This window comes from Hyperoodon ampullatus (assembly GCF_949752795.1).
Source record: "Hyperoodon ampullatus genome assembly, chromosome: 2".
NCBI lineage: Eukaryota > Metazoa > Chordata > Mammalia > Artiodactyla > Ziphiidae > Hyperoodon > Hyperoodon ampullatus.
The window spans coordinates 176,588,912-176,661,000 of NC_136915.1; the positions used below are offsets into that span (position 1 = coordinate 176,588,912).

The window sequence follows — 72,089 nt, forward strand, 5'->3', positions numbered from 1 at the left end:
TCATCCAGCGTCTGAGGGGAATTAGGAATTCACAGAGCCTGAAGTTTTATTCTAAACTTCTGCAAGCAAAATTTTAAGTTTTAAACTGTGCCTGGTAGCTTTTTTTCTAAGAAGATTATGTAGAAATTAACTTTCTATTCATGACTCAGCGTACGTAGATTCTGAAAAACTTCGGTTCTTAAGACGAAGAAAAGGCACCCTCTGTTTTGTTTGTGTTAGTGTCAGCCCGTAGCCTGCAGTGCTGTCTGCCCTGCCCACCCTGCCCCTCACGGGTGGCCTGCCGTCCTCTTCCTGAGCACCGGCGGGGAGGAAATGGGGAGATTTGCTTTAAATACAGAGGTTCTGATTTTGAAGGATTGTTAGGGTGGATTAATCACTGTTCTCTGAATAGCTTTTAATTCAAATACTACCTCCTGCCACACACTAGTGGGATTTTATGAACCGGTTTAGTTGTCTCCCCCGTTGGAGAAAATGAAGTAACGGGATGGTCTATTTTTAGACGATTTGGGGACCAGCAGGAAACAATACTGTGTAGTTGTGTAGTGCTAATAAAAATACCTAGTACTGTTTACTGTTGCTGTCCCCAGGTTTCAATCACATTCTTCCTTATTTCTACGTGATTTATTTCACCATTTTGCTGGTGCACCGGGAGGCTCGCGATGAACGCCACTGTAGGAAGAAGTATGGCCTGGCGTGGGAGAAGTACTGCCAGCGCGTCCCGTACCGCATATTCCCATACATCTACTGATTCTGGTCTAGGCGCTCTCTAAATGCTCCTGCAGTTTTGGCTTCCATTGGCAAAAAAAGAAAAAAAACCCAAAATGAACCTTTCGTTGCACTGACAGGATCTTTATGTTTCTCTTTCTTTTTGAGGCAGGACTATAGAGCCAAGTAGTAAGTCTTTTAATGTAGCCGTGTTTATTTTTATTAAATCATAACAATTAACGTAAGGAAAATATAAAGAAAGATGTTAGAATTTGCATTCTAATAGGAAATTTTCAATCCTTAAAAATCTGAAAACAGAAAATAGTCTTACAAATGCACTGAATACTGTTGTTTAGGGTTTTTGATGACCTTTCAAAGTTTGATTCCTTTGTCCAGTTGGTTTTTCTTAAATGAAAACACTGTTACATTTTAAAGTACATTTATGTTTTATTGCATTAAGAGAATAGAATTTTCATTTGTTTCCCTTTAAATTAAATCATTTACTAGCTATGTGATTTGAAAGTAAAAACTGGTCCTCTCTGTTCAGTGCTGTACGGGAAGGGGGATGTTGGATAGTGGACACTGTTTAATGAAGACCATTAGTAGTGGTTTGCTTAACCTCAACTTGTAAAACTGCATTTGAAACTGTAAATACATAGCCTCTATGTAATATATGGTGACTTCAGATTTTTCTGTATAGTATTTTGAATGTGAAATAATTTTCGGGACTAAGTATCTTTTTAACAAACATTTGCAGTATTTTAAATTAAGTTTTGTGAAGTACTACATGCGAATTAAACATTTTGAAAGAAGTGGAATTCATTAAATATTGTATGAAAGATGCTATTAAGAGTAGGAAGGGTATTTTTCGTAATCCAAAGTTTGTGAATTTGGCTTTGCTACCTCAATCGCAGGTGTTTGTTTTCCTTTATAAACTGTTGCAAGTAGAAAAATAGAATAAATATATATTTTTGGAATAACATCACTATTTAAACATTTTTACAGAGTGGTGTTTGAAAATTTGCCATTTCTGAAAGGCTAATATTTTTATATGTTTTTGACTTTTTAAATTAAACTGTGTTTTTGCTACTGTTAGTTCAGGCAGTTTATACTGTATTTTGCATAGCCTTTATATTTACAAAACCCTACTCCCTGTAAAGGAGTGTCGTATTCATCTTTAGAAATCTATTTATCTAAATACAATTTAAGGGAATAGTTTAAAATCATTTCTTTTAGTTTAATAGCTGTGCATAAAACAGCTTTAGCCATTAGATTCTACTTAAGTTGATACAGTCTCATTATTAATCATCCTATAAAGAACAGTAGCAAATTCACTAAGGTTTCATATTCAGAGTTAAATTGTTCTCCAGAATCTTAAACATAGGGGAATCTAATAAATATAGTGTATATGTTTGGGTTTTTAATTATACATTTTACATATGAGCCATTTAGATATGCAGTGTTTGTTCTGTGCTGCAGTTCGAGGTGTATATAACTGAACTTACGTTAATGTGATCATGAAGAACATTCCGCATCCTCTAGTCTTTAAACATTGTTTTAGTGAAATTTTCAGTGTTTTGTTAGTACTGATGTATGCAAGCAGTTTTTTAATGCTTCTCTTCTGGCATCAAAAAATGGCCTCCCAACCTAGTCTATACTAGATTCACCAATGAAGCTTTAGGGGAGGAAGAAGGACCTTTGATTCTTTACTTGGTAATGAGAAAAGAGCTGTTTCCAACACAGTGCTGCAGTTTCTGGATATCAGCTGCAATTTGTTTTTTATTTTGTTTCTGACATGTTTATTTGACAGGTTTAATAATGAAGTTTTAAGTTGGAAATAAAGTTGAAAATAAGATGTTGCTTTGATCACTCTGGAGTCTCTTTTTTTTTTTTTGGCCTGTAACTCTGGGATCATTGGGACCAAAACAGGAGCCCTTAGATTACCACTCCCCACCCAACCCCTGTTTTTTTCTAGGATCCTTTGGGACCCTCCTGGACCACAAGGAATCCAAAAGGCAAACTGGGACCCCTGGCAAACTGCTGTTTGCATTGAAGCTCTCAGAAGTTGGAGCTTGAAAGAGGTTAGTGGAGGGTCCCAACTCCCAGACAGTGGTCATGGATTTAGTATTTGCTCTTTGAGAAAAGAGAGGAATGATCAAAAGTATCATAGACTCAGTAATACTTTCAAATGAATTTGTATTACTCACAAAAGCACCTAAGTTGCATGTGAAAGATAGATAGTACATGTGTGTGAGAGAGGCATTTGTGTGTCAGTGAAATGAGATCAGACACTTTCATGTCTTCATCTCTCTTCCCAGTGTGACATGGCTTTGCAGAACGTGGGTGTTTCGAATATGCACCAACACCAAGTAGGCTAAAAATATCACATCACGTGAGTCTTATCTTGTTCTTATTTTTGTACTCTTTGAGGAAAAGGCTTTGCTTATTGGTGGTTTCCATAACTCATGGAATGTTTTGTTTTAGTAGATTGTGGATAATTCCTAAAACTATTTTAACAAATGAATTGGACCAAATAAGATCCCACCTTGTATCTTTTGTTAAAATCCTATGTTTCATCATTTTCTTATTGATTCCTAAATGACAGGGACTAGGTCTTTATAATTCTTTTCTATTGTGTGTAATTAGATTCTCAGTGTATGTGTTTTTGATAATGTGACTTTCAGACAGTACAATTTCTTAGACACAAAAGTAAGTAGACGTTAATATTTTGTTCATGACTGTTACAGAGTCTAGTTCTGGGTGTGAACCCCCCCCTCCCTACCCCCCCCCCCCTTATTACAGACAGAACGGATTGTTTGCTCTTCATTTGTGGAGACATGGGATTTGTTTTCTGCCAGTGGACCCATTGCTGAGGTAATGTGACAATGAACATGGCTTTGAATCCTAGCCCTGCTTCCTCCTGGCCATGTGAGCTTGGGCAAGTCACTTAATCTCTCTGAGCAGCAGTTTCTTCATGTATAAAATTTGGTTGATATACCACATAGTACATAGGTGGCCTGAAGATGATAATATAGGAATTTTTATGATTACTCAACATAATTGGTGCTCAGTAATAAAAATCTACCTACAGAAACACATTTTGACATTTATCCAATTTTCTGAATTCTCAGCATTGAATTCTCAGGGTTGGTTTTTCAGTGGAAAGAGAAGGTCTGGTGAAGTCAGAACAAGACCATTTCTGTAAGGGAAGAAGAGCCTCTTTTGTCTCCAAAGTGTGCAGTCAGGCCAGCAGTGTCATGTTCTGTGTTCTCTCAGAGCAGCCTGGGAAGGTATTCCAAAGAACTACTCTTCATGTATATGTTTTCTTGTATATAATTGCAGAAATCACTTTTTGGAATGCAAAATTTCATAAAAACATGCCCTAATATCTTGGCAGTTGCTGTAGTTTTCCCTTTTAGAAAAGTCAAACCCTCTGCTTTCTGGGATGTGCTCCCTCACCTGAACTGGAGCCCACCCGCAAGGACATTGCTTAGAATGGAAGCAGCTGGGCGCTTCCTCTACATGTTGAAGTTTTCATGTACAGATGGAAGGAAGAGACAGCTCTGTCTAGTCTGGCTGATGATAACAGATGTTTTCATGAAGGATGTACACGTGAATGTCTTGAAACGTAATTCTGGTTAGGAGTCAAAAATTACATGGTTTGTTATGGAAGTTTATTTTTCATTCTTCACACACAGCAATGCAACTTGCATTGTGATCCAGTGACTAGGAGGTTTCTTTGTGGATAAATACACGGACATTAAAAAATTTGAGGGTAAGCCAGTAGCTGTCAAAATACTGGACCTCTCAGGTGTCTGGTAAACTGGGCATTCAGAAGTATAGAGTTCTGTCTCTGTCTGCTTAGAAGCATTTAGTCTTTAAGCAGAAATCTGAAAAAAAAAATCCAATATTCAAATTGTATAGTTCAAGTAAACTCACATTTTCTTTACACTAGATTTGGGGGGTTTGTTACAAATTGAATACTTTTAACTTAGATGGTTATGTGGTTATGTAACTGCATATGGAAATTATGCCTGAAGAATTTAACATTTTAAAGAGTAACTAATACGGCTTTATGGTACATATTCTTGAGAAATCACACTGGATGTTGGTATAGCATCTATTTTAGATTTTAGCAGTATTGGGGGCTGTTTTACCTGTTTTGTAGTCTAAAGTATATCAGCCAGTCTTCCTAGTGAAATCATAAGAATGGGAAGTAGAAGGAAGGAATGGTTTGTATTACTGAGGGAAAACTCAGTGCTCTAAGACTTCGTGATAAACATTTGGGTGGTTACCTTTGTTGGCAAGAAGTATATTTCAGGAAAATCACAGCACATCTCACAAGGCAGCGAGTGTTCTAGTATTTTTTCTTCATGATTCCACCTTGCCCCCTCAATGAATAAACCAAAGAGGTGAACTCCAATGTGTGTGGGGTCTGTGCCCTAAGATCAAAGAGAGGTGTTGTCAGTGGGTCCCAGATAGGACCTTTCCTTTAATAGAAGCTGCATCTGGAGGAAGGTCAGGGAGGAGGTCAAAGAAGAGGAGGTGCGCTTCTCTGCCATTGCCATGTGGGACCACCCTGTCCCAGGCCTGTTTTCCCAGGTTCTAAGGTGAGTACTTCATTCTTTTCCTACTCTGAGAGCATAAACAATTTGTACTCTTTGGTCTATATATGATGATCTGGGATTGACAAGTATTTCAAATACAGTAAAACTCCAAATTTCTGGAATTATAATCCCTTAGGCCAGTGTTTTTTTTTTTTTTTTTTTTTTTTTTTGCAGTACGCGGGCCTCTCACCATTGTGGCCTCTCCCGTTGCGGAGCACAGGCTCCGGACGCGCAGGCTCAGCGGCCATGGCTCACGGGCCCAGCCGCTCCGCGGCATGTGGGATCCTCCCGGACCGGGGCACGAACCCGTGTCCCCTGCATCGGCAGGCGGACTCTCAACCACTGCGCCACCAGGGAAGCCCTAGGCCAGTGTTTTAAAAGACAGCAAAAACAATTACAGAACGAGTCAATCTTCTAGCAAGATGGAAGAGTCGCAAGACCCTGCGCTCATCTCCTCCCATGGCCACACCATATTTATAGAGCAAATATTGACGAGAACGACCTGAAGACTAGCAGGAAAGATTTTCCACAACTCAAGATACAAAGAAGGAACCAAAAGGAGACAGGCTGGAGGGACAGAAATGCAGTATATAGGCAAGACCCGCACCCCAGGTAGGCACCTCACAGATGGGAGGATAATCACAATTGCAGAGGTTCTCCCCAAGGAGCGAGTGGTCTGAGCCCCACATCAGGCTCCCCAGCCTGGGGGTCCTGCACCAGGAAGACACGCTTCCAGAACTTCTGGCTTTGAAGGCCAGTGGGGCTGATGTATGGGAGAGCCAAAGGGCTGTAGGAAACAGACTCCTCTCTTAAAGGGCTCATGCAAAATCTCACATGCTCTGAGATCCAGCTCAGAGGCAGTAATTTGAAAGGAGCCTGGGTAAGATCCACCTGCTGATCTTGAGGAACCTCCCTGAAGGGAGGAGACAAGTGGGACTCCCCCTGGGGACGTAGATGCTGGTGGCAGCTATTTTGGAGAGCTCTCACTACCATGAGGGCTCTGGTGTTGGCAAGTGGCATTTTGGAGTCCTAGTAATAGCTTACTAGTGGTGGTGGCTTACCTGCCCACCAGCAGACTGCCCCAGGACCCAGACCCATAGGCTTGGGGCCAGTTCTGCCTACCAGTGTACCCAAAGCAGTCAGCCCCACCACAGCAGAAGGGCCCAAGTGGCCACCTAGGGTGTACCCCTAGAGAATACAGCTCTGGTGATCAGACAGGAGTGTGCTGCTGCGCCCCATAGGACATCTCCTACACAAGGCCACTTCTCTAAGAACAAGAAATGTAACCAATCTACCAAATACATAGACATTAACATGGAGAATTAAGCAAAATGAGAAGACAGAGGAATGTGTTCCAAATGAAATAACAAGACAAAACCCCAGAAAAAGAGCTAAATGACACGGAGAGACGCCATCTACCTAATAAAGAGTTCGAGCTAATGATCATAAAGAGGCTCAACAAACTTGGGATAGGAACTGATGGACACAGTAGAAATTTAACGAAGAGTTAGAAAATATAAAGGAGAGCCAAACAGAGCTGAAGAATACAATAACAAATTAAAAATACCCTAGAAGGAATCAATAGTAGATTAGATGATGCAGAGGAATGGATCAGTGAACTGGAAACAGAGTAGTGGGAAATCCCCCAAGCTGAACAGAAAAAAGAAAACAATTTTAACAAATGAGGATAGTTTAAGAGACCTCTTACATCAAATACAATATCAAGTGTACTAACATACATATTATAGGGGACACAGAAGGAGAAAAGAGAGGAAGGGGCACAGAACTTATTTGAGGAGATAGAGATAATAGCTGAAAATTTTCCTAATCTGGGAAAGGGAGCAGACATCCAGGTCTAGGAATTTACAGAGAGTCCCAAACAAGATCCACCCAAAGAGATCCACACCAAGACATATTGCAATTTTAATTGCCATATTAATGGCAAAAATTAAAGAAAGTTAAAAGTAGCAAGGAGAAAGCAACTGGTTATGTATAAGGGACCTCCCATTAGACCATCAGCTAAATTTTCAGCAGAAAAAATTGCAGTCCAGAAGGGAGTGGCACAATGTATTTAAAGCGATGATAGGAAAAAAATCGACAACCAGGAACACTAACTGGTGACGCTGTCATTCAGATTTGAAGGAGAGATCGAGAGTTTTACAGAGAAGCAAAAGCTTCTAAACATCACCACTAAACTGGCTTTACAAGAAATGTTAAAGGGACTTCTTTAAGTAGAAAGGAAAAGACCACAACTAGAAATATGAAAATTATGAATGGAAAAATCTCATTGGTAAAGGCAAACATACAGTAAAGATATTAGCGGAAGAACCACTTATAAAGCAGGTAGGAAGGTTAAAAGACAAAAGTAGTAAAATCATCTATATCCACAATGCAGCCAAAAATAAATTTAAAAATAAATAAATAAATAGCTATTTATTACTGGAAAACAAAACAAAAAAACCCCAAAGTTAGTAGAAGGAAAGAAATAAAAATCAGAGCCAAAATAAATGAATTAGAGACTAAAAAAATAGAAAAGATCAATGAAACTAAGAGCTGATTCTTTGAAAAATACCACAAAATCAATAAACCTTTAGCCACACATCAAGAAAAAACGAGAGAGGGCCCAAATAAAATCAGAAATGATAGAGAAGTTACTACTGTGAACAATTATATGCCAATGAAACGGATAACCTAGAAGAAATGTATAAATTCCTAGAAATGTACAACCTCCCAAGACTGAATCAGGAAGAAATAGAAAATATTAACAGACTGATTACCAGTAATGAAATTGAATCAGTAATCAAAACACTTCCAACAAACAAAAATCCAGGACCAGATGGCTTCACAGGATGTTAAAGAAGAGTTAACAACCATCTTTCTCAAACTCTTCCAAAAAATGGAAGAGGAAATAATGCTTTGGATCTCATTCTACCAGGCCAGCATTACCCTGAAACCAAAACCAGACAAAGATATCACAAAAAAAGAAAATTACAGGCCAATATCATTGATGAACATAGACGCAATAATCCTCAACAAAATATCAGCAAATTAAAGTCAGCAATGCATTAAAAGGATCATACACCATGATCAAGTGGGATTTATCCAAGGGATGCAAGGGTGGTTCAATATCAATCAATATATATATAGTGGACTATTACTCAGCCATAAAAAAGAATGAAATCTCGTCATTTGCAATAACATGGATTGACCTGTAGGGTGTTATGCTAAATAAGTCAGACAGAGAAAGACAAATATTGTATGACTTCACTCATATGTGGAACCTAAAAAAACAAATGAACAAACATAGCAAAATAGAAAGAGACCCACAGATATGGAGAACAAACAGATGGTTGCCAGAGGGGAGTGGGGTAGGGGTTGAAAAGAAAATAAATGTAACTATGTGAGGTAATGAATGCTAATTAGCTTATTGTGGTGGTCATTTCAGAATTCATATTTATCTGAAACCATAAGGTTGTACACCTTAAATATATACAATTTTTTGTGTCAATTATGCTTCAATAAAGTGAAAAAAAAGAGAAAAGATGAATCATGGTAAAAAAAAAAGATTTCACTGTTCAAACTTTGTCATCTACTTCTACCGTTCTGGGTACAATGATTCATTTAGGCTCTTGAAATTTTAAAAGGTTGGGAAGGGTTCTGTATCATATCTTTGAATGGTATGAAAAAGGCTAAATGAGTTTTGATAAGTAGAAAATTCAGTCGCTAGCAGCTCCAATTCTGGGTAACTCCAGTTGTGTGTTAGGAAGGCTCTTACTTCTCTGGTCAGGCAGGTCACTTGGGAGAAGGGATGAGCATAGCTGTCCTAAGCTCAACACTCCAGGCCCCTGGGCCAGCTCTTCTGCAGGTGAGCTGCAGTGTGGAACAGCCAGTGCTGTACTCACTGACATCATCTGAGCTCAACTGTGGAACACAACTGTATCTGCATTCTCAGGCAGATTCTTAACCACTGCGCCACCAGGGAAGTCCGAACACAACTGTATCTGAAGCTGCAAACTGAACTCATAGAAAACACCTTGAAATTGTCTTATTCTATAAAAGACTCTTTCTGGAGATTGCTTTGTATAATGACTTTCACTTCTCTTTAACTCTTATGTAAATCCAAAGTTTCTTATACTGCATTTGCTCTAGTACTGTCCTTTCATATAAATCTTGGAAGAAGTTAATATAATGCATTTGACAAAGTGACTTCCATTTATACTTGACTTGTATCACTTGGCCATGGCATATGGGGGTCTTTCCTCTCGAAAAACTCAAATCATAGGTAATCTGTAAATAGCTCAGATTTAACTCTCCAGAGAGCCACTCAGAATAAATGGAAGTAATCTTACTTTACTTAAATCGAAGCTGGTTCTTGGTATAAAGCAGAAATAACTGAGAACATTATTGTGAGGTTAGATTAGAGACAAATGACAAAGTTGGGAGGTCAGCACATACTCCCTTCTCACCCTCTGTGAGGCATAAGCAAAGGCACCAGCAAACACCTGCTTCTCTGCAACATTTGCATGTCCAATGGGCTGTGTAGAAGAGGTTAGGATATGGGCTATCGAGTCAGCTAGACTTGGGTTCAAGCCTTATGATCTGAGCTCTAGTGACCTTGAGAAGGCCCTTCACCCTCTTTGAACCTTAGTTTCCTGATCTATAAAATGAGGATACTTTTTGAGGATTAAATAATACAGATAAAGAGCTTAGCACAGTATCGGGCACATAGGAGATACTCAGTAAACGTTGGCTAATAAGCACCAGTGCCATCATTATCAGATAGATTGTGATCTTCTGGAGGGCAGGAGCCTTATCTTGTTCATCTCTATATTTGCACCACCTAGCACAGCACTGGACACACACACGCACACACAGGTATACGACATGATACATGTATATAATGCAAAATGATCACCACAGTAAGTCTAGTTAACATTCACACCATATATATTTATAATTTTTTCTTGCGATGAGAACTTTTAATATTTACTCTCTTAGCAATTTTCAAATATGCAATACAGTATCATTAACTATTGTCTCCATGCTGTACATTACATTGCAGGTCTTAATTTATTTTATGACTGGAAGTTTGTACTTTTTTGACCACTTTTACCCATTTCACTCACCTCCCTACCCCAGCCTCTGGCAACCACCAATCTGTTCTCTGTATCTATGAATTTTTTTTTTCTGGATTCCAAATATAAGTGAGATCACACGGTATTTGTCTTTCTCTGTATGACTTATTTCACTTAGCATAATGCCCTCAAGGTCCATCCATGTTGTTGCAAATGGCAAGATTTCCTTATTTTTTATGGGTGAATAATATTTATTCCATTGTATATTAGAGAGCAGATCCCAAGAGTTCTCATCACAAGGAAAAAAACATTTTTCTTTTGCTTTTTTTTTTTGTATCTATGGGTGTTAACTAAACTTTTTGTGGTAGTCATTTCATAATATATCTAAGTCAAAAAGTCTGAGAAAACCATAGTTCAAAAAGAGTCATGTACCAAAATGTTCATTGCAGCTCTATTTACAATAGCCAAGACATGGAAGCAACCTAAGTGTCCATCAACAGATGAATGGATAAAGAAGATGTGGCACATATATACAATGGAATATTACTCAGCCATAAAAAGAAACGAAATTGAGTTATTTGTAGTGAGGTGGATGGACCTAGAGTCTGTCATACAGAGTGAAGTAAGTCAGAAAGAGAAAAACAAATACTGCATGCTAACACATATATATGGAATCTAAAAAAAAAAACGGTCATGAACCTAGGGGCAAGACGGGAATAAAGATGCAGACCTATTAGAGAATGGACTTGAGGATATGGGCAGGGGGAAGGGTAAGCTGGGACAAAGTGAGAGAGTGGCATGGACATATATACACTACCAAACATAAAATAGACAGCTAGTGGGAAGCAGCCGCATAGCACAGGGAGATCAGCTCGGTGGTTTGTGACCACCTAGAGGGGTGGGATAGGGAGGGTGGGAGGGAGGGAGATGCAAGAGGGAAGAGATATGGGGACATATGTATAACTGATTCACTTTGTTATAAAGCAGAAACTAACACACCATTGTAAAGCAATTATACTCCAATAAAGATGTTAAAAAAAAAGTCAAATCATTGTGTTGTATACTTTAAACTTATACAGTGCTGTATGTCAATTATATCTCAGTAAAACTAGAAAAAATATTCCATTCTATGCATATATACCACATTTTCTTTATCCATTTATCCATCAGTGGACACTCAGGTTGTTTCTATATCTTAGCTATTGTAAATAATGCTGCTATAAACATGGGAATGCAGATATCTCTTAAACATAGGGTTTTTGTTTCCTTTAGGTATATTCCCAGAAGTGGAATTGCTGGATCACATGGTAGTTTTATTTTTAATTTTTTGAGGAACCTCCACATTGTTTTCCATAGTAGCTGCACCAAATTATATGCATTTAAATAAATGTTTAAGATCAACATAAGCTACAGAAGTTTTTTTTTTTTTTTTTTTTAATTTATTTATTTATATTTGCTGTGTTGTGTCTTTCTTGCTGCACAGGCTTTCTCTAGCTGCGGAGAGCGGGGGTTACTCTTCATTGCGGTGCGTGGGCTTCTCATTGTGGTGGCTTCTCTTGTTGTGGCTTATTTGCTCTGCGGCATGTGGGATTTTCCCGGACCAGGGCTCGAACCCATGTCCCCTTCATTGGCAGGCAGATTCTTAACCACTGCGCCACCAGGGAAGCCCGCTACAGAAGTTTTAAAAGATCTAAATAAATATTCATGATTGAAAGTCTCAGTATTGCTAAGGTATCAATTCTCCAAAAATCAAGACAACTTTAAGGAAAAAGAGAAAAGTTGGAAGACTTTAGACTACCAGATATTAAGAATTACTATAAGCTACAGTAATTAAAAGAGTGTGGTGCTGGCACAAAGATAGGCAAATAAATCAATGGAACAAAATTGAGACTCAAGAAATGGTCCCAGGCATATAAAATTACTTGATCTGTGACAAAGATGAAGTAGGGTAAGGATGACCATTTCAATAAAAAGGAAAAGGTGCCAAGTCAATACTTGGATACTCATATGGAAAAAATGACTTTTGACCGCACCTCATTACACACAAACTCAATTCTATGTGGGTCATAAGCCTAAATGTGAAAGGTAAAGCAATATAGCTTCTAGAAGATAACATAGGAGAATACTTTCATGACCCTGAGATAGGCAAATATTTCTTAAAAAGGACACTCAAAAATAGTAACCCCCAAAGGAAAGATGGATATACTGGATTTTATTAAAACAGAGAAAAGACATTGTAAACAAAGTAAAAAGGAAAGCCACACACTGGCAGAAGAAACTTCTGATACATATATCCATATATATATCTGAGAAAAGACTTATGTCCAGAATATATAAAGAACTTCTGTAAATCAGTAACAAAAAGACAGCCCAATTAAAACGTGGGCAAAAGACTCAAACAGGAATTTCACAAGAGAGGATATTCACATGTCAATAAGCATATTAAATGGTGTTCAACTTCATTAGTCACCAAGGAAAAGCAAATTAATACCATGAAGAGATATCAATACATACCCACCAGAATGACAAAAATTAAAAGATAAACAATACCAAATGTTGGCAAGGATGTGGACTAATCTTACACATTACTGATAGGTCTGTAGATTGGTACAATCACTTTCAAAAATGATTTGGTAGTATCTACACTTAAGCTAAATATATGACCCTCAATTTAATTCCCAGGTATATATTCAAGAGAAATGAGTATTTGTGTCCATCAAAAGACATATACAATAATGTTAAAGCACATTTAATCAATAATAGTTCTAAACAGAAAACAACCCTAATGTCCATCAGTCAGAGTACAGATAAGTTGTGGAACATTAACACACTAGAATACTACAGAGTGATGAAAAAGAGTAATTACTATATGCAAAATAAGGATGAACCTCACAGATGTAATGTTGAGCAAAAGAAACTAGACAAAAGAGTACATGCTGCATGATCCCTTTTATAGAAAGTTCAAGATAGGAAAAGTAATTGATGATGATAAAAGCCGGAATAGTGATTACCTTTGAGGAGGGCATTAACTAGGACGGGATGTGAGGGAGCCTTCTGAGGTGGTGACTGACAGTAGTCTTATAGCTCGATCTGAGTAGCTGAGTGGAATACTTAAGATTCGTGACCTTTACTCTGTTTATGTTATACCTCAGTGAAAACAAGCAAAAAGAAACTAGTAAAAGAGCAATAAACCCGAAGAAAGCAGAAGGAACTAAAAAGATAAACAGGTTAAAAAAGGGAAAGCAAACGAACAAAACACCATTAGAGTTAATTAATAAAGGCAAAATTTGGTTTATTTGAAAAAGTAAATGAAATAGACAAACTTGGCCAGTTTATATTAGAAAAAAAAAAAAACAGATGAGGAAAAGGATGTATAATAAAGAATGGCTAGCCTATGTCCCTGGTTCCTGGAAGGCGACCTCTAAACCCTTGGAATTTGTTATTCATGGTGGGCTCCTGGGACTACCCCTGAAGGTTTATGCTAATGAGGTGATTGTTGGTGGTCCCTGGATAGTTTATGCTAATGAGATGACTCAGGGTGGGGGTTGGCTATGCCAGAAAGAGCCACTGTAACATTAGAGGTTTGTGACATGGAGCCAAATGATAGCAGCCCAACCTCTGGGGATGAGAGAAGACTGAAGATTGGACTCAGCCATGTGAGGCAGTGATTCAATCAAACATGGCTACATAATGAAACCCCAATCGAAAACTGAACACTGAACAACCCAGGTGAGCTTCCTGGCTTGGCAATACTCCATACACACCTAGCTACACCTCGATACCAGGAGGATAACACATCCCTGAAGATGTGGAAGCTTTGTACTTGGAACCCTCCCAGTCCTAGATTCTGCCCTATGTGTCTCTTCCTTTGGCTGGTTCTGATTTGTATCCTTTTGCTGTAATAAAACTGTAATTGTGACACTTTCCTGAAGCTCTATGAGTCTTTCTAACAAATTATTAAGCCTAAGGTGGTTTTTCATTTGGTGTGAGGAGCCTTGGACAGAATTAGTTTTAGACAACTGTGCCCTTAACCTCAAGTTTGGCTAACCCCAGGTAGAGGACAAAGAGTAATTTGGAGGGCATTAAAAATCCTATTCACAAGGGAACCCCCCTACACTGTTGATGGGAATGTAATTTGGTGCAGTCACTATGGAGGACAGTACAGAGGTTACTTAAAAAGCTAAAAATAGAGCTATTATATGATCCAGCAATCCCACTCCTGGGCATATATCTGGAGAAAACCATACTTCGAAAAGATACATGCACCCCAACGTTCATAGCAGCACTATTTACAATAGCCAAGACATGGAAGCAACCTAAACGTCCATCAACAGGAATGGATAAAGAAGATGTGGTACATATATACAATGGAATATTACTCAGCCATAAAAAAGAATGAAATAATGTCATTTGCAGCAACATGGATGGACCTAGAGATTATCATACTAAGTGAAGTAAGACAGAGAAAGACAAATATCGCATGATATCACGTATATGTGGAATCTAAAAAAAATGATACAAATGAATGTATTTACAAAACAGAAACAGACTCACAGACTTAGAAAGCAAATTTATGGTTACCAAAGGGGAAAGGTGGGGGGTGGCATAAATTAGGAGGTTGTGATGAACATATATACACTACTGTATATAAAATAAATAATCAACAAGGACCTACTGTATACCACAGGGAACTCTACTCAATACTCTGTAATAACCTATATGGGAAAAGAATTTGAAAAAGAATAGATATATGTATATGTATAACTAAATCACTTTGCTGTACACCTGACACTAACACATTGTAAATCAACGCTATTCCAATATAAAATAAAAATTTAAAAAATCCTATTCGCAATAGCAACAATTATAAACCACTTAGGAAAAAATCTAACAAGAATTTTCTAAGACCAATGTCACGAAAACAAAACTTACTAAAGAATACAAATGACCTAAGTAAATGGAAAGAGAAACCATGTTTCTATTTGGGTTGGCCAAAAAGTTCCTTTGGTTTTTTAAGTAAAAATAAAAGACATATTTTTCATTTTTATCAAGAACTTTATTGAACAGCGTATTCACCGTTTTGTTCCACTACCTTCTGCCATCTTTCAGGCAACTTCATAATTCCATCTTCCCAAAACTTTTTATCTTTTTGAGCAAAGAACTGTTCCAGGTGCCTTTTATAGTCTTCCAGGGAATTGAAATTATTTCCATTAAGAGAATTTGTAAAGACCGAAATAAACGGAAATCCCAACGTGCAATGTCTGGTGAATAGGGAGGATGAATCAGAACTTCCCAGCCAAGCTGTAACAGTTTTTGCCTGGTCATCAAACAAACATGAGGTCTTGCATTATCCTGATGGAAGACTATGCGTTTTCTGTTGACTAATTCTGGACGCTTTTTGCCAAGTGTTGCTTTCACTTGGTCTCATTGGGAGCAGTACTTGTTGGAATTAATCGTTTGGTTTTCCGGAAGGAGCTCCTGATAGAGGACTCCCTTCCAATACCAGCATATACACAACATCACCTTCTTTGGATGAAGACCGGCCTTTGCTGTGGTTGGTGGTGTTCATTTCGCTTGCCCTATGATCTCTTCTGTTCCACATTATTGTACAGTATCCACTTTTTATAGCCCATCACAATTTGTTTTGAAAATTGAACGTTTGCGTTACGTTTAAATAGAGAATCGCATGTGGAAATATGGTCAAGAAGGTTTTTTTCGCTTATGTGGAACCCAAACAATCAAAGTGATTAACATAGCCAAGCTGGTGCAAATGATCTTCAGCGCTTGATTTGGATATTTTGAGTATGTTGGCTCTCTCCCGCGTGGTATAACGTTGATTGTTCTCAATTAATGTTTCGATTTTATGGCTATCAACTGGTCTACCCGACCGTGGAGCATTGTCCGGCGAGAAATCTCCAGCACGAAACTTTGCAAACCACTTTGCCACATTTGATCAGTCACAGCACCTTCTCCATACACTGCACAAATCTTTTTTTGCGTTTCAGCTGTGTTTTAACCTTTCTTGAAATAATAAAGCATAACAGGCCAAAAATGTTGTTTTTTTTCTTCCATCCTCGATATTAAAATGGCTACTAAAAATTCACCAATTTTGGTGTTTTTTTTAAAAATGCACCCTGATATGACAGCTGTCAAAATACAATCTAACAAAATTAAGTGCTACTAGAGCCATCTTACAGAAAAAAACAAACTTTTTGGCCAACTCGATATTGGAAAAACTCAATTTTAAAAAGATAGTAATTCTTTCCCAGATTTATAGGTAAATGTAATGTAAGCTGATCAAAATCCCAACAGGTTGTTTGAAAAAGTGAAATGTGGTTGGCCTATTCTCAAATTCACCTAGAAGAGAAACAGGTACAAAAGTCAAGATAGTTTTAAAAGGGAACAATGAGTTCATGGATTGGATGAACACCGATGCCAGTACGACCCAAAGTGATCTACAGATTCAACACAGTCTCTATCAAAATCCCAATGATGTGTTTTGTAGAAACAGAGAAATCCATCTTAGAAATTCATATGGAATCTCAAGAGTAACTGAATAAACAAAGTAATATTGAAGAACAAAGTTTGAGGTCTTACACTTGCTGATTCCAAAGCTTATTACAAAGCTACACTAATCAAAATAGTGTGCAACTAGCACAAAGACAGACAATAGAACAATGGAACAGAATGAGAATGAACCCAGAAATAAACATGTATATGCTCAAATGATTTGCAACAAAGGTGCCAAGATATTCAATGGGGAAAGGGCAGCCTCTTCAACAAACGGTGTTGGTTAAATTGGATATCAGTGTACAATATGGACTGTTACCTTACACTATACACAAAAGTTTACTCACAATGGATCAAAGACCTAAACTGATGAGCTAAAACTATACAACTCTTAGAAGACAACATAGGGGAAAACCTTTATGACATTGGATTTGTTAATTATTTCTTGGTTATGGCACCAAAAGTATAGACAACAACAAGAAAAAATAGATAAATTGGGCTACCTCAAAATTAATAACTTTTATACATCAAAGGACACTATCAACAGAGTGAATTGGCAACCCACAGAATGGGAGAAAATATTTGCAACTCATATATCTGATAAGGAATTAACATCCAGAATATATAAGGAACTCGTACAATTCAACAATAACCAAGAAATCCTGATTAAAAATGGGCTGAGGACTTGAAGAGATATTTCTCCAAAGAAAATATACAAATGGCCAATAAACACATGAAAAGATTTCAATACCACTAGTCATTAGGGAAATGTAAATCAAAAGCACAATGAGATACCACTTTACATCTTTTGGGATGGCTACTATCAAGAGCCAGAAAATAACAAGTATTGGTGAGGATGTGGAGAAATTAGAACGCTGTGCACTGTTGGTGGGAATGTAAAATGGTGCAGCCACTATGGAAAAGAGTATGGCATTTCCTCAAAAAATTTAACAGAATTACCATATGATCCAACAGTTCCACTCCTAGACATCTACCCAAAAGAACTGAAACAGGGACTCAAACAGATATTTGCATACCCATGTTCATAGCAGCACTGTTCACAATGGCCAAAAGATGGAAATGACTCAAGTGTCTATGGACAGATGAACAAAATGTGGTGTTATGGACTGAATATTTATACCCCCCCACCCCCGCCAATTCGTATGTTGAAGCCCTAACACCCAGTGTAGCTGTATTTAGAGATGGGGCCTCTAAAGAGGTAATTAAAGTCACGTGGATGGGGGTCTTGATCCAATAGGATTGATGTCCTTACAAGAAGAGACATCAGAGAGATTGCTCCCTCTCTCCACACATGCACACCAAGGAAAGGTCATGTGAGGACATAGCTAGAAGGCAGCTGTCTGCAAGCCAGGAAGTGTTCCGCAACAAGAGAAGCCACTGCAATGAGAAGCCCGCGCACTGCAACAAAGAGTAGCCTCTGCTCGCCACAACTAGAGAAAGCCCGTGTGCAGCAATGAAGACCCAGCCCAGCCAAAACAAAACAAAACAAAAAAAGAAGTAGTTAAAATAGTAAATTTTATGTTATGTATATTTTACCACAATAAAAAATAGTAAAAATATAATAAAAATTTGATTAAAAAAAAAGGAAAAACGAGGACTGACTTGCTCTACCAAGTCTCCACATATAACTTTACAGCTTCTAGACATGTGTGAGGTTGATCCTGGAATAGAGAAATAGATGCCTAGAACAGACTGGAGTTCAGTAAACAACAACAATGGCCTTCAAATCAGTGGGGCAATGGTGGGAGTGACTGGGCTGGGAGTGGCCTTGGGCATCGGGCTGTCTGCACACTCACACTCCCCGCCTAAACTGCCTCTGTTCATAATCAGCACGTTGCCCAGTGCCCTGAGTTTCATTGCAGGCTGGCTGGGGGTGTCTCCTTGAACCTAACTGAACTCTGGAATGAGTAGGCTGCTGGGTGGCAGGCAGTTCAGCTGAGCCACCCTCAGGAGAGGTTTGCCCCACTGGTTTGAAATACCACCTTCAAATCCCAACCTAGCAGCATTCAGTCTTCACTTATGTCAGGGGAGAGTTATAAAGTTCATTTATTGTACTTATTTAAATCTTTTATTCATTTAATTTCTTTATAATTCTTTCCAACCCCCTAGAAGAAGAGTGGGAGAGATGGCATTTGATGGCATTTGGATTTCATGGGGACTGCGCCATGCTCTAGTGCCTAGTATAGGGCGGGGCACGTGGTAAGTGAGGAACAAAGTTTTGTTGAGGGACTGATTGATGGATTGATTGAATGAACGAATGATTACTCTTTCCAACCTTTGAAGTACTTACTCCAGTACCTAAAGGCTCTCCTGACTATGTTGAGTTTCTTCTGGATGATTATGGAGAACTCCTCATCTTTCATGTCAGTGGTGTCAGAGATCACATGATGGGTAAAAGTCAGGGCATCTGTAGAGATTCCTTGGGACCTTCCATAGTCTTGAAGCACAGCAATAAGAAAGGCTTTGGAGAAAAACATACACCAAGTTCCTGGTGAGTCTCAGGGATTTAGGGGTTGTGCACATCCCAATGTTTCCCTTGGGGATTAGCAACACTGATATCTCATGGGAAGGGAAGAGTGGAGAAGCAAGAGTAAGGAAATGCAGGAGGTGGGTGTGAGACTGGGCTGGGTGGGAGGAGAGTGTAAATCCAGCTGCCTCGCTCGGGCCTTGGTGGTATCAGTCTGGCCAGCAGCATGAGCTTCCTGGGGAACTCAGGTTCTTTTGTAGGACCAGTGCCCCTCCCATATTCAGTATGGGTGTAGAGGGGCTATGGGTCCTGGGACCTCACTCACTTTTGACCCAATCTTGGCAACAATCATAGTACCTCATCTTCCTGGCAACAAACATGGGTCCCAGGGGCAAGGCCAAGACCCAAGTGTGTCACAGCCTTTCTCAAAATGACACATGGGTATTGGGAAAAGGAAGGCTCTTTTTCCTCTGGAGTTGCTAAACTGCTTGTGGCCATTTATTCCCTTGGTTGCGTGGAGAAAGGCTATGTACAGCAGCAAAAAACCCAAAACCAAAACAAACAAACAAAAATGAGACCAAGATGTAGTGGAAACAGAGCTAAGATATGAGGAGGCAGGCTGAGAGTGACATGGAGGATGACTGACTACCTGAATCCAGCCATGCCTGAAGCCAGACCCCCTTGGCTTCCTTTCCACTTATATGCACCGATAACTTGCCCTCTTTTGCTTAAGTGAGTTTGGATTACATTCTGTAGTTTGATATCAAGATACCTAACACAACTCTTAACTGTTCTCCTTGACATCAGTTCCTCTTTCCCTTGTTTAATCCATTCTGCATAAATTGCCAGTTGAGTAACTCCATTCTACTTTTTTTTTTTTTGGCCGCCCCGCACGGCATGCCGGATCTTGGTTCCTCGACCTGGGATCGAACCTGTGCCTCCTGCAGTGGAAGCATGGAATCTTAAACACTGGACAGCCAGGGAAGTCCCTCCAGACTACTTCTTGATCAAGTAATGCTGCTGCCTAGAAGCCACCACACCAGTGCACACTGAGTAAATTTTAGTTTCCTTAACTGGGTAATTAGCACCCTGCCTGATTGGCATATCTTCTCTACTCTGATGCTACCGAAATACCCACTAAGACAGTGAACCTGACTTAGTGTCTTTGCTCAGCCATCTGCCTTAGATGATCTTTCTCAAATTTCCCTACAATTCTTCAAGGCCCAAGAATCTATCTCTATTGGCCCAGAGAGAAGTGACCTCTGTGCCCCTCTCAGAAGGCTAAAGGCTCCAGGAGACAAGACCTGGGTTTTGGCCACCTCTGTGCCTGTGGCAGCAGCTGCCACACTGCAGTCCTGTCTGGGTGCTCAGTGACTCCTGGCTGCACTGTCTCTGTCCAGGCAGACATACGTCCTGAGCTCCAGGCCTGTAGAACCAACTGTTTACTGGACATGGTGTTGGTGTTCTCCAAACATCTCAAACTTGACATGACTCCCATTGATCAGTTTGCTCCTCTGAGTTCCCTATTTCAGTCAACGACATCAGCCTCCACCCAGCTTTCCAAGCCAGAAACCTGGAGTCATGCTTAGCTTCTCCCTCCCTCTCACCCCATCCTCTCAAACGTGGAGTCCAGCTGGTTCTGCTTCCTAAATGTCCTTCTAGTCAACGACTTCTCTTCGACTCCACCACCGCTGTCCACACCCATGTCACCACCAACTCTTGACTGGAGAATAAAGCAGATGCCCAAGTGACCAGAACCCAGACTCCAGTCCCGAGCTTCTCCAGTCCACCCTCGCCCTTCTTCCATGCTGCAGCCATCAGACCATGGGCCCCTTGCCTAGAGCGTGGCAGCGGTTCCCATTGCCGCTGGAGGGATGCTCCCTGGGGGCTGGCCTGCGCTCATCTCTCCAGCTTCATCCTAACCATTCTCCCTTTGTCGGTCTTTGGCTCTGGTCATGATGCACATTTGGTTTCTCTAATGTGCTTTGTTCCTCTCTCACCTCTGGGCCTTTGAATGGTATTCTCTCTAATAAAAATACAATTCCCAGTTTAGTGCAGTGGTTAAACATGTGAATTTCCAAGTCAGACAGGCTAAGTTCACATCTTGGCTCAGTCCCTTAGTAGCTGTGTGACTTTGGACAAATTACTTAACTTCTCTCTGCCAAGGTTTTCTTGTCTGAAAATAGGGATAATAATAGTAACAACACCATAAGATTGTCACGAGAATTGAATGACTTAATATACCCAAAGTCCTTAGAAGAGTGCCTGGCACCCGGTAAGTACTCTACAGTAAGTACTAAGGGTGTTAATTACTCTCCTCTTATTCGGTCCTGACCTGGATAATGCTTAACTGGTAACAAGCTTCAAGTCTCTTCTTAGAAGTTATTTCCTTAGTGGCCTTCCCTGACCCTTAGTTCTGGTCTCCCTGTTTCAGGCTCCAAGAGTATTCATCTATTCTTATATTCATTCAGAAAGTCATTTGCTCTTTCTTCAAATGTTGAATATTTATTGAGAAGTTTTCCGGTGGTGAGGGCTGCATTAGGTGCTTGAAATACAATAGGGAGTAAAAACAGACCTGGTTCCTGCCTTCATGGAGCTTACAGTCTAGTGCTGCCCCTTTACAACACCCATTATACCCCGACCACACATTATTGTAACAGGCTCTAGCTGGATATCTGCTGGACGTTTGTGCCAAGCTGGTGGGGCCTAGGACCCAGCAAACATTTATTTATTAATTCTTATTAAATGAATAAACGAATGAAGTGGCTGGAGCACGGAATCAATCCCTTGGGTAGGTGCCCATCTCCAGGAGTCCACTCTTAAAATGTAGGTGCCTTTGGGAGGAATCTAGTGTTGTTGGTCTCTGACCTCATAGAATTAACGGCATAGAGATGAGAAAGTGAGACACCTGCTGGGGTGCAGGTGAGGTCTGACAAGGATGTGGGTTTACTTTGGTTCATGAGGAGATGGGGTGAGGGAGGGATGTGGCTGGGGAGGGAGAAGAGAGACTGCTCTAGTGCATGCAAGACGTCCTGGTACCTGTTGGGGGGTGGGTAGGGATGTCATAGGGGCCTCTAATCCTAGAGGGGAGGAAGACATGGGGGAGTGCTGGTGGAGGAACTGGAGACAGACTTGTCTGGACCAGGTGTCTCTGGTCCTGGTTCTCATGCTCACCTTGTGGAAAGAAGAAAGCTGGGAGCCAATATCTTGCAGGAAATCCTTCAAAGAACTCATTCTTTTGATCAGTGGGGTATTGGGGGTTTTGGCTAGGTGATGAGCTGGACTGCTTCCAAGCTGTGACAAGTCTCATATACCTATTGGAAGGCAGACCACAGGTTGGTGTAGTTAAGGGCATAATAATTGCACATTTTCAGATGATCTGAGCAATTTCTTCCAGCCTCTCCTAGATTCCTCCTTTTCTTTTCATCTCAAGCTCTCCCCCTTCTCTGGACCCTAGTCCTGTACTTTAATGAAAACCAGCTATGGCTTTAAAGCTTTTGAGACCACAAAGCAAGCACTGGAACACATTGGATTTGGGTAATAAGGGATGTTGTTATTACAGGAGGAATCCTGGCTGGGCCTTGTGGAATCCTGTGGATTGGTTTTGAGTTACTGCCTTCAAACAGTAACACTTACTTATTGTTCAGTGGTGTAAGAGACAGTTGGGTACAGACTTTGGAACTAGATTTTCTGTGTTCAAATCTCAATACTTCCACTTTCTAGCTGTGAAACCTTGGGCAAGTTACTCCATGCTTTTGTATCTCAGTTTCCTCATCTCTAAAATGAGGATGATAAATAATAGTACCTACTTCACATCATAGGGTTACTATGAGAATTGAGTCAATATGAGTAAAAGCACTTTGAAAAGTGTTTGACACCCTGTGAGGTACTCCTTAAGTGTGAACCACTCTCATGCCTTTCAAATTATTTGTATTATGTATTAAGTACACTTAAAAATTGCATGTGACTATTTTTTATTTCTTTTCACATTTCTTCCTGCTAGTGTCACAAGCATAATAGAAAGAGGAATGTACCAGGTTTTGTTTCTACCTCTGTCTCTTAGGGCAGAGTGACCTTGGAAGAAACTCTCAACTTCTTAGGTCTCCATTTCTTCCTTCTAAACTGAAGATAAGAATCCCTCCTTTGCTTAAATTCACATGTTGCTATGAGAACCCAAAGAGGCCAAGCATGTGAAATTATGCTGTAAAACCATTAAGCTGAAAACAAAAATGAAGAAGAAATGTAAAGCAGCTTTCATACATATGGGCAATGTATTGCAGTGTAAGCCACTTTGGCCCAGGTATTAAAGAAATTCAGCCTCTGGATGAGATCATTAACCCAGGAACTTAGGGGTTTACTTGACTTGTAGGCATGTTTCTGTTGGGATTTAGAAACAGGCACATAATTTTTAAAAGATTTGTCGTTGGGATCATTAAGAACATATCTGCAAACTTTGGTGACAGACTTAATTGCCAGGGATAAATAACTTGGCAAGAGGATGCTGTTTTCCAACTGAAAGTACTTAATGAGAAATCTGAAGACTAATACCAAGGCAAATCAGCATAATCTTAAAATTGCTTTGGATAAAACACTTGCAAGTTTCCATCCTGGCTAGTCTTTTATCATTTTTCTCAAGTTCTTTAATCCATCTTCTTTCCTGCCACCCCTCTTCCTACCCACCTCTTTCCCCTTATCTGGGAAGATTACCTTCACAGGCCATTAAGTATAAGTAATCTCAACTTTCTGGCCTTCCCCTATACAAAATTCTATAAATCTCCATCCATTGTCTCTTTTTTCCCCTCTTTTCCTTCCAGTTCTGAGTCAAGTTGATTCCTGCCCCTGTGCTCTGCATAGTTCTTTTGGAGTATTTTTTCTTTTCTGTAGCTTCAGCTTCCCATTTTCCATCCCTTTGTTTATTAACACTCTTCTATCTTAAATACATAAACTACATAACACTTAATCTTACTTGTTTGATTCTCAAAAAAATAGCAAACTAAATTCAAGAATACATTAAAAGGATCATAAACAGTGATCAAGTGGGATTCACCCCTGGGATGTGAGGATGGCTAAACATATGAAAAAAAAAATGTGATATACCACAATATAAGAATGAAGGATAAAAATCCTATGATCACTTCAATAGATGCACAAAAAGCATTTGACAAAATTCAACATCTTTTCATGATAAAAACTCTCAATATTTGTTTGTCTGTTGATGGGCATTTAGGTTGCTTCCATGACCTGGCTATTGTAAATAGTGCTGCAATGAACATTGGGGTGCATGTGTCTTTTTGAATTATGGTTTTCTCTGGGTATATGCCCAGGAGTGGGATTGCTGGGTTATATGGTAATTCTATTTTTAGTTTTTTAAGGAAACGAATGGATAAAGAAGATGTGGTACATATATACAATGGAATATTATTCAGCCATAAAAAGGAATGAAATTGGGTCATTTGTAGAGACGTGGATGGACCTAGAGACTGTCATACAGAGTGAAGTAAGTTGGAAAGAGAAAAACAAATATTGTATATTAATACATATATGTGGAATCTAGAAAAATGGTACAGATGAACTGGTTTGCAAGGCAGAAATAGAGACACAGATGTAGAGAACAAAAGTATGCACACCAAAGGGGGAAAGCGGGGTGGTGGTGGTGGTGGTGGTGGTGGGATGAATTGCGAGATTGGGATTGACATATATAGACTAATATGTATAAAATAGATAACTAACAAGAACCTGCTGTATAAATAAAATAAAATAAAATAAAAATTTAAAAAGAAACCTCTCAACAAATTATGTATAGAAGGAATGTTCCTCAGCATAATAAAGGCCATATATGGCAAGCCTGTAGCTAACATCATACTCAATGGTGAAAATCTAAAAGCCTTTCCTCTAAGATCAGGAATAAGACAAAGACTCCCACCTTCACCATTTCTATTCAACATAGTACTAGAAGTCACAGTCATAGCAATTAGGTAAGAAAAAGAAATAAAGTCATCCAAATTGGAAAGGAAGAAGTAAAATTGTCTCTGTTTGCAGATGACATAATCTTATATGTAGAAAATCCTAAAGATCCCACCAAAAAATTGTTAGAATAAATGAATTCAGTAAATTTGCAAAATACAAAATTAACATACAGAAATCAGTTGCATTTCTATACAGTAACAACAAACTATCTGAATGAGAAATTAAGAAAGCAATCCCATTTACAATAGCATCGAAAATGATAAAATACTTAGAAATAAATTTAACTAAGGAAATGATAGACCGGTACACTGAAAAGTATAAGACACTGATGAAAGAGCTTGAAGAAATAAATGGAAAGTTTTGTGAAAATGTCCATACTACCCAAAGTGATCTGCAGATTCAATGCAACCCTGATAAAAATTCCAATGGCAGTTTTTACAGAAATAGAAAAAGCTATCCTAAAATTTGTATGAAACCACAAAAGACCTTTAATAGCCAAAGGAATTCCGAGAAAGAAGAACAAAGCTGGAGGCATAACACCTTCTGATTTCAAGCTATATTACAAAGATGTAGTAATAAAAACAGTATGGTACTGGCATAAAAAGTCATATAGAATAGAGAGCCCAGATATAAACCCAGGTATATACAGTCAACTAATTTTTTTTTACTTTCTTTTTTGACTGCACCGCATGGCATGTGGGATCTTAGTCCCCTGACCAGGGATCAAACCCACGCCCCCTGCATTGGAAGTTCAGTCTTAACCAATGGAGCACTAGGGAAGTTCCCATAGTCAGTCATCTAATTTTTGACAAGGGCACCAAGAGCATGAAATGGGAAAAGGATAGTCACTTCAGTAAATAATGTTGAGAAAACTGGACATCTACATGCAAAAGAATGAAACCAGACTCACAAAAATTCAGCTGAAATGGATCAAAGACTTAAATGTAAGGCCTGAAACCATAAAACTCATAGAAGAAAACATATGGAAAAAATCCTTGATTTTGGTCTTGGCAGTGATTTCTTGGATAAGACACCAAAAGCAGAGGCAACAAAAGCTAAGATAAACAAGTGGAACTATGTTAAAGAGCTTCTTCACAGTAAGGGAAACAATCAATAAACTGAAAAGTCAGCCTACAGAATTGGAGGAAACATTTGCAAACTGTCTATCAGATAAGGAGTTAATATACAAAGTATATAAGGCACTCATACAACCCAACAGCAAAACAAACAAACAAACAATCTGATTAAAAAATGGGCAAAGGACCTGAAATTTTCCCAAAGAAGACACACAAATGGCCAACGATACATGGTACATGAAAAGGTGTTCAGTATCACTAATCATCAGGGAAATGCAAATAAAAGCCACAATGAGATATTACCTTACACCTGTTAGGATGGCTATTATCAAAAAGACAAGAGATAACAAATCTTGGTGAGGATGTGGAGAAAAGGGAACCCTTAAAAACTGTTGGTGGGAATGTATATGGTAGAGCCATTATGGAAAACAGAATGGTGGCTCCTCAAAAAATTAAAAACTGTACTCCCATATGATCCAGCAATCTGACTGCTGTAAATGTGAAGGAATTGAAATTAGTATCTTGAAGAGATTATGTGCGATTCCATGCTCATTGCAGTGTTATCCACAATAGCCAAGATATGGAAACAATCTAAATGTCCTTTGATAGATGAATGGCTAAAGCAAGTGTCATATATACATGCAATCAAATATTATTCAGCCATAAAAAAGAAGGAAATCCTGCCATTTGTGACAACATGGATGGATTTGGAGGATATTATGCTAAGTGAAATAAGCCAGGCAGAGAAAGACAAATACTGTATGTATCATTTACATGTGGAATCTAAAAATAAAAAAGCCTATTTTACAGAAATAGAATAGAATGGTGGTTGCCAGAAGCAGGGGGGGGGAAATGGGGTAATGTGGGTCAAAGGGTACAAATTTTCAGTTATAAGAAGAATAACTTTTGAGGATCTAAAGCACAGTGACTATAGTTAATAATATGGTATTTTATACTTGAAAGTTGCTGAGAGCAGATCTTAAGCATTCTCACCACCATAAAAAAAAAGTTAACTATGTTAACTATGTGAGGTGATGGATGTGTTAGTTATCTTGATCTTGGTAATCATTCTACAATGTATAACAAATCATCATGTTGTACACTTTAAATATATACAACTGTAATTGTCAATTTTTCCTCAATAAAATTAAAAAAAAACCCTACTTGTTTGTTGCAAGGGAGGCAAAAAAAAAAAAAAAAAAAAAGACCCCTTTTAGCTCTCTAGGTTTGATCTTCTTTAGTCAGGCTTCTTGAAGAAGTTCATTGACTCCTGTCTCCTCTTCCCATTGCCTGCCAAACCTACTGTCATTTGGTGTCTTTGTTTGAAGTCATCAATGACCTTCTACTTTCCGTATTCATGATCCCACCCTATACTTGTCCCTCCCACTTGTCTTATTTGTATTCTCTGCAGCTTTTGACTAAGTTGGTTACTTCCTCCTCCTCTCTTGCCTTGGCTTCTGTGTCCACATTCAATCTTAATTTTCTCTTGAATTCTCTACTTCTTAGGTCTCATTCCTTCACTCCTCTTTTCCTTCCCTTCCCTCCTTTTAAGGTGGTGTTGCCTAGAACTCCTTCAGCCTTCTTCTCTCCCTACGTTATATTCTGTCTCTCAGATCTAATCCACAGCTGTGGTTTCCACTACTTTGTCTAGGTTGATGATGCCAAAATCTTGCTTTGCATTCTTATCCATTTTCTCTTGGATAGCTTCACTTGGAAGCCCCTCTAGCTCCTCGAGATGTTTCATGTCCAAAACAGGATGTCAGAATCTGCCCTCAAACAGCCTCTGTTTCTGCTTGTTTTGTCTCTGAATGTCACTACTGCCCAATTGTCCAAGCCAGACATTTCTCCCTGGCTAACTTCACCTCTTGCTTTTCAGTCAGGTATGCCTTCACCTCAGCCACATGTAACTACACTTAGAAGATTCCAACTGGGTCATATTCTCCCAACTTATCTTTGAACTCATGTGACTCCCAGCCCTTTCACTAATTAGCTTTCTTAGTAAGTCATGAAGCCTCTTTGCTCCTCAGTTTCCATATCTGTAAAATAAGGGTATTTGAGTAGAGGATCCCCAAGATCCTTTCAAGCTCTGAAGTCTTACGATTCTAAGTGTGTGAAGCTTGCAGACACAACATCTCAATTTTCATCACAGTTTGCATTCAGTGTTTAAGTATTATAATTGTCATTGCTTTCTCTAAACTCTATGTTTTCTACCATAGGTTTTTAAAATAGCTTTATTGAGATATAATTCACAAACCATGCAATTTATTCATCAGGATTTTGTCCATTCTTCAGGAATATTTGAGTTGCTTCCATCTTTTGGCTATTACGAGTAATGTTGCTGTGAACAATCATGACAAGTTTTTGTGTGCGTACATGTTTTAACTTCTCTTGGGAATATACCTAGGATTGGAACTGCTGGGTCAAATGGCAATTCTATGTTTCACTATTTGAGGAACTTAGAGACTATTTTCCCAAGTAGCTACATCATTTTATCATGAGCAGTATATGAGGGTTCCAATGTCTCTGTATCCCTGCAATGTTTATTATTATCTGCATTTTTGATTCTATCCATCCTAGTGGGTGTGAAATTAGATCTCATTGTGGTTTTGATTTGCTTTTCCCTAACGATGAATGATGTTGAGCATCTTTCCATGTGTCTGCACACATTTTGGTTACAAATAAATTTTAGCAAGTAGGCAAATTCACAAAGATGTAATTCATGAATAATGAGGATTGACTGTGTGTGTGACTGTGTGTGTGTGATTTCATCATTTGTAAGCATTATCCCGCTGATGCTTGTAGCTGTAGTTCCTTTACTTTCACTACTTGTATAGTCTAATGTATGAATATACCATGTATTTTTCCATCGTATTGTGGATGACACATTGAGTTGTCTCCAGCATTTTACCATTATAGATAACGATGTTCTGAATATTTTTGTACATGTCTATTGATACTCATGTGCAGGGGTTTACACACTTTTTATGTAGTTGAGATAATACTGTATATGCCATTTTGAATTTTTAAAAAATTCTTTAGTCACAAAACAATATAACAAGCATCTCTCCCTCCTCTGCAATTGTGGAAGTTATGTGATTTGTTTCAATTGTTTTAGTGGTTACCCTAAAAATTACAGCATGCATACTTAATTTGTAAAAGTCTATGGGTTATTATTACTTTTAACTTCCTTCCTTAAAACCTAAAAAGTCCATACTCCCCAACCCTGGCTCATACGGTACTGTTGACTGTTTTTATTCTTGGTCTTTCCATTTCAAAACATTCAATATTCTATTCTTCTTTAAAAAAGAATCCCACTGGACATTAACATTGCTGTTGTTTTTTATTTTTGTCAGAATTTATTTACCACCTCATTTACCACTTTTTTCTCCTCTTCATTCCTTCTCACATCTCAGAGTTTCCCCCTCATCTCTTTCCTCCTGCCTAATGGAAATGAGGAAGGACATTCAGGGTTTCCCTTAGCATTTGCTAATGATGAACTCTCTCTGCTTTTTCTCTTTTTGGTCTGTTTTATTTCATCTTCATTTTTGAAACCAAAGTTTTGTATATACAATTTTAGTTTAACAGTTCATTTCCTTTGACACATCGAAGATACCATTTCCATTCCTTTGAAAGTTACCTTTTTTTTTCCCTAGCTGCTTTTAAAAAGATTTTTTCTAAAAAAAAAAAAAAAAAAAAAAGCATAATGAAAAAGGGGGCTTCCCTGGTGGCACAGTGGTTGAGAGCCCACCTGCCGATGCAGGGGACACGGGTTCGTGCCCCGGTCTGGGAAGATCCCACATGCCGCGGAGCCGCTAGGCCCGTGAGCCATGGCCGCTGAGCCTGCGCGTCCAGAGGCTGTGCTCTGCAACGGGAGAGGCCACACCAGTGAGAGGCCCGCATACCACAAAAAAAAAAAAAAAAAGGGCAGAAGACCTGAATACACATTTTTACAAAGAAGATATACAGATGGCCAACAGGTATATGAAAATGAGCTCAACATCATTAATCAACAGGGAAATGCAAATCAAAACCATGATATATCACCTCACACCTGTTAGAATGGCTATTATCAAAAGCCTGTCTCTTGATAGGAAGTACAGGCAAGGATATTGAGAAAAGGGAACCCTTGTACACTCTTGGTGGGTATGTAAATTGCTGCAGCAACTATGGAAAATAGTATGAAGTTTCCTCAAGAAATTAGAAATAGAACTACCATATGATCCAGTAATGTCACTTCAGGTATATATCCAAAGGAAACAAAATCACTGTTTCAAAGAGATATTTGCATTGTCATGTTTATTGCAGGATTATTCACAATAGCCAAGACATAGACACAGTTTGTGTCTAACAACGGACAATGGATTAGGAAAATGTGATACATACACACACAAAGGAGTATTATTCAACCATAAAAAAGAAAGAGATCCTGTCATGTTGTGGCAACATGGATGGACCTTGAAGGCATTATGCTAAGTGACATAAGTCAGACTGAGAAAGACAAATACTGTGTGATCTCACTTATATGTGGAATCTAAAAAACTAGAACTTAGATCAGTGAATAGATTGATGGTTGCCAGAGATGGTGGGTTTGGCATGGGGAAAATAAGTGAAGGTGGTCAAAAGGTACAGACTTCCAGTTATAAGATGAATAAGTTCTGGGGAATTGTGTACAGCATGGTGACTATAGTTAATACTGTGTTGTATGTTTGAAAGTTGCTAAGAGAGTTCTTAAAAGTTCTCATCACAAAAAAAAAATGTGTGACTGTTAAGTGATGCATGTTCACTAAACACATTGTGGTAATCATTTTACAATATATACATATATATAAAATCATTGTGTTGTACACCTTAAACTAATATTATATGACAATTACATCTCAATAAAACTGGCAAAAAATAGACACTATGTATTCATCGATTCAGAAAAAATTATACATGGTTCTTTTAATGTTGTATCCTCCATAAGCCCTATAAGGTATAATTTGCAGCACTATTAGTAGTGGATTGAACATTAAAACAACATTACATTTCAAATGCTATTAAAAATCAAAATAAAATATATACTATTTAATCTGCAAGCAAAATATTTCCTTTTAATAACCACTTCATCATGAGAGTGGGAAAGAGAACTCTGTGTCATCGTCTGTTACATCACTACTCAATGTTGGGATTATATATCAACATCTTACAACCCTTTTAGAATTTGGATTCCATGAGAGGGGGTTTCAGGTCTCTTCATTTTCAATCAATTACATATGCGAGCAACCACATCCAAAGGTCTTACCTAAGCATGATTCTGACTACTCTATTCATTGTTTTCTATACCCAGTCTATTTTCTACCTTTACCCCAACTTAATGGAGGCCACCAGGAGGCCATCTGAAACAACAGATTTGGTGGCAAGGCAACACCTCAATCTGATTACCTTTGTTGTTGACCTGGCTCCTGTCTAGAAGAAAGCATTTAATGTGAGGCTCCTGAGAAAAACCTAAGGCCATGGTCTTATCTTCTGATGTTTGGGAGAAAGAAATAGCTAACACTTTAAAAACTATGAGAGCCCAATTTAGTGGACTCTCAATTTAGATTGTAGGCTTAAAGTAGAGAGATCCTCCTTTACCAGAGTGATTATTTTTCATCTTTGCTTACAAACTAGTTTTGTTTTGTTTTTTTTAAATCAAAGTTCATCTCTCTTTTATAGGACTTCAGTAAAAGTGGCAAAAAATCTACACCAAATTTCTGGCCACTTTTCCTAGAGCTACATGCTTGGTAAGCATGTGGTCTGCTTCCAAGGTATCACAGGTAACAGTTTTGCCAAGTGGTTAGCCATGGCATAACAAGGGTCATCAGCATTCAAGTCTTTAACTTGCGTCATTACTGCCACAATCTGACTTTTAAGTCAGTGTCAGGTATTTTAGGATTTTTTTCATGTCACTGCCTTATTTATAGGTACTAAAATCTATATTAATTATGATGCAAGTTCTGTCTGCTCTAGCAAAGATACAAATATAACAATGGCTTTTAAAAGGTGGAATTTTATTCTTCTCTTACATAACAGTCCAGGGCTTATACGTAAGCTCCACAGTATTAGGAACCTAGGCTTGGCTTCTTTTATCTTTTTTCTGCTATCCTCAAATGCACTTTCCATATCTAGGTCCCAGGTGGTTATTTTTAGGTCCCTGGGACTCCCTGAGCCTCAGTCCCACTTATCAGCAGGCCTAAATACCAGCTCCAGGAACCCTGGGCCCTGTAGCCAGAGACCAAGAGGTCTGGCATTGCCCACCAGAGGGCCAGCATGTGACCAGCCTCACACACCAGTTGGCTGGCATCAGAGCCAGGACCACTGCAGTCCCACAGCCTGCCATGGCAGGACCCAGACCACCCGCCAGTGGGCCAACACCAGTCCTAAGACACATTGGGCCCCTCAGCCAGCTGTGTCAGGTACCAACCCTGCCTGCCAGCAGGCCAACACCAGCTCTGGGACACTTTGGGCCCTTCAGCCAGCAGCCCCAGGATCCAGTCCCACCTACCATCAGGCTGACACCAGCTTCAAGTCCCCCAGGACTCTACAGCCAGCCACCTTGTGACCCCAACCCATCAACCAGTGGCCAGCAACCTCTACACAAGGCAGGGACTGCCTGGCAACCAACCAGGCCAGCAGCCAGCCACGCCTACTGGACCACCCACAGTAGTCAGCTCATCACAACATAAGGATTCATGCAGCCCACATAGGGAGCACCCTTAGACAATACAGCTCTGGTGACCAGGGGCAGGCTCTGCTGGGATACACAGGACATCTCCTACAAAAGGCCACTTCTCCAAAGTCAGGAAATGTAACAAACCTACCAAACACACAGAGAGAAAAAGACAGAGAACATATTTGAAGACATAATAGCTGAAAACTTCCCTAACTTGGGAAAGGAAACAGACATCCAGGTCCAGGAAGCAGAGAGAGTCCCAAACAGGATTAACACAAATAGGACCACATCAAGACACATGTAATAAGAACAGTAAAAATTAAAGACAAAGAGACTATTAAAAGCAGCAAGGGGAAAGCAACAAGTTACGTACAAGGCTACAAGGCTATCAGCTAACTTTCAGCAGAAACTCTGCAGGCCAGAAGGTAGTGGCATGATATAATTAAAGTGATAAAAGGGAAAAACAGGAATAATCTACTTGGTAAGGCTTTCATTCAGATTTGATGGACAGATCATAAGTTTTACATACAAGCAAAAGCTAAAAGAGTTCACCACTACCAAACCAGCTTTACAAGAAACATTAAAGAGACTTCTCTAAGTGACAAAGACCACAACTAGAAACATGAAAATTACAAAAGACAACATGTCAAATCAGTGGGAAAAACTGATCTAGAAAAAAAAAAAAAGATCATATGGGAATAAAATGAAATTGAATATTTCCTGATTCACACCAAATATACAAACAAAACAAAACAAAAATTTAAATCCAGTGTAATTAAGTACTTAAATGTCAAAATTAAAACTTTAAAATATATTCGAGTATTTTTCTGGTTTGGGGGAAAGGAAAGATTTATAAACAAGAGCACAATATAAAAGTCTATAAACTGAATTGCATTAAAATACTTTTTTGATAAAACCTCACATTTAATAAAGACAAGCTGTATACTGTGAGATGATATCTGAAAAATATATGTGGTACATAGTCGCCAAAGATAACCACCATTAATTCCTTCCCTTCTTGTACATGCATGCCTCTCTACTCATCACAAAATGGAGTCTGTTTCTCCTCCTCTTGAATGTGAGTTGATCTTAGTGACTTCTTTTGACCAACAGAATGCTGTCAAAATAACTTTATGCCAGTTCCAAGCCTAGCCCTTAAGAGCTGTCAACTACAAATTGCCACTTGCCATGGGCACTCGCCATCTACCTCTACAAGGATTAAATCAGGTGCCGCTGCAGCCACTGAACTTCAACACCTCCTGAAGGAATTCAGGGTGGAGATCAGGAGTGAGACACTCTGTGCTCTGAGAAAAACTGGCAGAGCAGGTCTTCACATAGATATTTTCAGGAGCTGATTTTAGGAGCCCAATTCTTGCATCTCCTCATATCTAGAAAAGCACTAAATTCCTTCATGGTGACATCTGCACGTCGTGACTAGCAGAAATCTTCTGCAAAAAAATATGTGCTTGATTGCATATACTCCCCCTTAACCAAAATCACATGTATACTGACCTTCCCCCCTACTTCTTTGGAAGACTTTCTCAGAGCTATCTGAAATGCTACCTCCCTGGCTATAGTCTTCATTTTGCCCCAAATAAAATTTAACTCGCAACTGTCACATTGTACATTTTTTTACATCGACAGAGCCCTGCCAGCTTCCACTTTCCCCCTTGAAGCCAACAACTGTGTAAGAAATCCAACTACCCTGCTGAGACAACCGTGCTCCAAGTCAGCCACGTGGAAAAGCTCTGAAGTGCCAGACATGAGTGAAGACATTTTGAACCTTCCAGCCGAGCCCAGCCATCAAATAAATGTAGTCAATTGAGTGACCCAGGGCCACATGAAGCAGCAAAAACACCCAGCTCAGCCTAGAGCCTAGAGAAATAATAAATCATTCTTGATTTAAGCCACTGAATTTTAGAGTGGTTTGTTAAACAGCAATAGATAACTGAAGTGACACCTAACATACATATCACAAAGGATTAGTCTCAAGAATCTAAAAAGAACTCCAGCTGCCTGCTGGGAACCCTCGCTGCACTCTCTCTTCAGCCAAGGAGCTGCTCATCCGCCAGTGATTGGGAAGGTAAAAGAAAGGTCGGAGGAGGAAAAGGAGGCAGGGAAGAAGTCTCAGCGGCTGTGTGACTCCAAAAATTTTGTCTCCCACAGGCCCCTGTTGAGGCTTCACTTGGTGGCATTGTCAGTGCGGTCGTGGAGCATCGTGGGTGGGAGGGAGATTTGGTCTCGCAACTCCGAAGGATGGCGGACGGTTTCCGGGATGAGCTCTTCAGCGTGTTTGAGGACGACTCGACCACTGCGCCAGCAGCCAAAAAAAACAAGGAAAATGAGAAGGGGAAATGGAAGGGGCTGCCAGGGGCTGCGGAAAAGGCTGGAAAACGTTTTGATGGTAAAGTACAATGAGTCAACTAATATTGGAAAAAAAAGAGAGATGCAGACTTCGAGGGCACAGATGAACCCATTTTCGGAAAGAAGCCCAGGGTAGAAGAGTCAATAACTGAAGAATTAAGTTTGTCAGACTTGATGCCCAGAGTCAAGGTACAATCAGTTGAAATTGTAGAATGGTGTACACATGAGGTTGCACTTCCTGCAGATGAAGATTATCTACCACTTAAACCTCGAGTTGTTAAATCTGTAAAGGAATACCCATCCATTCTTGATGCTTTTCAAAGAGAAGCCATTCAGTGTGTTGATAATAATCAGTCTGTTTTAATATCTGTACATGCATCAGCAGGAAAAACTGTATGTGCTGAATATGCCATTGCATTGGCCTTAAGGGAGAAACAGCGTGTAATATTTACTAGCCCAATTAAGGCCCTGAGTAAGATATACCGTGAAATGTATGAAGAATTTCAAGATGTTGGTCTGATGACTAGAGGTGTTACTATTTATCCTACAGCATCTTGTCTTGCTGTGACCACAGAGATTTTGAGAGGTTTGCTGTACAGAGGTTCTGAAGTTATGTGCGAGAAGTTGCTTGGGTCATATTTGATGAAATTCATTACATAAGAGATTCAGAATGTGGTATCGTATGGGAAGATACTATTATTTTGCTTCCTGATGATGTTCACTCTGTCTTTTTTTCGGCTACTATTCCAAATGCCCGACAGTTTGTTGAGTGGATTTGCCACTTACATAAACAGCCTGGACATGTAATTTACACAGATTATCTGCCTACTCCATTACAGCACTACATTTTTCCAGCAGGGGGAGATGGTCTGCACCTTGTAGTTGATGAAAATGGTGACTTCACAGAAGATGATGCAAGTACTTCGAGATGCTGATTTGGCAAAAGGAGATCAGAAGGGGTGAAAAACAGGAACAAAAGGACCATCAAATATGTTCAAGATTGTGAAGATGATTATGGAAAGAAATTTTCAACCCGTAATTATTTTCAGTTTTCGAAAGAAAGATTATGAACCATATGCACTTCAAATGACCAAATTAGATTTCAACCCAGATGAAGAAAAGAAGGTGGTTGAAGAAGTATTCAGTAATGCAATTGACTGATTGTCAGATGAAGATAAAAAGCTCCCTCAGGTTGAACATGTACTTCCTCTCTTGAAGTGAGGGATTGGTATTCACCATGGTGGTTTACTTCCTATTTTGAAAGAAACTATAGGGCTTCCCTGGTGGCGCAGTGGTTGAGAGTCCGCCTGCCGATGCAGGGGACGCAGGTTCGTGCCCCGGTCCGGGAAGATCCCACATGCCGCGGAGCGGCTGGGCCCGTGAGCCATGGCCGCTGAGCCTGTGCGTCCGGAGCCTGTGCTCCGCAACGGGAGAGGCCACAACAGTGAGGGGCCCGCGTACCACAAAAAAAAAAAAAGAAAGAAACCATAGAAATTCTCTTTCCCGAAGGATTGATAAAGGCCTTTTTTGCCACTGAAACTTTTGCTATGGATATTAACATGCCAGCTAGAACTGTTTTATTTATGAGTGCCCAAAAATTTGATGGGAAGGATTTCTGATGGATTTCCTCTGGTGAATACAGTCAGATGTCTGGTTGTGCTGGAAGGAGGGTAATGGATGATAGAGGAATTGTAATTCTCATGGTAGATGAAAAGATGAGCCCAATGATTGGAAAACAACTACTTAAGGGCTCAGCTGATCCTCTAAATAGTGCTTTCCATTTGACCTACAACATGGTTTTGAACTTACTACAAGTAGAAGAAATTAATCCTGAGTACATGTTGGAAAAATCCTTCTACCAGTTTCAGCATTATAGAGCAACTCCAGGAGTAGTAGAGAAGGTAAAGAACTCAGAAAAACACTATAATAAAACAGTAATACCAGAGGAAGAAAGTGTAGTCATCTATTACAAGATTAGACAACAGCTTGCCAAACTGGGTAAACTGAAGAATATATTCACAAACCAAAATATTGCTTACCATTTCTATGACCAGGTCATTTGGTAAAGGTAAAGAATGAAGGAGATGATTTTGGCTGGAGTGTAGTGGTGAATTTCTCAAAAAAATCAAATGCTAAGCCTAATCCTGGTGAACTTGATCCTTTATATGTAGTAGAAGTACTTCTGCGCTGTAGCAAAGAGAGCTTGAAAAATTCAGCTACTGAGACTGCAAAACCAGCTAAACCTGATGTGAAAGGAAAGATGCAGGTTGTTCCAGTTTTGGTGCATCTCCTGTCTGCTATCAGCAGTGTCAGGCTTTACAGTCCTAAAGACCTTCGACCATTGGACAATAGACAGTGTCTTAAAATCAACACTGGAAGTTCAGAAACGTTTTCCTGATAGTGTTCCCTTATTAGATTCTATTGATGACATGGGCATTCAAGATCAAGGACTGAAAAAACGTCATCCAGAAAGTAGAGCCTTTTGAGCATAGAATGTATGCTCATCCACTTCACAATGATCCAAATTTGGAAACTATGTATACACTTCATGAAAAAAAAAGCACAGATTGCAATCGACTTCAAATCTGCAAAGTGAGAACGAAAGAAAGCAAGAACTGTCCTACAAATCAATGAATTCAAATGTCGCAAATGTGTTTTAAGGAGGTTGGGATTTGCTACGTACATCTTCTCATGTCACAGAGATGAAACGATGAGTGGCTTGTGAAATAAGCAGTGCTGATGAGCTCCTTCTAACTGAGATGATGTTTAATGGTCTTTTCAGTGACATATATGCAGAACAGTCAACCTAAGCCGCTTTGTGTTTCAAGAGAATTCTAGTGATATGCCCAAATTAACAGAGCAGTTAGCAGGACCACTTCGTCAAATGCAGGAATGTGCTAAAAGAATTGCAAAAGTTTCAGCAGAAGCCAAATTGGAAATTGATGAGGAGACTTACCTAAGCTCATTTAAACCTCACTTAATGGATGTAGTATATACCTGAGCAGCTAGAACTACATTTGCCCATATCTGCAAAATGACGGATGTCTTTGAAGGCAGCATAATTCATTGTATGAGGCACCTGGAAGAACTACTTCGACAAATGTGTCAAGCAGCAAAAGCCATTGGAAACACTGAGCTGGAAAATAACTTTGTAGAAGGAATCGCCAAAATCAAGAGAGATATTGTGTTTGCTGCCAGCCTCTACTTATAAAGAGTCAGCTAAAGGAACGTGGAATTTTAAATTGTTCACCACCTGTCTGATTACAGTTGACTACAAATGCAAAAAGTAAAACAATAAAAATAAAAATAACTCCAGAGAGTAAATCCACTAAAAAAGGACTAAAACAGTTACACAGATAGGCAAATGACATGTACAGGCATTTCACAGAGGAAGAAATAAACATAAGAAGAGAAGTTCAATATCATTACTAATCAGAATCATGCAAATTAAGATCACAAGTTAACCATTCTGTAAGTCAACTGGCAAAAGATAAGAAGTCTGACAGCATCAAGCAGAGAGGATGTACATCAGTAATATCTCTTATATGGCTGGTAGGAGTGTATAACCACTTCAGAAAAGTTTGCCATCTTCTTTAAAAACTGAACATCAGCGTACCCTATAAATAAGCAACTACATTCAGATATACCTACATACACAAAAAAACTTTTCCACATGTGCAACAGAAGAGACACGCATAAGACCTTCCACAGTAGCTTTGTGTGTAATATCTGAAAGCTGGAAACAACACTAAAAGCCCATCAGTAAGAGAGTAAACAAATTATGATCTAGTAATACAATGAAATTTTATACTACACTGAAAATACAAGATTAATCTTGGTAAAATATCATTGAGGGGAATTATTAGAAAACTCATTCAGAATATTATTCTTTTTTGTAACTTCAAAAACAATTAAGCTTAACAATATACTGTGTAGACATGCATATGTGTGATTAAAAATTTTTTTTAATACTGCAAGATAATGTGAAAGGAACTAAATCAGGAATGATGGAGACCTGAGGACCTCCATGCTCACTGCCCTTGCTGAACTCCTGCTGAACACTCTAAAATAAAACTGCTGAACAGTTGCTGAGTTGCCAAAATAATGCTGAGAACTGGACTTTTTCTGAACTAAAGAAAACATACCTTTCCCTAGTAACAGATGAGATCTGCTCAATAACCCAATCATATATATAGAACAGATGTGTCCTCCAATTCAAATTGTTGGTAAACAATTTGTTTAAACATGCAGGAACTTCCCCTTTTTTCCCATAAAAATCCCTACCCATTTTCCTCCAGTGGGACACTCTTCTGGCTTCCTCCAAGTCTGTGATCCCCCAGTTGCAATTCTAAGACTCCCAAATAAACTGCCTTTTTGCCTCTTGACAGTTTGTGGTCCTTCCGGTTGACAATAATAAACACAAAATTCATGGGAAGGTATAGGAGGCAAGGAGATAAAATAAGGGAGATATTTGTAGACAAAAGTTGCTAATATCCTAATTCTTGTCTTATGTGGTGAATTTTCAGGTGTTTGTTTTATAATGTGAACATATAATTTATTAGTTTTAAAAGGCCCATGCAAGGATCAGTGATGACAGGGTTTCATCAGTACAGTACAGTACAATACAATCAATCTGGTGCATATGAATGTCCTACCCATTCTGTCAAAAAAGAGGCCACAAGTTTATCAGTTTACTGGTTTGTTAGAAAAGTTGCCAGAAGACAATAGATTAATATCTTAAAAATGCTGAGAAAAAAAAAACAACTGCCCCTCAAGAAGTTTAAAGTATTGTTCAACATATAAAAAGATTGAAATTATCATCCACGGACCCTCACTAATAGAACAATTAAGGATGTACTTCAGCACAAAGAAAAGTGACACAGAGATGAGGTATGAAAAAATACTAATAATAGTGTAGACTTATACAGGGTGGTAGACTAAACAATGGCTTCCCCAAAGATGTCCACATCCTAACCCCCAGAACCTGTGAAAATGCTACCTTACATGGTAAGAGGGACTTTGCAGATGTGATTAAATTAAAATCTCAAAATGGGGAGATTATCCTGGATTATCCAGTGGGCCCAACATAATCAGAAGGATCCACCTAAGAGGGTGACAGGAGGATCAAAGTCAGAGAAAGAAGACGTGAGGATGGAAGCCGGGGTCAGAAGAGAGAAGATGCAATGCTGCTGGCTTTAAAGATAAGAGAAAGGACTACAAGCCAAGGAATGAAGGCAACCTCTGGGAGGTGAAAAAGGTAGGGAAATGGATTCTCCCCGAGAACCTCCAAAAGGAACGCAGCACACACATTTTAGACTTCTGACCTCCAGCACTGTAAGATAATAAAATTTGTGTTGCTTTGAGCCACTAAATTTGTGGTAATTCCAGTAACAATAGGAAACAAATACATAGTTACATATATTCACTTATTAAATCCTCACAAAGTCTCTCTGAGTTAGGCACTAGTCTTAAACCCACTTTACATGAGTAAACTGGTATTATACTCACTCTACATGGGGAAATGAAAGTACAGAAAAATGGTGCACATGGGTGCAAATCCAGGGTCCACACCTTTAACCATCATAAAAGTGGTCTTTTAAAAGAAATAACACTGTATTAGAAAAGATTACCCCCCAAAATTTTTTTAAATATGTATTATGTCAGTAAACATAATGAACAATTACATTTTAAAAGTTAAAATTAAAATACTAAAACAATAACACAGTTGGGTGGGAAGAAGTTCAATGAGTATTGTACATAAGATCCTTGTTACAGGCAACAGAAGCAAATACTAAAAAAATTACTGACTTTGTCAGAAAAATCTATGGACAAATATGTGTTAAGGGTACACACTAAAATAACATAATCTATGGGACCTAAACAGAGGTGGAAAAATAAATACTACATAGAATGATTGACTGATAGATAGACAGACAGGAAGGGTATAGATGACACAGAAAATTCTATCAATCCAACAGAAGACAGAAGTGTGGTATACAGAAAACACAAAAGAGAAGTAAATTTGGCCTGTTTCTTCAGTAATCACAATAATACAAGTGGATTCATCCCATTTATTTAAAGACAGATTGAACAATCAAACTAGACGATGTACGTTGCTTACAAAATACATCCATAAAACAAAACCATATCAAAAAGTTAAAAATAAAGAAATAGATGCTGGTGAGAATAGAAAATGGTGCAGTTGCTATGGAAAACAGTCATGGCAATTCCTCAAGAAATTAAACAGAGAATTACCACATGATCCAGCAATTCCACTTCTAGGTATATATACCAAAAGACTCAAAAGCAGTGATTCAAACAGATATTTGTACACCAATGGTCACAGCAGCATTATTCATAAAAGCCAACAGGTAAAAACAACTCAAATGTCCATGCACAGATAAATGGTTAAAGAAAATGTGGTATATACATACAATGGAATATTATTCAGCCTTAAAAATGATATTCTGACACATACTACAACATGGATGAACCTGGAAGACATCATGCTAGGTAAAATAACCCAAACACAAAGGACAAATATTGTATAATTCCACTTGAATGAGGTTCCTAGAATAGTCAAATTCATGGATACAGAGTAGAACAGTGGTTATCAGGAGCTGGAGGGAGGCACTAATGAGGAGTTATTGTTTAATAAGCACGGAATTTCAGTTTGGGATGATGAAAGTTGTGGAGATAGATTGTGGTAATGGTCACACAACAATGTGAATGTACTTAATGCCACTGAAATGTACACTTAAAAATGTTATGTTACGCATATTTTACCACAATTAAAAAAAAAAACAAGAAGAAACAGAAAACACCATACCATGCCAATGGCAATCAAAAGAAAACTGGTGTAACAATATTCTATCAGACAAAATAGAGTTTAAAGGAAAAGCATTAATAAGGAGAAATTGAGACTCAACATAATAATAGAAGGGACAATCCATCAAAAAGCTACAATACTTGTAACTTTCATGTGCCTAGGATTGCCTCAAAATGTACGAAGCAAAACCTGACAGAATTACACAAAACTTGACATTTCACAAAAACAGTCATAGTGAGATATTTTAACACACCTATCTGTGATTTATAGATCAAGTGAACAAATAAAGTAGAATGTATACACAAGATTTGACCCTCAAAATGAACAGGCTTGACCTAATAGATATATAGAGAGCCCTGTACATAATAAATAAGGAATTTACTTTCTTTTCGAATCACATAAAGTATTTATAAAAATCGACCACATCCTAGGTAACCAAAGACAACACATTTCAAAGAAACAATATTATGCAGACCACATTTTGTAATATAGTGCAAATAAATAAGTCAACAATAAAAATATATTTTTTAAAACCGTCTAGTTTGGAAAGTTGAAATAGCATTCCTAAATAAACCATAGATTAAAAAGAAAATAAAAATGGAAATTACTCTCCAGTTAGAACCATCCGAAAATTAAAATATCACGTATTCAAAGTCGGTGGACTTACTTCACTCTGTATAATACACTCTAGGTCCATCCACATCTCTACAAATGACCCAATTTCATTTCTTCTTATGGCTGAGTAATATTCTATTTATATATATGAACCAGATCCATTCATGTGTCGATGGACATTTAGGTTGTCATACAGAGTGAAGTAAGTCAGAAAGAGAAAAGCAAATATCGTATATTAACGCATATATGTGGAATCTAGCAAAATGGTACAGATGAACCTACTTGCAGGGCAGGAATAGAAATGCAGACATAGAGAATGGACGTGTGGACACTGTGGGAGGGAAGGGGAGGGTGGGATGAACTGGGAGATTAGGTTTGACATAAATACACTATCATGTGTGAAATAGCTAGCTAGTGGGACCCTGCTGTATAGCTCAGGGAGCTCAGCTCAGCACTCTGTGATGACCTAGATGGGTGGGATGGGGTGGGGAGGGAAGTCCAAGAGGGAGGGGATATATGTATACATATAGCTGATCCACTTCATTGTACAGCAGAAACTAACACAACATTGTAAAGCAATTATAGTCCAATAAAAAAAAAGTTGGTGGTTGCAGCTTTAGCAGTTCTTAGAACTTAGAAATTAAAATTTAGAAGAGCATTAAATGCATTTAGTATTTTAAAGATTGAAAATAAAGTATTCAATAAAGAAGCTAGAAAATGAACAAGCTCAAAGGAGGAGAAATTAATAGAAAACAATCAACATCAATAAAACTGCTGAAAGCCGATGAAGGAAAAAAAAGAAACAGTACACAGAAGGCTCTCACTTACCCCCAAAAAAGTAAAATACACCAGGCCAGAAGAGTTTTACAGGTGAGTTTTATCAAACATGCAACAGAAAATCCTTATAATATACAAACTCTTCAGAAATAAAGAAGGAAAGCCACTGAACTCCTTTCTTGAAACTAAAATAGCAATGATTCCCAAACCAGACGAGTACCGTATATTGCACCAAAAAAATTATGGACAATAACTTATGAACATAAACGCAAATATCCTAAATAAATTATTAGCTAATAAAATCCAACAATGTGTCAATGTGCATATGTGATACATACACATATACATGTACATATCTTAGTGGAGTTCATCCCATGAATGCAAATTCAATACCTATGAATGTTATTAATGTAATTCAATATATTAACTTCTTCAAAGATAATGGCTACCTACATAAAATCACATATATACTCATCTATACTTGTGTCATGTGTCTACACATATGTGTTATGTATATTTTATGCAATAAATGGTGGCAACTTTTTTTAAGGAGTTCATTAAGGAGTTCATTACTCACTTACTGGGGGAAAAAACGCCAAACTCTCATTGAGGTGGGAATAGAAAAGAGCTCACTGACAAGGAGCAACCAACAAGCCCTGTGCCAGGAAGGCAAACTCCTGGAGGGCAGGGCCAGCTGTCCGACTCGTGCCTGGGCAGCACGGTTGCTCAACCACTACCTGCGGCGCGTATACTGAAGGCGGTATTCAGAGGCACGGAGCTGGGGAACTTCGAGGCCCTCCGTTTCCAGGCAGCCCAGCAAACCAACGGTCAGTGGCCGTCTCGGCCCCTCGCCCGGGGTGTGTAAGGGGAGGGGGGCGTCCCCGAGGCCCTTACCTGCTGCGCTGTGGCCCGATGGCCACCTGGGCCCGTCTTAGGGCTCAGCGGCGAAGGTTCGGCCTGCACACGCTGGAAAGCGCCAGGCGAGGACGACCCTGAGGGACGGAGGAGGGACGGCCACACTGCGCCCGGCCCCTACCCTTCACTGCTGTAACCACCCCACCAAGCCCCCAGCCGCCCGAGCCGCCTCAACCCCGACCTGCAAACTCCAGGCCTGCAAACTCCAGGTCCGCTCGGCCGATGGCTTCGGAGGGCGGGGTTTCAAGGCCCGCGCTATGGATGCTGGGGGCATGGGGCGGGGCCAGGGCACGAATTGAACCTGCTGACGAGGAGGTGGCCGGCTCCTTCAGTAGGGCGTCGTCAAAGCCCCAAAGGGTATCATGACACTGACCGTACAGGAAGAGGGGTGGGGGCAGAAATATGCACTAAAGGCAGATCTGATATCTTGCACAAGTTAAAGACCCCAGCCTAACATAGCTACCACTTGCACAAGAAAAACAGGGACTTTGCAGAAAGAGTGCCTCTGGGGACCTTTGAAAGGAACGACTTATGTTTAATCTTTTTTTTTTTTTTTTTTTTTTTGCGGTACGCGGGCCTTTCACTGTTGTGGCCTCTCCCGTTGCGGAGCACGGGCTCCGGACGCGCAGGCTCAGCGGCCATGGCTCACGGGCACAGCTGCTCCACGGCCTATGGGATCTTCCCAGACCGACGCACGAACCCGTGGTCCCCTGCATCGGCAGGCAGACTCTCAACCACTGCGCCACCAGGGAAGCCCTGTTTAATCTTTTCGCAACCTGTGGGCATAAACTTATCACTTAAAAGTCTCAGTTATGAGTAAAAGGTTATATATGGAAATATAATATGAATATAAGAGTTTGTGGACTGAAATGCACAAACTGAGAGCTGTGAGTTAAGTTTTACTTGGGGCCTTATAAGGACTGTGGCCCAGGACACAGCCTCTCAGATGGCTCTGAGGAACTGCTTGGCAGATTATGGGGGCCTGGGGGAGGGCATATATATGTGATTTTGCTAAAGGTGGATACATGCAGTGAAGCACACATTTTGGCAGAGGCTTGCTGCTAGTCACAAGGAGCGGATGTCTCTGTTAATGATTTTAGTGCTTTTCTAGATGTGAGAAGATGCAAGGAATTGGGCTCATAAAATCTCCTGAAAATATCCAGCTATCTGAAGGCCTCTTCTGCCAGTTTGTCCCAGCGCACAGAGTGCCTCATTCCTGATCTCCCCCCTGAACTCCTTTCAGGGGGTGTTGAAGGTCAGCGACGGCTCCATTCTTGTAGAACCAGAGGGTGAGCAACAAGTTTTGGTTGGCAAGCTATAGGAATTCTAAGAAATAATTGTATGTTTGTGTGTCTATGTAAAAATACCTTGTTTCTTTTTAAATGTCTTAGTAGGTGAATGTCCTATATGCCACTCACTCAACAACTATTTATCGAGCACTTACTATGTGCCAGGCACTGAGCTAGGCACACAGGACACATGGGTCCCTTTACATTTCTTGGTAGGGGCCACAGAAGAGAAGTAATATAGAGTTTTGTTGGATTCTACTATAGCTAAAACTGTGTTTAATTTAAGAATAAACTTCCCACTTTTTATATGAATAAGCTTGACTATATAACCATTCAGCATGTCACAATAAAATTTGAATATAAATTTAAGTCTGAGAAGCTGTTTGTTAAGAGTTTGAGTGTCAAGGGTGAGGAAAGATATCACTTTAAAAGGGAAAATCATTTTGGAAATAATGTTACCTTATGTGCCAATAATCATTTCTATTTGATAAACTTAGCCAAAAAGTTGAGAGTTATAACTCAGTAAAATACCAGTCAACAAACTGTCTAAAACAAAATAAGATAAACAAAAAAACTATGAGGCTATCTTCTCCACCTGTCTTCTCTGTCTCAACAAATAGCAGCTCGACTGCGGAGTCTTCCTTGACACTTCCCTCTCCCTTACACTCTATCCTAATTCAATTTATTATCAAGTTCTGTGGATTCTATCCCCAAACTATGTTTTGTCGGTCACTTTGCTCCACCTCTACTGTTTTGCCTATAGACAAAGAAATGGTCTTCAAACCAGAACCCCCAGAAGAAGCACAGACTTTCAGGAGTGTGAGGCTAGTGATAGTTTTAAAGGAATCCATTTATAGATCCAGATCTTTATATATACCCTTTGCTGATCGTCATTTGATTTGCCTTTCCTAACCTTTCTTTCGAAATCTTTTTTCACCCACTTTACAAGAAAAGACAAGCCCTCTCCCATCCGGAATTCCACTGTGGTGCTTTCCAGGTGTAAAAACTCTCAAGAACACCGCAGAGCCAATGCAAAAAAAAAAAAAAGAAAAAAAAAATTTAAGGGAAGGAGCACTTCTTTCAATGATTAATTAAAGCATGTATAAGGGCCGGGAGTTCACGTGCACAGTGGCTCGTGGGCTCCAGGGCCCAGCGTGCGCACGGGGGCAGGGCACGCACACCATGTACGCGGGCAATGTGCTGGACAAGGATTCTCCCGTGTACCCCGGCCCTGCCAGAGCCACCAGTCTCGGCCTGGGCCCGCAAGCCTACGGCCTCCCGCCCCCACCCCCGGGGCCCCCGCAGTACCCCAATTTTACGGGCTACTCACATGGAGTGCCCCCTTCTCTGCGCCAAAGGGCGAATAGGCCCCAGCCGCCAGCCTGGCCCCGCTGGCATTCGGGCCCCCTCCGGACTTTAGCGCAGTGCCCGGGCCCCCCGGGGCCTGGCCCTGGTCTCCTGGCGCAGCTCCTCGGCTGCCCAGGCACACCGTCCTCACCCAGAGTGCAAAGCTGGACACCCTGTGAGGGGATGTGGTGCAGCCTGGCGGCCAGAGGCGGCGTTGGCAGTGGTAAGACCTGGACCAAAGACAAATACCGCGTGGTCTGCACTGACCACCCCTGCCAGGAGCTGGAGAAGGAATTCCACTACAGCCCAGCCGTTATGTCACCATGCGGCGGAAATCAGAGCTGGCCGCCCATCTGGGGCTTACTGAACACCAAGTGAAGCTCTGGTTCCAAAGTCGGCGGGCAAAGGAGCGCCAAGTGAACAAGAAGCAGCAGCAGCAGTCACCCCTGCCAACCCATGATGTCACCCCCACTCCAGCTGGGCCACGCCTGGGGGACCTGTGACCCTGCCCCGCCAGCCTCCTGGGCGCCTCCTCCCCCAAAGTGCCTGTCAAGGAGGAGTACCTGCCGTAGCTCCCTGACCAGCCTTGTGGGCTGGGGGCCTTGGGGACTCAGGTGCTGGGAATATGGCTCATGTTGGGGCCCAGGAGGCCTGGTGTAAGTCCCAGCCCTGCCACTGACCTACTAAGTAACCTTGGACAAATCACCCACCCAGCCCCTGCATCCCCTGGGCCCATCAGTGCAGTGAGCCTTCTGGATAAGGACCTTTTCCAGCTCTGGTGTTCTAGGCCTCAGGGGGATTAGGGAGCCTGGGGTGGGAGGTCTTAATCCCCAGGGGGCTAGGGCCACCCAGCTCCTCTTCCATAGGCTCAAAGATGGGAGGCCCCTATAGGGACTAGACTCCTTGGAGAAAGGAGATGGAGCCCAGAGAAGATGGAAGGCTTGCAGACCATGACCTGAGGTTGGGGGGTAGGTAGTGTGAGCTTACACCTGCCTTTTCCTGCAGCCTCACCTCTACCTGCCCCCATTTTAACATGCCTTGAACCCTCTCCAGGATGCAAAGCACAAAGCCCGCAGGATGGGCCTGAGCAAGAGGCTCTGATGACCGTCCATTCCGCACTGCAGAGCCATATCCCCTCACTAGCATTCTCAGTGGGGTCTCCATGTTGCAGGGGAGGCCCCTGAAGGGGGACAGAGGGGCAGAATCCACCCTGCCAAGTTTCTGCTACCTCACCAGGCTGTCCCTCAGGGCCCAGGCCCCAAGGAACCCCCAGAGGACTTTCTCTGGATCGAGCAGACCTCACAGCTGGGCAAGCATTCCACAGAGAGGGGAATCTCTGGGATGCACCTTCAAGAATACATTTTTTTCTCTTTTTTTAAAAAGCATCTATAAACATATATTTTTCTCTATCTTTATTTCTGTGAAGAATGAAGAGTGGTGCTAGAAATGGCAACTATTGGGATGTCCTGGAATCAGATTATTGAGCAATGTGGACATTGGATTGATGAGGACTTACTTAATGGACTCATGTCTTCCACACTCCAACCACTGTCCAAGAATTCTTTACTCTTAATGGAGAGTCGAATGAATGCAAAACAAAGAGGATTGGTAAAAAATATTCATTACTAAATAGGGCTATTTTTTTTTTTTTTTTTTTTTTTTTTTTTTGCCGTATGCGGGCCTCTCACTGTTGTGGCCTCTCCCGTTGTGGAGCACAGGCTCCGGACGCGCAGGCTCAGCAGCCATGGCTCACGGGCCCAGCCGCTCCGTGGCATGTGGGATCCTCCCGGACCGGGGCACGAACCCGTGTCCCCTGCATCGGCAGGTGGACTCTCAACCAGTGCATCAACAGGGAAGCCCCACTGTACATATATTAAGCCATTGGTTTTCAAATAAGATGATAATATTTATGAATCAATAATGGTTGGGAAATATTACTGAGGCCTCAAAGAGTGCCTACTTTTCTTCGCCACCTATCCAAAATACAATCCAGGGAAACCTGTTAGCACTGTTCCCAGGCACTTTAAGTTGCCTAAGCGACCATCTGAGGTTTGGAAATGGACTTTAGTCAGCTAATTCCATCTCATGGATACAGATATGTCTTGGTAATGATTTGTATGTTTTCCCACTGAGTCAAAGCCTTCCCATGTAGACAAGTTACTGCCTTGTTACTAAAATCTTGTTGAAAAAATATATATCCCTACCTGGGAAATCCCTCTTAAGCTCCATAGCAAACAGGAAACCTATTTTACTAGTCAAATATTACAGTAAGTCTGTGCTGTTTGGTCAGTTTTACGTAATTTTCACTATGTTTATAATCCTCAGTCTTCAGAAGTAGTCGAACAAACTAACAGCATCATCAAAACTTAATTGACAAAATTTGCGGAAACCCTCCAAATATTTTGGCCAAAAGTATGCCATTGGTCCTTCTAAATCTCAGATCCACCACTTTTGGAGCTAATAAACTCTCACCCTTTGAGACAGTTACTGGCACCCCATGCATCTAGCTTCTACCTCTTTTGACCCATAGCCAATGCAAGAAAATATACTTCAGTATTGCAAAGGTCTAATTACATCCCTTGAAAACAATCCTGCTCTGGTAGAGCAATACTTTTATTGTGCACTCCAGGGAGACAACGACCTCACATACCACACTCTGCAACCTGAGGAATTCATTTGTTGGAAAAGACATCTTCAAAAAGACTCTCTTCAACCACACTGGAAAGGCCCTTATCAAGGGTTACTGACAAATACTTGTGCCAACAAACTCCAAGGAGTTGACTCCTGGTTCCGTGTGTTCCATCTAAAAGCCTGACTGGACCTGCAAACCAACTGTGATCTCATATTAAAGATTTCCAGCAACTGAAGCAGACAACACCTGAAGCAGACAGCTTTCCCAAGATGACAGGATAAGGCCTGAATAATTTCTCCTTTATGCTTCTTTGCACCTTGTTTTCCCCTTCTGTATCCTGGAGAGATGATGTGTCATTCACATTTCCCAATCCCTTGCAAGAGGGGAAATCTTTTCTGGTTGTTGGACCTGTCTTCAGAAACCTTGATCTATCCATGACAGCCATGACCCTTTAGTCTTCCTCTGTAGCAAACTCCTTCATATCCAGTGAGACAGCTAACTATACCCACGCCCCTCCAGATATTTCTTACCAACTCAAACTTCTACAATGTGGGTTTCCTATACGTTGCTTTGACCTCTCCCATGTCATAACCTTCAGCCTAACTAATCATACCTATTCCACCTATATGGTTCCCCATTCTCACTACTACCTTAGGTCTGTTTGACATAACAAAACAAAAACAAACAAAAAACCTTCTGTATGGCCTTTGACAACAATGTCCACAGAACAAGATGGTTCCTCTCTAAATGTTCCCCCAACGCCACTGACACTTGGCTTGAAAAGGCCAGCTAAATAATCCCAATTAATGGCACTATTACTAATCAAACCATAGCAGGAATCTTATGCACACCATCTGGTTCTATCTTTATCTGTGAGAAAATTGTCTCTTGATAGGAGTATAAATGTTTAAAAAGATGGCGGATTGAATGAAGGCCAATGATTAATAGGATTTCTAACTGTTCCTGTGGATGTCTACAATTGGTTGTCCCACCGGTATTCCCCATTAAACTTTTACCACTGCCTTAAAAGGGAACTCTCAGGAGGTATACATGACTCCAGATCTGCTTCCATCAGAAAGGCACTTATCCCTTTTGTGAGTAGTTATGCTAATGAATGAATGACTAGAAATCTCTCTCTGGAATTGGGAAAACTTACTGATTCCATTGCTAAAGCAATATGAACCCAACAACAATCACTTGACTCATTGGTTAAAGTAATTTTAGACAATTGCATAGCCCTTTATTACCTACTTGCTGAACAGGAGGCATTTGTACAATAGCAAACACCGCCTGTGGATATGGAGAAATTTCCCTGGAGAAGCAGAAATCCAATTATGTAAAATTAGGGAACAAGTACATTGACTATAACAAATTTCATCTGACGATCCATGCTCCTTTGATCTTTTTTAGTTACTTTAAGTTTTGGGCTCCTGCTTTAGGACTATTATGCAAACCACAGTCATTATTCTGCTCCTCATCTTACTTTGTATAATCTTTTTTTAAAGCTTTATATCTGTTGCCTGTCAAACATTTGTAGAAATGATATACTCAATAGGGCGATATTGGCTCAATGTTTCAAGATGATCTCCAGTGTTTACAACGTTGATAAGATATAGATTTAAGATGGAAAATGCCTGAGAGTTCTCCTGCCTATCCATGTTACTCAAATGTGGCCTCAGTGGTTTCCAATCTGTGCACTTCCCTCTGACATGGGACATGACATCCAGGAAATGTTCTTATTGGTACAGAGGGACAAAAATAATTCTAATCAGGAACAGATGACCCAACTCTTGATCAGCAATGCTTTCAGAGAAAGATCTTGATCAGAAGGGGGAAATATGAAAATGTTTTATGAAACTCTAATGCAAAATTGGAGTCAGAAAGTCACGAAGGAGGGCCTCTCACATATTAACTAATCATCACAGCTTACATAGTCCAGCAGGAAGAAGGAAGATTTCCTATCATCCCAGCAAGAGCAAACTGCCCTCACCTGTAGCCAATGAGAAGCCACCACTACTTCAAACCCTCATTTCCCTCCAGTGAACTTTTGTTCAAAACAACCTCTCCCAAATTCCTCCTTTCCTCCATAAAAGATCACTCTCCTCCTTTGTTTGCTGGACTTACCTATGTTTTGCCATAGTTTACTTGTTCCAAATTGTAATCATTCTACTCTTCCTGAATAAACTCAACTTTGCTTGGTGAATTGCTTTTTTTATTTTTCTTTTAAAATGTTGACATAACCATAGTTGGCTGGCTAAGGAGTCAATACTTGATTGAAACTGGCCAATCAGACTCTCCTCCTACCCCCTGTACAGTAAGGATTGAGACCCAAAGATAGGCAACCTCTGTGTGGGGCTGCATGATGCGACACAGACTGAAAGGACAGGAAAGTAAGTCTGCAGATAAAGAAGAACAAGACAAACACAAAGGGAAAGGCAGAAATGAGAAACAGAGACTTCTCATGTCTTGTTTTCCAGGTACCTTCCTGAGTTCCAGGTGCTTCTTAAAAGCTTAAACTGATTCCTGTTACTTGTAACAAAATGTCCTAATACCTGAGTTTCCCTTCAATCTAGTCTAATTCTTGGGCTTGGCTTCCCCTGTTCTGCTCTATCCATGATCATTTCTATGTTGCCATGACATCCACCATGAAAAGGACCTTCTGGAGCAGTAACTTTGGATACAGATAAATTTTTATTATATAAATAATTAGAGATGCAAGGTTTTCTAAGGATATGAAAACTTTAAAATGTGGTACACTTTTAAACTGTGAGGCAGCATAAAGTAGAAAAAGAAAAGTTGCTGAGAAGCAGGAGACTAACCTGAAAGAGCAGAAAAAGAAAAGTGTATGGAGAAGTTCATATGCCTGGCACATGGAAATAGATACTTGTTAGATAAATTCACAAGAAGTAGAAGAAAACAGAAGGGGGAGGGATCATCCTACATACCCCAAATGATTAGAGAATAAATCTCATATTTAATTTGAGATTCAGAAAATGTGTTCAGTCTCCTATGTCAAGTCTTTCAGAGGCCTTTGTTTCCCTCATTCACCACTAGGAAGATATTTAAAAGACATTCTTAAGGTTAAGACAATCACTAGGGTTTGAATTTGGAAGTTTGAGACAATTCTGTGTTTACACACAGAATTCCACTCACCTGTCCTCACTCCCTCATTCTGTTTCTTGTATTATTTGTCACACATTCAGGTTCATGATAGATTGAAATTTTGATAGATTGAATGTAAAAGCCATGCCAGATTCAACTTTATATCTCCATGGGAGGATGTTTTACATATAGTAAATGTTCATGTTGACTAAATATTTGACAAATATATATTAAGGACCCACTTTCCTTTTAAGCTGTAAAAAATGTATGAATCACCAGTGGCCCTACTTGATAGATGTTCTTCCCATAACTGCACATAACAAAGCCTCTTCTTTTCCTTGGATATAACTATGTATGCTTCCAGGACCTAAAGGCATTGCTTTGTGGAAGAAACAGAGATCCTGATGTTTTAGAAATATGGTGTGACAGGCCAAATAGTGGCCTCCCAATGATGTCCATGTCTTAATTATCAGAACCTATGACTACGTTACATAACATGACAAAGGAGAATTAAGGTAGCAAATGGAATTTGAATTGCTAATTGGATGACCTTAAAATGTGGAGATTATCCTATATTATCTGGGTGGGCCCAAGGTAATCACAAAGGTTCTTAAAAGTGGAAGAGAGAGGCAAAAATGTAAGTCAGAAAGATGCCATGTGAGAAAGACTCCACTGGTCATTGCTGGTTTTGAAGATGAAAGTGGGCCACAAGTCAAAGAATGAGGTTACCCCTGGAAGGTGGAAAAGGCAAGAAAACTAATTTTCCCATAGAGCCTCCAGAAAAGAACACAGCCCTGTCAACACCTTAATTTTAGCCCAGTGAAATTCATTTTGGAATTCTGATCTCCAGAACTGTAAAATAACATAGACATTGGTGTTCCAGAGCCCAGAACATGAAGTTCTCCAACAGAAGTTGGCTCTCTGGCAAAGGCTGACTGGAAGGAACTGAGACCAGATAGAGAGGGGCTGTTTAATGGGAGCTGGAATCACAGAGGAATGCAGCCATTGACAGGGAGAAATGCTCTGGCATTTCCCCTCCTGCCCTTTCATCCTTGGTAACATCAAACCTACCCAGGAAGCCAGAGTGCCAGAGCCTGGAAAATATATTTTCTGTCAAAAAGCAAAGTAGAAATACAGGATTTGAGAGCAGGTAGTTCAATGACTAGAATGCCTTCCAGTAGTTCCTAAGTAGGACTAAGTGAAACATTCCATGACTGTGAGAAGGGAAATATCGCTGTCCTTGTCCTCTCCTGTCTTCTGTTTCCTGCCGACTGTGTCCCAAATAAGTCTGTACTGGCAGGGTCAATCCTTTATATCAGTACCTTTGATACTAAACATTGATAACTTCCAGTAGGAAATGTCTCAAAATTCAGGCTTTAACATTACTACAAAACAGACCTTACAAGAAATGTTAAGGGCACTTCTTTAAACATAAAAGAAAAGGCCATAACTAGAAATATGAAAATTATGAAAGAAAAAATCCACTGGTAAGGGCAAATATATAGCAAAGATAGTCGATCAAACACCTATATAACTAGTATGAAATTTAAAAGACAAAAGTAGTAAAGTCATCTATACTACCATAATTAGTAAAGGGATCCACAAAATAAAAAGATGTAAATTATGATGTCAAAATAATAAAACAAGGGGGTGGTTAAAAATGTACTACTTTTACAAATCCAAGAACATTTTCAGATTGAAGCAACCATTAACTTAAAATAGACTACTATGCACATAGGTTGTTATATAAGAACATCACAGCAACCACAAATCAAAAACTAATAATAGATACACACAAAAAATAAAGAGAAATATATACAAATATAACACTAAAGAAAGTCATCAAATCACAAGGAAGAGAGAAAGAGAAGAAAGGAACAGGGATCAACAAAAATAATCAGAAAACAATGAACAAAATGGCAATAAGTACATACACATCAATAATTACTTTAAATGTAAATGTTCTAAATTATCCAATCAAAAGACAGAAGGTGACTGAATGAATGAAAAAACAAGACCCATATGTATGCTGCCTACAAGAGACTCACTTCAGATCTTAAAAAACACAGAGCCTGAAAGCAAATGGATGGAAAAAGATATTCCATGTAAATAGAAGTGGAAATAAAGCTGAGCTAGCAGGACTTATACCAGACAAAATAGACTTTAAAACAAAGCCTGTAACAAGAAACAAAGAAGGACACTATATAATGATTAAAAAATCAATACAAGAAGAAGATATGCAACTTGTAAATATATATACAGCCAATATAGGAGCAACTAAGTACAGAAAGCAAAAATTAACAAACATAAAGGGAGACATTGACAGTAACACATCATGGTAGAGGACTTTAACACCCTATTTTCATTAATGGACACAACATCCAGACAGAAAATCAATAAGGAAACACTGGCTTTAAATGACACATTAGGTCAGATGGACTTAATAGATACATATATGAAACATTCCATCCAAAAGCAGCAGAATACACATTCTTTTCAAGAGCACATGGAACATTCTCCACAGATTAGGTCACAAAAAAATTCTCAATAAATTTAAGATGAAATCACATCAACCATGTATTCCTACCAGAGAGACTTGGGACTAAAAATCAGCTACTGGGAAAAACTTGGAAAAACACATGGAATCTAAACAACATGCTATTAAACAACCAATGGGTCAATGAAGAAATCAAAGAGGGAATTTAAAAACACCTTGAGACAAATGAAAAATGGAAACACTACCTTCCCAAATCTATGGGATGCAGCAAAGGCAGTTCTAAGAGAGAAGTTTATAGTGATAGAAGCATGCCTCAAGAAACAAGAAAAATCTCAAATAAACAACCTAACCTTACACATAAAGGAAATAGAAAAGAAGAACAAACAAAACCCAAAGTCAGGGGCTTCCCTGGTGGCACAATGGTTAAGAATCCGCCTGCCAATGCAGGGTACACTGGTTCGAGCCCTGGTCCAGGAAGATCTCACATGCTGCAGAGCAACTAAGCCCATGTGCCACAACTACTGAAGCCCGTGCACCTAGAGCCCATGCTCGGCAACAAAAGAAGCCACCGCAATGAGAAGCCTGCACACCACAATGAAGAGTAGCCCCAGCTCACTGCAACCAGAGAAAGCCCACGTGCAGCAACGAAGACGCAATGCAGCCAAAAAAAAAAAAAAAAAAAAAAAAACCCAAAAACAAAGTGAGTACAAGGAAGGAATAATAAAGATCAGAGTGGAAATAAATGAAATAGATACTTGTAAAAAGTAGAAAAAAACTATGAAATTAAGAGCTGGTTCTTTGAAAAGATAAAACCTTTAGCCAGACTCATCAAGAAAAAAAGGGAGAGCGCCCAAACAAACAAAAATCAGAAATGAAAAAAGTTACAACCAACACCACAGAAATACGAAAGATAATATGAGATTATATGCCAACAATTATTTACCAACAAATTGGAAATCTAGAAGAAATGGATAAGTTCCTAGAAACACAATCTTCTAAGACTGAATCAGAAAAAAACAGAAAATCTGAACTGATCAATTACTAGTAATAAAATTGAATTAGTAATCAAAAAAGTCCTAACAAACAAAAGTCCAGGATCAGATGGCTTTACAAGTGACTTCTTCCAAACATATGAAGAAGAGTTAATACCTATTCTTCTCAAACGTATTCAAAAAACTGAAGAGGAACTAAAGCTTCCAAACCCATTCAATAAGGCTGGCCTCACTCTGATAACAAAACCAGAGAAGGACACTACAAGAAAGAAAAAATTACAGGCCAATATTCCTGATGAATATTGATGCAAGTATCCTCAACAAAATATTAGTGAACTCAATTCAATAGTATATTAAAAGGATCATATACCATGATCAAGTGGCTTTATGTCAGGAATGCAAGGATGATTCAACATACATGCTGAAGCGCCTGGCTCCCTGTCCCTGACATGGCCCCGCACCCATCCTGGACGTGCTCAGGGCTGTGGCCGCCAGAAGAGGGGAGAGCACAGTCCTCTAGGAACGTATGGTCTCATGAGCCTTGGTCTACCCACCGTATATTTATCAAGCTCAGTCAAGTGCCTTTTGTAGTGCGAAGAAACTCAAAGTAGAGCCAAGCAGTTGTGTATTCCAGGAAAGAAACTATCCACGGACCTATATGAACAGTAGAAACGTTGGAAATTCTCATCCTCCCTCGAAGGGCAATGCTTTTCAGACAAAGATACCATTTAAGAGACCTGGAGGACACAACCTTCCATTGCAGACAAGTGCTGTTGTTTTAAAAAGCACGGTGTCACTACAAATAACTCAATTTTGTTTCTTTTTATGGCTGAGTAATATTCCATTGAAGATGTGCCACATCTTCTTTATCCATTCATCTGTCGATGGACACTTAGGTTGCTTCCATGTCCTGGCTATTGTAAATACAGCTGCAATGAACAACAGGAAGATCAGCTCGGTGCTTTGTGACCACCTAGAGGGGTGGGATAGGGACGGTGGGAGGGAGATGCAAGAGGGAGGAGATATGGGGATATATGTATATGTAGAGCTGATTCACTTTGTTATAAAGCAGAAACTAACACACCACTGTAAAGCGATTATACTCCAATAAAGATGTTAAAAAAAAAAAAAGCACTGCGGGTGCTACAAAGGTTATAGCAGCTCAGGAGCAGCAAACTCAAGTGGAGGCATCTCAGACTGGGACGTGGCGATGCAGGTTAAATTTCCTAGAAGGCCCCCAGCGATGTGGATTGAAGCGCAAGAGTGAGGAGTTGGATAGTCAGAGCGCAATGCAGATTGTCGATGAGTTGTCCATACTTCCTGCAATGTTGCAAACCAACATGGGAAATCCAGTGACAGTTGTGACAACTACCACAGGAACAAAACAGAATTGTACCACTGGAGAAGGGGACTATCAGTTAGTACAGCATGAAGTTTTACTCTCCATGAAAAATACTTATGAAGTCCTTGATTTTCTTGGTGGAGGCGCTTTTGGCCAGGTAGTGAAATGCTGGAAAAGAGGGACAAATGAAATTGCAGCAATCAAAATTTTGAAGAACCACCCTTCTTATGCACGTCAAGGTTAGATAGAAGTGAGCATATTAGCAAGGCTCAGTACTGAAAATGCTGATGAATATAACTTTGTATGAGCTTATGAATGCTTTCAGCACCGTAACCATACTTGTTTAGTCTTTGAGATGCTGGAACAAAACTTGTATGACTTTCTGAAACAAAATAAGTTCAGTCCTCTGACAGTAAAAGTAACTGGACCCATTCTTCAGCAAGTGGCACTGTGCTAAAAAAATGGAAAAGTCTTGCTTTAATTCACACAGACCTCAAACCAGAGAATATTATGTTGGTGGATCCTGTTCAACAGCCATACAGGGTTAAAGTAATAGACTTTGGGTCAGCCAGTCACGTATCAAAGACTGTTTGTTCAACATATCTGTGATCTCGGCACTACAAGGGACATGGGTTCAATCCCTGGTCTGGGAAGATCCTACATGCCGCAGAGCAACTAAGCCCGTGTGCCATGACTACTGAGCCCATGTGCCACAACTACTGAAACCCATGCACCTAGAGCCCATGCTCTGCAACAAGAGAAGCCACTGTAATGAGAAGCCCGTGCACCGCAATGGAGAGTAGCCCTCATTCGCCGCAACTAGAGAAAGCCTGCGCCCAGCAAGGAAGACCCAACATAGCCAAAAATAAATAAATTAATTAATTTATTTAAAAAAAAAAGAGAATCCGTTTGCCAATGCAGGGGACAGGTTTGAGCCCTGGTCCGGGAAGATCCCACAGGCCGCAGAGCAACTAAGCCCGTGTGCCACAACTACTGAGCCTGCACTCTAGAGCCCATGAGCCACAACTACTGAGCCCATGTGCCACAATGACTGAACTACTGAAACCCACGCACCTAGACCCTGTGCTCCGCAACAAGAGAAACCACTGCGATGAGAAGCCCTTGCGCCGCAACAAAGAGTAGCCCCTGCTTGCCACAACTAGAGAAAGCCCCTGCGCAGTAATGAAGACCCAATGCAGCCAAAAATAAATAAATAAATAAATAAATAAATAATAAATAAGGAAAAAAAATCTTGAACTATTAGAATGAAGTGTATTAGTATCTTGCTTAGAGGACTGTCCTTGGGCTCTCAGTGCCAAGGGACTATATTTTAGATAAGGTATCTTTAAGTACCTAAGGAACTAAACTACTTCAAGAGAGGAAAGAGAGGGCTTCCCTGGTGGCGCAGTGGTTGAGAGTCTGCCTGCCGATGCAGGGGACACAGGTTCGTGCCCCGGTCTGGGAAGATCCCACATGCCGCGGAGCAGCTGGGCCCGTGAGTCATGGCCGCTGAGCCTGCACGTCCGGAGCCTGTGCTCCGCAACGGGAGAGGCCACAACAGTGAGAGGACCACGTACCGCAAAAAAAAAAAAAAAAAAAAAAAAAAAGAGAGGAAAGAGAATACGACTACTTTGCCTTGTACTAAATTCTGCCCATTTGGAAACAGCTTTGGAATTAATCTAGATATTCTAAGTATTAAATCCTGTAGAGGTTATTTAAGACCCCCTTCAGTTCTATGTGCCGAGGCACTTGTAACTTCTAATTTCATTTCTTCCCAATTTTCTCCTTATTTCCCTTCATCCTTCCTGAAATGAAATAAAAATACGGCATTTCCCATATAATCATTTCCTGTATTTTGAAGAGTCCATACTATTCTCCCTAATAAACTCTTCTAAGATAATCCCTTACTTAATTCTTTTATATAATGACAAATCAGTGCTTATGATTTCACAAATGATTTCAGTAATATGAAAAAGAAACAACATGAAAAATATCATAGGATTTGGGTAGAACTAGCAGACTAAGAATTCTGAATTTTAATCCTAACTCTAGTACTGATTTACTTAGTATATGTGACTTGTGAGGAGGCTACTTAACTTTATATATTTGCACATTAATGGTTTAAAGCCGTAATATGATCCTCTTGCTGTATAGGTGTGATGTTAAGTTATAACAGTACATAAATGCTAAGTAATACTAGTCAGGCATAGGACAAAATCATTTTGTAAAAGCTTGGTCTCAAAGTGAGTTTGTTAATTCTGTTGATTATAGATTTAAAATATGTAATAAATGTAATGCCATATAAACGGCTAATCATTAAAAAAAAAGAAATACCTCATACAGAGAAAGATGAATACCATATGATTTCACTTACATGTGGAATCTAAAAAAAGAAACAAAACAGAAAAGATACAGACTTATGGACAGAGATCAAACTGGTTGCCAGATGGGAGGAGTTGGGGGGTTGAGTGAATAGGTGAAGGAGATTAAGAGGTACAAACTTCAACATATAAAATAAATATGTTACAGAGATTAAATATAAAGCATAAGGAATATTGTCAATAATACTCTAGTGATTTTGTATGATGACAAATAGTTACTAGACTTATCATGGTGACCACCCTTAATGTATTTAAATGTTGAATCACTATGTTGTCCACCTGACACTAACATAATAGTGTACATCAGCTATACATCAATTTAAAAAGTTAGGCTTTCAATACTGTCACAGATGTTGGATGCTATGCTCCATATTCCCTCTGCCCACACCTCTGATTCTCTGTGGAGGCTTCCTCAGGCACCACTGTAGCTTGCCTGGTTCAGGATAAGTCATCCCCCAAGGACTGAGATTTAATGCCTTCAGGGCCATCCCTCAGTCAGCCTGGAACTCCTCCCAGGGGATAAATACTCCAAATTTCTGGTCCTTTGATGGGACACTCCTGAGGTGCATGTACAGGGCTCTTCTGGCCTCTAGTAGGATTGACCCGAGTTACCTATAGTGGTAAACTATGCAATGATGTACCCCTGAGAAAAATGTAAGATCAAACATAAAATCTTGTTAAAAGGTTGGCTGTCCCTTTTACCTAGGTAATGGTGTCTTTCTTTTACACTGTATTTCTATCTCCTGGTGCTTTAGAACAATTTGAAGCATAAATCCAACTGAAAAAAAAAAGCGCTACCTTATCTTTTCAGGAGTCCTTAGATTCTGGAATAATGATACACAAATAGTATTCCAGAATCTAAGGACTCCTGAAAAGATAAGGTAGCGCTTTTTTTTTTCAATTTGTGTATCATTATAAAACCTCTCCTTTGGTACAGTTGCTGCATAACTTGCATCACTGTTAAGTAGGTCATTGTTTTCCAATCCTGGCTTGCATTAAAAACAAAACCTGGGAAGCTTTAAAAATACAAATTTCTAGGCCCCTACTTTGAATTGCAAAATTCATCTCTCTGTGAGTGTGTGTGTGTGTGTACACGTGTGTGTCTGTAAATCTCTCAGGTGATTCTAATACACAGTTCAGTGTGGGAACTGCACAAAAGTTTGGTGTAATTCTTCCAACTCTTGCCCTTAGGGAGGGGGATTACAGAAGACAGGGTGGAAAGAAAGTGTATGAGTATGAGTGGAGGTTTGTAATATGTGGTAATTGAGACATTAGAATTTTACAGCTACATAATGAAGATGATTTCATGACAGTGTCAAAAGCCTGTATCCAGCATCACTGAGATGTCTCTCAGATTAGTCCTTCTTTATTACAGCTTGTAATTTAAATGCCAAGGGCACAAGCTGCTTTGATGATCAAGTGTTATCCTTGAATATCTTTTATGTAAATGTAACCTTTAGGTGAGGAAGGAGGAGAGACAATATAATTAGTGAATCAAATGCAGATAATCAGCACCTTGTAGTACTGGCATATAATTACAAGGCTGGAATTCTCGAAACTGGATATTTGGGCAAGGGAATAAGGAAAACACCCGCAACTCATTCTGCAAGGTTAAAGTGGGGTTATCTCGAGTCTATTTTCAACACAACATTAAGCAGCAGATACTAAACCAACCAAAAAAAAAAAAAAATCTTGTGAAACTGTAAAACTAGAAAGCATGTGCACAAAAAAAAATCTCTCCTCACTTGGTATCTATTTCATGAAATCATTTTTAAAAATGAGATTTTTACAATCTTTCATTGAACTTTAAAGAATATATTAAATTTTCGAATGCCATAAAACACCCTTGCAATTTAATCAGTCAACCTGCCCAATTTCCATCAACCCCTCCATACACAACAATACTGAACAAAGTGCTTTGGTGGGACAGTTTGTTTCTAGGAGTCTTTTGTCTTCAAGCCCTTTGTGAAGCTTTTGTAAACATGCGGCACACTGCAGCACCTGGGACGTGATTAATAACCAAATACATGAACAAGTGAATGAATGCATGCATGATGCACAGACCCCTACACACTGATACTCCAAATTGGCCTTGCCAACGTATCCTCACATTCCACAATAAGTTGTTAAATATTTATCAAACACAGCCTATGCTAGGGTGTCAACGGTAAACAAAACTGGACATTAGTTAAGGTGGTGAAAACAGATTTTATTCAGTAACTACTCTCAGTAGGGGAAAGAACTGAGCTCTATTCCAATATGTGAAGAAAGGACTGGGAGCTTTAAAGGGAGAATGAAGGAGTAAGGAGGGAGAGTGAGTGGGGGGATCAGGTAGAGTCAAAGAAGTGAAATATTACAGAGACTACCTCAGCGTAATTGTGATGAGGCCAGCTGTGTCTACTAGCGGACAGTTATCAAAGTTAGGATTCTAGGGGCTTCCCTGGTGGCGCAATGGTTGAGAGTCCACCTGCCGATGCAGGGGACACGGGTTCGTGCCCCGGTCTGGGAAGATCCCACATGCTGTGGAGCGGCTGGGCCCGTGAGCCATGGCCGCTGAGCCTGCACGTCCGGAGCCTGTGCTCTGCAACGGGAGAGGCCACAGCAGTGAGAGGCCCGCGTACAGCAAAAAAAAAAAAAAAACCCTATGTTGAATAAAAGTGGTGAGAGTGGACATACTTGTCTTGTTCCTGATCTTAGAAGAAATGCTTTCAGCTTTTCACCATACAGTATGATGTTAGCTGTGAGTTTATCATATACGGCCTTTATTATGTTAAGGTATGTTCCCTGTATACTACTTTCTGGAGAGATTTTTATCATAAATGTATGTTGAATTTTATCAAAAGCTTTTCTGCATTATTGAGAGGACAATGTGGTTTTTATTCTTCAATTTGTTAATGTGATATATCACATAGATAGATTGGCAGGTATTGAACCATACTTGCATCCTTGGGATAAATCCCACTTGATCATGATGTATGACCTTTTTAATGTATTGTTGGATTTGGTTTGCTAATATTTTGTTGAGGAATTTTGCATCTATGTTCATCAGTATTATTGACCTGTAATTTTCTTTTTGTGTGATATCTTCATCTGATTTTGGTATCAGGGTGATGCTGGCCTCATAGAATGAGTTTGGAAGTATTTTTTCCTCTGGAATTTTTTGTAATAGTTTGAGAAGAATAGGTGTTAACTCTTCTCTAAATGTCTAGATGTCTGTTTCCTTTCCCAGGTTAGGGAAGTTTTCAGCTATTATGTCTTCAAATATATTCTCAGCCCTTTTCTCTCTCTCTTCTTCTTCTGGGACCCCTATAATGTGAATTGTCATACACTTGGTGTTGTCCCAGAGATCTCTTAAACTGTCCTCATTTCTTTTTATTCTTTTTTTCTTTTTTTTGTTCAACATCAGTGATTTCTACTACTCTGTCTTCTCCCTCACTGATCCATTCCTCTGTATCATTTAGTCTACAGCTGATTCCTTCTAGTGTATTTGTCATTTCAGTTACTGTATTCTTCAGTTCTGTTGGTTGTTCTTTATATTTTCAAACACTTTGTTAAAAACTTCAATGTGCACTCATTCTTCTAAACCTGGGACCCCAGGGCCCTGCAGCCAGAGACTCTAAGACCTAGTACCACACACCAGTGAGCAGGAACCAGCCCCACAATCCCTGGTCCTGCCCACAATCAAGTCTGCTCTAGCCTTGAGACTAGCCTCACCCACCAGTGGGGTGTACTCATTCTTTTCCTGAGGTCTTTGATCATCATTATGACCATTACCCTGAATTCTTTCTCGGGTAGATTTCCTATCTCAGCTTCACTTAGTTTTTCTTCTGGGGTTTTATCTTGTTCCTTAGTTTAGAACATGTTCCTCTGTTGCCTCATTTTGCCCAACTTGCTGTTTTATTTCTATGTAACTGGTAGGTTGGTTATGTTTTCTGACCTTGGAGAAGTGGCCTTTTGTAGGAGACATCCTACATGTCTCTGTAATGTACTCATCTCTAGTGGTGCTCCCCTATGTGGGCTGTGGGGATCCTTCTGTTGTAGTGGGCTGACTCCTATAGGTGGTCTGGTTGACTTGTTTGGCCCTCTGTCCAGTTGGTTGCCAAGCCCTGCCTTGTGTGTGGGCTGCCAGCCACTGATTGGCAGAGCTGGATCATCAGGCATCTGACTGCAGAACCCTGGAAGTTACTGGGGCTAGTCCTGTTTCACTGGTGGGCAAAGTTGGGGTCCAGGAGATCCTGAGGCCGGTGCTCACCCACCAGTGGGTGAAACCAGGTGCTTGGGCTGCTGCTGGCCCACTGATGGGAAAAGCCAGGTCCTAGGTCTGTCAGGCCCAGGTGTCCCACAGCTGGTGTTGGATCACTGATGGGTGACGCTGATTCCTGACACACCTGGCTGAGTGGTCTGGGGTGTCCCGAAGCTTTTGTCTGTCCACTGGTGGTGAGGCTGGTCCCAAGGTTAAAGCAGACTTGCTGCTGGGCAGGGCCAGGGGTTCTGGGGCTGGTACCTGCCAACTGGTGGGTGGCACTGGGTCTCAGAGTCTCTGGCTGCAGGTGTCTGGGGTCCTGGGTCTCACACCTATGCACTGGTATGTGGAGCTGGGTCCCAGGTCCTCTGGTGAGCAGAGCCATATCCAGGGGTGGCCTGGGCTCAGGAGGTCTTAAGGCAGCCTCTCTGCTGGTGGGTGTGTCTGTGTCCACACCCAGTTAGTCGCTTGGCTTGAGGAGTCCCTGTTTTTGTACCTACATGCTATTGTGTCAGGCTGGGGCTGGGTCCTGAGGCTAATAAGCTAGAGGGAGGACTCCAAAATGGCACTTGCCAGCACCAGTGCCCAAGTGGTAGAAAGAGTTTCCAAAAATGGCTGCACCAGTGTCTATGCCCCCAAGGTATGCTCCAGTTGGCTCTTGCCTCTCCAAGATCAGCAGGTAGGTCTGACCCAGGCTCCTGTCAAATTACTGCTTCTGCCCTGGGTTCTGGAGCATGTGAAATTTTGTGTATGCCCTTTAAGAGTGGAGTCCCTATTTACCCTCAACCCTGTGGTACTCCCACAATAAGCCCCGCTGGCCTTCAAAGACAAACATTCTGGGGGCTGATGTGGGGCTCAGACCCCTCACTCCTTGGGGAGAACCTCTGCAATTATAATTATTCTCCCATTTGTGGGTCACCTACCCCAGGGTATGGGACGTGACTATACCATGACTCTGCCCATTCTACCCATCTTTTTGTGGCTCCTTCTTTATATGTTTAACTGTAGATGATCTTTCCTGGTAGATTCTGGTCTTTTTCATCGATGGCTGTTCTGTAGATAGTTGTAATTTTGGTGTGCCTGTGAAGGGAGGGGAGCTCAGGGTCTTTCTACTCTGCCAGCTTGGTGGATCTCCACTGGAGCATTTATTTTTAATGAAGTATACAGTAATTGAAATACAATGTTATATTAGTTTCAGGTGTTCAACATAGTGATTCAGCATTTATGTACAGTATGAGGTGATCACCAGGATAAGTCTAGGTACCACCTGTCACCATTTAAAGTTATTAAAATATTATTGACCATATTCCCTATTCTGTATATTATATCCCCATGACTTATTCATTTAATAACTGGAAGTTTGTGGCTTTTAGTCTCCTTCACCTATTTTGCTCATCCTCTAAACCTCTCTTCTCTGGCCACAACCAGCTTATTCTCTGTATCTATGAATCTGTTTCTGCTTTGTTTGCTCATCTGTTCTGTTTTTTAGATTCCACACATGAATGAGATCATACAGTATTTGTCTTTCTGTCTGACATTTCATTTAGCATAATATCCTCTAGATCCATCCCATGTTGTTGCAAACAGCATGATTTCTTTTTCTTTTAATGGCTGAGTGACATTCCATTGTGAGATAAATATATATATATATATATATATATATATATATCTCAATCTTTTTTACCATTCATCCAGCAGTGGATACTTCAGTTGCTTCTATATATTGGCTATTGAAAATAATGCTGCAATGAACATAAGGGTGCATATATCTTTTCCAATTACTGTTTTCATCTTCAGGTAAGAAGGCTGAAGAATTCTTCCTAGAAGAATTAAAGAGCTAACAAACAATGATGAACAACACAATAAGTGAAATTAAAAATTCTCTAGAAGGAATCAATCACAGAATAACTGAGGCAGAAGAATGTAAGTGACCTGGAAGATAAAACAGTGGAGAGAACTCCTGCAGGGCAGAATAAACAAAAAAGAATGAAAAGATTTTAGGACAGTCTCAGAGACCTCTGGGACAACATTAAACACACCAACATTCGAATTATAGGTGTCCCAGAAGAAGAAGAGAAAAAAAAAGGGACTGAGAAAATATTTGAAGAGATTATAGTTGAAAACTTCCCTAATATGGGAAAGGAAAGAGTTAATCAAGTCCAGGAAGCACAGACAGTCCCATACAGAAAAAATCCAAGGAGAAACACGCCAAGACACATATTAATCAAACTATCACATGTTAAATACAAAGAAAAAATATTAAATGCAGCAAGGAAAAAACAACAAATAACATACAAGGGAATCCCCATAAGGTTAAAAGCTGATCTTTCAGCAGAAACTCTGCGTGCCAGAAGGGAGTGGCAGGAAATATTTAAGTGATGAAAGGGAAAAACCTACAATCAAGATTACTCTACCCAGCAAGGATCTCATTCAGATTCAACACAGAAATTAAAACCTTTACAGACAAGCAAAAGCTAAGAGGATTCAGCACCACCAAACCAGCTCTACAACAACTGCTAAAGGAACTTCTCTAGGCAGGAAACGCAAGAGAAGGAAAAGACCTACAATAACAAACCCAAAACAATTAAGAAAATGGTGGGCTTCCCTGGTGGCGCAGTGGTTGAGAGTCCGCCTGCCGATGTAGGGGACATGGTTTCGTGCCCCGGTCCGGGAAGATCCCACATGCCACGGAGCGGCTGGGCCCGTGAGCCATGGCCGCTGAGCCTGCGCGTCTGGAGCCTGTGCTCCGCAGCGGGAGAGGCCACAAACAACAGTGAGAGGCCCGCGTACCGCAGGAAAAAAAAAAAAAGAAAGAAAATGGTAATAGGAACATACATATCGATAATTACCTTAAATGTTAATGGATTAACTGCCCCAACCAAAAGACATTGACTGAATGGATACAAAAACAGGACCCATATATATGCTGTCTACAAGACACCCACTTCAGACCTAGGGACACATACAGACCGAAAGTGAGGGGATGGAAAAAGATATTCCATGCAAATGGAAATCAAAAGAAAGCTGGAGTAGCAATTCTCATATCAGACAAAATAGACTTTAAAAGACTATTACAAGAGACAAAGAAGGACACTACATAATCATCAAGGGACCAATCCAAGAAGAAGGTATTACAATTGTAAATATTTATGCACCCAACATAGGAGCACCTCAACACATAAAGCAAATGCTAACGACGATGAAAGGGGAAATCAACAGTAACACAATCATAGTAGGGAACGTTAACACCCCACTTTGACCAATGGACAGATCATCCAAAATGAAAATAAATCAGGAAAAACAAGCTTTAAATGATACATTAAACAAGATGGACTTAATTGATATTTATAGGACATTCCATCCAAAAACAACAGAATACACTTTCTTCTCAAGTGCTCATGGAACATTCTCCAGGATAGATCATATCTTGGGTCACAAATCAAGCCTTGGTAAATTTAAGAAAATTGAAATCATCTCAAGTATCTTTTCTGACCACAATGCTATGAGACTAGATAGATATCAATTACAGGAAAAAATCTGTAAAAAATACAAACACATGGAGGCTAAACAATACACTACTTAATAACCAAGAGATCACTGAAGAAATCAAAGAGGAAATCAAAAAATACCCAGAAACAAATGACAATGAAAACATGACAACCCCAAAACTATGGGATGCAGCAAAAGCATTTCTAACAGGGAAGTTTATAGCAGTACAATCCTACCTCAAGAAACAAGGAGCATCTCAAATAAGCAACCTAACCTTACATCTGAAGCAATTAGAGAAAGAAGAACAAAAAAACCCCAAAGTTAGCAGAAGGAAAGAATTCATAAAGATCAGATCAGAAATAAATGAAAAATAAATGAAGGAAACCATAGCAAAGATCAATAAAAGTAAAAGCTGGTTCTTTGAGAAGATAAACAAAACTGATAACCCACTAGCCAGACTTATCCAGAAAAAAAGGAAGAAGACTCAAATCAATAGAATTAGAAACGAAAAAGGGGAAGTAACAACTGACACTGCAGAAATACAAAGGATCATGAGATTACTACAAGCAACTCTATGCCAATAAAATGGACAACCTGGAAGAAATGGACAAATCCTTAGACGAGCACTACCTTTTGAGACTGAACAAGGAAGAAATAGAAAATATAAACAGACCATTCACAAGCACTGAAATTGAGTCTGTGAGTAAAAATCTTCCAACAAACAAAAGTCCAGGACCAGATGGCTTCACAGGCGAATTCTATCAAACATTTAGAGAAGAGTTAACACCTATCCCTCTCAAACTCTTCCAAAATATAGCAGAGGGAGGAACACTCCCAAACTCATTCTACGAGGCCACCATCACCCTGATACCAAAACCAGACAAAGATGTCACACAAAGAAAGAAAACTACAGGCCAATATCACCAATGAAAATAGATGCAAAAATCCTCAACAAAATACTAGCAAACAGAATCCAAAAGCACATTAAAAGGATCATACACCATGATCAAGTGGAGTTTATCCCAGGAATGCAAGGGTTCTTCAATATACACGAATCAGTCAATGTGATGCCCCATATTAACAAATTGAAGAATAAAAACCATATGATCATCTCAATAGATGCAGAAAAAGCTTTCGAGAAAATTCAACATCCATTTATGATAAAAACTCTCCAGAAATTAGGCAAAGAGGGAACTTACGTCCACATAATAAAGGCCATATATGACAAACCCACAGCCAACATCGTCCTCAGTGGTGAAAAACTGACACCATTTCCACTAAGATCAGGAGCAAGACAAACTTGCCCACTCTCACCACTATTATTCAATATAGTTTTGGAAGTTTTAGCCACAGCAATCTGAGAAGAAAAAGAAAGGAAAGGAATCCAAATTGGAAAAGAAGAAGCAAAACTGTCACTGTTTGCAGATGACATGATACTATTCATAAAGAATCCTAAAGATGCTACCAGAAAACTACTAGAACTAATCAATGAATTTGGTAAAGTAGCAGGATACAAAATTAATGTACAGAAATCTCTTGCATTCCTATACACTAACAATGAAAAATCAGAAAGAGAAATTAAGGAAACAATCCCATTTACCACTGCAACAAAAAGAATAAAATATCTAGGAATAAACCTACCTAAGGAGACAAAAGACCTGTATGCAGAAAACTATAAGGCACTGGTGAAAGAAATTATAGATGATACAAACAGATAGACAGCTATACCATGTTCTTGGATTGGAAGAATCAACATTGTGAAAATGACTCTACTACCCAAAGCAATCTACAGATTCAATGCAATCCCTATCAAACTACCACGGGCATTTTTCACAGAACTAGAACAAAAAATTTCACAATTTACATGAAAACGCAAAACACCCCGAACAGCCAAAGCCATCTTCAGAAAGAAAAAAAAAAAGCTGGAGGAATCAGGCTCCTGGACTTCAGATTATATTACAAAGCTACAGTAATCTAGACAGTATGATACTGGCACAAAAAAGAGAAATATAGATCAATGGAACAGGATAGAAAGCCCAGAGAGAAACCCACGCACATATGGTCACCTTACCTTTGATAAAGGGGGCAAGAATATACAACGGAGAAAAGACAGCCTCTTCAATAAGTGGTGCTGGGAAAACTGGACAGCTACATGTAAAAGTATGAGATTAGATCACTCCCTAACACCATACAGAAAAATAAGCTCAAAATGGATTAAAGACCTAAATGTAAGGCCAGAAACTATCAAACTCTTAGAGGAAAACATAGGCAGAACACTCTATGACATAAATCACAGCAAGATCTTTTTTGACCCACCTCCTAGAGAAATGGAAATAAAAACAAAAATAAACAAATGGGACCTAATGAAACTTAAAAGCTTTTGCACAGCAAAAGAAACCATAAACAAGACGAAAAGACAACCCTCAGAATGGGAGAAAATATTTGCAAATGACGCAACTGACAAGGATTAATCTCCAAAATTTACAAGCAGCTCATGCAGTTCAGTAACAAAAAACAAACAACCCAATCCAAAAATGGGCAGAAGACCTAAATAGACATTTCTCCAAAGAAGATATACAGACTGCCAACAAACACATGAAAGAATGCTCAACATCACTAATTATTAGAGAAATGTAAATCAGAACTACAAGATGTCACCTCACACTGGTCAGAATGGTCACCATCAAAATATCTACAAACAATAAATGCTGGAGAGGGTGTGGAGAAAAGGGAGCCCTCTTGAACTGTTAGTGGGAATGTAAATTGATACAGCCACTATGGAGTACAGTATGGAGGTTCCTTAAAAAAGTAAAAATAGAACTACCATATGACCCAGCAATCCCACTCCTGGGCATATATTCTGAGAAAACCATAATTCAAAAAGAGTCATGTACCACAACGTTCATTGCAGCTCTATTTACAATAGCCAGGACATGGAAGCAACCTACGTGTCCATCGACAGATGAATGGATAAAGAAGATGTGGCACATATATACAATGGGATATTACTTATCCATAAAAAGAAAGGAAACTAAGTAATTTGTAGTGAGGTGGATGGACTTAGAGCCTGTCATACAGAGTGAAGTAAGTCAGAAAGAGAAAAACAAATACCATATGCTAACACATATATATGGAATCTAAGAAAAAAAATGGTGATGAAGAACCTAGGGGCAGGACGGGAATAAAGACCCAGACCTACTAGAGAATGGACTTGAGGACATGGGGCGGGGGAAGGGTAAGCTGGGATAAAGTGAGAGAGTAGCACTGACATATATACACTACCAAATGTAAAACCGATAGCTAGTGCGAAGCAGCATTATAGCACAGGGAGATCAGCTGGGTGCTTTGTGACCACCTAGAGGGGTGGGATAGGGAGGGTGGGAGGGAGGGAGACGCAAGAGGGAAGAGATATGGGGATATATGTATACGTATAGCTGCTTCACTTTGTTATAAAGCAGAAACATACCATTGTAAAGCAATTATACTCCAATAAAGATGTTAAACATAAACAAACAAACAAATAAATAAATGGTCAAGTTATCCCTATTTCACAGATGGGAAACTGAGGCATAGTTTCTCTTGGCCAGGATCACAAAGCTAGGGTAGGGGAGGAAAAATTCATTTCCCTCAACCCTCGTAGGGTCCCTGGCTGGATCTGAACACTAAACTGAAAGACAGATCAACAGGAGGAAAGGAAACAAATTTGTTTAATACAAATTTTATGTGGCACGGGAGCCTTCATAGGGAAATGAGGACCAAAGAAACCATTAAAATTGAGTGGTTTTATGCTACATTTTCTGAAGAGTGAAAAGTTGTGGAAAGATATGATAGGGCAAGGGGTATGAGCTAAGTGTAGTAAACTGGGGAAAGAGCAAGCTCGTTCGGTTTCTTCTCAGTGTCCCTCCATCTTCAGGATAAGTGCTCCTTTCCTCCAGGTATAGGGAGAGCACCTCTCACATGAGGGTTTCGTGACCTGCTTCAGGGGAGAAGGATGGGGGAAGGTCAGAGAGACCTTACTTCTTTTGCCAACTTCTCAAACTCCTTCAGCTTAAATTATTAATATGCCAAGGTGCAATATTTGGGGGTAGCATGTCCTGAACCCCATCACTAGTAAGTGGTTAACAAGCATGCGAACCCAGAAATCTTACTCAGA

At 39.9% G+C, this 72,089-nt stretch overlaps 1 protein-coding gene, 1 long non-coding RNA gene and 2 pseudogenes across 8 annotated transcripts in view; all 4 read left to right on the forward strand.

The window, feature by feature from the left end:
• Nucleotides 1–748, forward strand: part of LBR (lamin B receptor) — a gene marked incomplete at both ends in the record, with an annotated part of 20,311 nt that extends 19,563 nt beyond the window's left edge. For all 4 annotated transcript variants that reach the window (XM_079698318.1, XM_079698319.1, XM_079698321.1 and 1 more), the window contains one exon: nt 588–748. In XM_079698318.1, coding sequence (XP_079554444.1) covers nt 588–748 — 161 coding nt within the window. The remainder of the gene's footprint in view (nt 1–587) is intronic.
• Nucleotides 749–5,160: 4,412 nt separating this feature from the next.
• Nucleotides 5,161–34,976, forward strand: LOC307048609. Of its 2 annotated transcripts, XR_013810715.1 has the most exons (5): nt 5,161–5,315; nt 19,028–19,117; nt 20,333–20,438; nt 24,749–24,882; nt 34,767–34,976. It is a non-coding gene; the product is annotated as an uncharacterized lncRNA (long non-coding RNA). The 2 variants fall into 2 exon arrangements; XR_013810716.1 differs by lacking the exon at nt 5,161–5,315 and having other exon boundaries at nt 19,013–19,117.
• Nucleotides 34,977–35,141: 165 nt separating this feature from the next.
• On the forward strand, nt 35,142–39,871 carry LOC307048806 (exosome RNA helicase MTR4-like; annotated as a pseudogene). Its single transcript, XR_013811541.1, has 3 exons — nt 35,142–35,205; nt 35,289–36,777; nt 36,978–39,871. The product of XR_013811541.1 is annotated as an exosome RNA helicase MTR4-like (transcript).
• Nucleotides 39,872–46,876: 7,005 nt separating this feature from the next.
• Nucleotides 46,877–47,830, forward strand: LOC307048334 (homeobox protein CDX-1-like; annotated as a pseudogene). Its single transcript has one exon. The product of its transcript is annotated as a homeobox protein CDX-1-like (transcript).
• The last annotated feature ends 24,259 nt before the right edge of the window (nt 47,831–72,089 follow it).